Source organism: Benincasa hispida, chromosome 5 (assembly GCF_027475165.1).
Source record: "Benincasa hispida cultivar pf3 chromosome 5, pf3_genome.v1.1, whole genome shotgun sequence".
In the NCBI taxonomy this organism is placed as follows: Eukaryota; Viridiplantae; Streptophyta; class Magnoliopsida; order Cucurbitales; family Cucurbitaceae; genus Benincasa; species Benincasa hispida.
In genome coordinates this window covers 56,960,960-57,033,048 of record NC_143482.1, presented here as the reverse complement: position 1 = coordinate 57,033,048, position 72,089 = coordinate 56,960,960, and the positions used below count along the sequence as shown (strand labels likewise).

Sequence of the window (72,089 nt, the reverse complement as noted above, 5' to 3'; positions counted from 1 at the left end):
CGTCCTGAAGTTACAATTCCTTCAAATACTCACTTGCCAATAACTTCATTGGTATAATCAATTTTGCTCTTTCTAACCTTGGAGGAAGTTCATCGTTGTAGACATCCATAAATCTCTAATGAACCCCACCGCCTGGTCGTCATCTTCCCTCGCATACATATGCAGCTGGACATGTTAAAGGACCATATTGGGTGATTTTAAATTTTTGCTTATGAAATGTTTAGATATTTGTGTATTTGTTCTAGAATATTTAGGTAGAGCATTGTCTATTTGTATTCAATTTATTAGTCTTTGGGATAGTTTGGTCATTTACCAATTTATATTTTCTATATTTAAATTCGTTTTGCTATTTTTACAATTTCGAAACCTTTTTGCCATTTTTTCAAATGGAACTTTAAATGTGACTATTTCTCTTGTCGGCCCTTAAAAATATTTAAAGTTGAACTCATATCTAACCTAGGTCGGTCTCCAAAATAATTTATTTTTGTTACGATTTTAATTTTAATTTCTATTTTTTCCAATTTCCCTTGATTCAATTACTCGAATGTCTTTAAACTGGGCTGGATCTTGTGCTTTCCATTGGACACTTCCAAACCCAAATTGTTTTTCAACATGGGCTGGATCTTTCTCTTCTTAATAGGCCTCTTGAAAGCACTTAAAGGCATCTCACACGATTACCTATGGGGAAATTTTCACAGCTTATCAATAATGGCCCACCATCCAAATTTTCTCTTTCTTAGTATAGTAGAAGTAGGAGATTCAAATAACGAACCTCATGGTCACCAATACACTCATATGATAGTCGAGTTAGGCTCATTTTGACCTCTCACCATCTAACTTATTTCAACATTGTTCTATATAGGAAATAATGTGTACATATTACTATTTAATGTTTTACAAATTTATCCTCCATTCTAAACAATTTTGCTTGGTTTGCTTTATACGAAAAATGGTCATGCTAACATCAAATAACTATAAAGAACGGTTATTAATGAACATTATGAACTAATACGTTCAAATTTATATTTAAAATACTAGAATTGATCATTGACTACTGGTGATTAGGGTGAGATCGGTGGTATCCAATGGGTAGTGCTGGACAATGGTTATTGTCTGTGGCATAAGAGATGACACTGGTGGTCTGGGGCGACAATACTGGTGATTTTTGGGCACCATTAGTGGTGGTCTTCAACGATATATGACAAGCGATGGTGGACCGACGACAACCATGCATTTGCATGGTGGAAGTGAAGGTGAAGAGATTTAAGATAGTCAATGTGAGAATATTTTGGTCGATATCATCTATATACTAACTAAAATAGGCTATGGTTGAGAAGCTTTTGATTTCTCCTTTTGCCCCTTTTAATGGATGGCTTTAAGCATATGTTAGGTAATTTTATATTAAAAACAATTTTAAAAAATCTCGTTTTCTCCCATTTTTATCATTTTTTTTCCTATTTCTTAGAATCACATGTAAAGGAAGGAAGGGAGAAAAAAAATAAAATAAAAATAAAACTTAAATTTTATACCTAGTTAATATCTACTTGAAAACAAATTACATTTTATCACTAATAATCTCTATTTCACATTAAATAAAGGGAAAAATATTTTTTTTTAAATCACATTTAGTAAATAATGATATTTTGGTTTAAATTAAATTTTTAACCACACTCAATTCATCTTTAATTTTAAAATTTTGATTTTTTTAAAAATAATTTTTAGTAGTTTTTTAATACCCACTGTTCACACGAGGTTTTCGGAGAAACGTGTTTCATGGAGTTGAACTTGAGTTGGTGTTGATGTTGGAGTTGATTTGATGCGATATAGTTCAATCTCTAATACTTGATCCTCTGATTCTCTCTCAGTTGGGTGAATATGCTTGACTTGGAGAAGGAAAGCATCGAACGTTCTTGAAGTAGAAGTCTTGGAAGCTTGGAGTAGAAGTCTTGGAAGAGTATTTGTGTCTTCAAAGGTCTTCTGCCTTATAGGAGTGTAGCTTGGAAGCTTGAAGTAGAAGTCTTAGAAGAGTATTTGTGTCTTCAAAGATCTTCTACCTTATAGGAGTGCAGCTTCAGAAGTCTTGGAAGCTTGAAGTAGAAGTCTTGGACGAGTATTTGTGTCTTCAAACGTCTTCTGCCTTATAGGAGTGCAGCTTCAGAAGTCTTTGAAGCTTGAAGTAGAAGTCTTGGAAGAGTATTTGTGTCTTCAAAGGTCTTCTGCCTTATAGGAGTGCAGCTTCAGGAGTCTTGGGAGCTTGAAGTAGAAGTCTTGGAAGAGTATTTGTGTCTTCAAAGGTCTTCTGCCTTATAGGAGTGCAGCTTCAGGAGTCTTGGAAGCTTGAAATAGAAGTCTTGGAAGAGTATTTGTGTCTTCAAAGGTCTTCTGCCTTGTAGGAGTGCAGCTTCAGGAGTCTTGGAAGCTTGAAGTAGAAGTCTTGACAGAGTATTTGTGTCTTCAAAGATCTTCTGCCTTATAAGAGTGTAGCTTCAGGAGTCTTCAGGAGTCCTCTGCTTGTTAGCGAATTCTCTCTTGGTCTTCTGAGTGTAGAAAATGCTGCCTCTACAAATGAAGAGAACTTCTCTATTTATAGAGTTCTCAGGTGGGCTTCGTGGGCTTGGTTGGTCCATGGCCTGACCCTTGGGTCCAATTAGTTGGTTTAGGGCCTGATCTGGAATTTAGGTTCAATTCAACTTTTTTGTAGTTTGGACTTTAAGTCCAAATGGTAATATCAAATTGGACCAATTTAATCTTATCTGATTCATCCGCGTGATGTCATCGAAACTTGTCTTCAATTCAATTCGGGACATGTGTCAACTTCTAATTGAACTCAAAGTCAATGATTTAGAAATTCGTCGTTAATTTAACAAACGACGTGGTGACTTGTGATTGGTCCAAAATTTCTCATTCAACAAATGCCCCCTTTTAGAGATTTATGCACGTATATGGGTGCATGAATCTCGAAAAAAAATGTAATTTGAGATCAAAGTATGGTTTTTTGACTCTTTTAATTTGATGTATCATCATGATCAAAATATGAGAATTTAGCTCAAAATTTTGATTTGAAATCATGTCGTTTGACACACTTGCGCTAAGTAAACTTTAATTTGAACTAAAGTAGAATTTATGTTCCACTTTAATTGCAAATTTAATTTAATTCGAATTCGGAATAGAATTTGGGGTAAAATTGAATCTTGATCAATTTTGGATTGAGATAAAAATTTGGGATATGCTCAATTTTACTTGGAAATGAGTATAGAAACTAAGGTTGATTTAAATTTGAGATAAAATTTGGAATATAGCCAAATTTTGACTCGGCATTTTCTTCATAACTTAATATCAAGGTTAACCATTCGAATATTGATAAAATTTGGGATATGGCTAAATTTTAATTTGGGACAGATTTCACATTTATCTCATCTGATTTGGCTGGCTTGAATTTATAATTAAAAAATTGGATTAGAAGCTTTAGACTGAGATTTGGAATAACTGTTGATTTTAATTCCAATTTGAATGGAATATGAATTTGAACTTAAATGGAAGAGATTTTAGAGAGCCAACGTATTGGAAGGCAACCTTACTAGTAAGATCAGGCCATTACCAGCGATACTGACCAGCAAGATCGTGGGAGAGAGCGAGATCAGCGAGAGCATTATAAGGAGATTGTGGGAGAGAGCGACACCAGCAAGAGCGAGATTTTGGAGAGAGCGACACTGGAGAGAGCGAGATCGTGGGAGAGAGCGAGATTGTGAGCGAGAAAGTGGGAGAGAACGAGAGTGTAGAGCGAGATTGTGAGCGAGAAAGTGAGAGAGAGAGAGTGGAGAGCGAGATTTTGTAGAGAGTGACACCAGCGAGAGGATTTCGAGCGAGATTCTCCATTTTTATTATTATTTTTTTTATTAATAATTTTTTTTCTTTTTTTTATCTCAGACAGCCGTCTGCTTTGTAGCTAGCGATACCAGCCTTAGTGAGATTTCCTTCTCCATACTGTTGGCTTATGCCAGATTCTCTCAAGTCTTAAGCTCAAAACTCCTCGCCGTTGAATTTGGGGATTCAAAACTCCACCGTGACCCCTAATTCCGGCAACCTCCAATCGAGCATGATCTTTTTTGTTGACTCTAAACTAATTTCAGCAAGAATTGAAGTTCCACAACAAAATAAACAGTATTCAATTCGAGTAACCCATGATTTTATCAGATTTCAACTGATTAGTAGAAAAAAAATCCCATCGAACTTAGCTATATAAATACTGGCAGGACGCATGCTCTTCTTTATCTTGTAGTGTGATCTCCTTCGTTCTTACGTCATGAATTGTGATTCTCTTTCAATCTTACGTTCTTTACATTCTTTGTCAATCGGACTCAGATTGCAAATCAGCCTTGAATTGCAGTAGGAAGCTGTAAGTGAGGAGAAGGGAGAAAGAAGGAAAGATGGGGAATTAGGGCTTCCCTTCCTTTTTTTGTTTTCATATATATTTTTTCCTTCTTTTTTTTTTTTTTTTTTTTTCTATTATTTATTTATTTTTACTAACTTACCCCCCTACTATTTTTTCTGTAGGAGTTGCGGTGCAACCAAAGGAGTACAACAAAACAAGTTTTTTTTTAATCTCATCGACCCGTCTTTGGTGCGCTCGTGTATCCTGATCGTCATGGGAGGGGCCCTGCAAAGGCTTACAACTCTCCCATTCGATCACCCTAGAGAGGATCCTCGAAAGGTTTTCCTCGTAGCACCGTTCCTGTATTCTGATCGTCATGGGAGGGTCCCCGCAAAAGCTTACAACTCTTTCATTCGATCACCCTAGGGAGGATCCTCGAAAGGTTCACCTTGTAACACCATTCCTACATCCTAATCAAAATGGGAGGGGCCCCGCAAAGACTTACAACTCTCCCATTCGATCACCCTAGGGAGGATCCTTGAAAGGTTTGCTTCGTAGCATCATTCTTGCATCCTGATCGTCATGGGAGGGGCCCCGCAAAGACTTACAACTCACTCATTCGATCACCCTAGGACGGATCCTGGAAAGGTCTATCTTATACATCGTTCGTGCATCCCAGTCATCATGCGAAGGCCCCTGCAAAGGCTCAAAATCTCCCGTTCAATCTCAGAAAGGGGGCTACTATGGATTCTCCGGGCCATTTTTGTTAGCAAGTCGTCATGAAGGATAGGGTTTTATCTCTCCTTTGTATTTTTATTTACTTAAATTTTTTTTTAAACGGTTAAATCCTATTCCCCCTTGTGATATATATATATATAACTTTTTTTTCTTTCGCGAAACAATGGTTCACTTCACCGAGTATATTTCATCCAATGAGAAGCATCTCGTGATTCTTAAAGACCGGAGTCAGCCCATGAAAGAGGAACTTAGCCTTTCTGTAGCGAAATCATTAGTCGGTCCTTTCGCTGATCGTTGGCCCAGTTTAGACAACAACGTGATCCTTCCCAAACTATCAATGGAAGTGCTTTTGACCCGAAGAGAACGCGCATGGGTCCTATGGTCTTCTATTCATGAGGAGACCCCGAATCCCGATCGAGTGCTACTCTTGGACGTCGCATAGTTGAGGGTCAGGTCTGTTGGACCGTCGTGACGAAAGTCCCTGGAGAATTTAGCTTTGTTGACTATTACTGAGAGTGTCTTGCGGTTGCAGTAAGTCGAAACGAGCGATTCCTCTGTGACGTCAGTTCGCTTGGCGCGGTGACGGCCTCCTTGTACACGTATGATCGCAATGGCGACATAGTTCGAGCTTTCTGTGAAGCCTGGTGCCCTTCAACTAACACCCTCCATACCGCGGCGGGTGAAGTGTCGATTTCTTTGTGGGACCTCTGGTTGCTCGGAGGTCTACCGGTTAGAGGAAATTTTTACGAGGAGGTGGTTCCTTCCCTCAAAGAGCTAACCGGTCACCGTGACAAGGAGAGGTACTTGCCAAAGACATGTGAACACCTCTTTCAAGCGTATTTTTCGATAGTGTGTTCGCAGAGAGAAAGTCGCGCGACTCCCTCGAAACGTGACTCCTTAGTATCTATCAGCTCCTGGATCTCTTTTTGGTTCCTAGGGGCTCACAAATATGACAAGCCCATCACACGAAAGCAGAAGAAAGCCTCTCGGTCTCGTTCCACACAAAACCCTGACGGCTCGCAGATTGTATTCCGAGATTGGCCAAGCAGGGAGAGCATGTTATTTGCAGAGTTAGATGTTGAAAACGAGCTGAAAGACAAAACTTATCTGGCTGCCTTTCTGTCCTACTGGTTATGCCTTTTTTTATTTCCCCAGAAAGGTGGTTACCTTCGCCCCAGGGTTTTCAGGATAGCTAGTTTGATGGCTCACGGGACCATTTATAGTCTCGTCGTTCCAGTCTTGGCCAACGGCTTACGCAGTTGATCGGATCAGATAGCCGGCTCAAACTCCGATCACATCTATCACGGCCTGGGGCTAATAACAGAGGCTTCGAACCCGATCGGGCGCATGGACTTTCATTTTCCCATGCATTATGTCCATGGTTGGCTTACCCATTACTTCAACATACATTACCCCATTTCTGTCACCGTTCGAGGCCCCAAAATGGTCTGCTTTTCTGGCGAAGGTGGCTTAATTTATTTCAACGAGTACGAGGCACGGGAATTGATTCATTGTGGTGCCAGTATTCAGTGGCATGCAAGCATTCTGAACAGGAGCAGGCACGAACGCCTAACTGACGATAGAGACCTGTCTTTTTTGAAGTCCAGTTATTTTACCAGCATGCGATCCAGTTACATATCTTCTCAGTGTGGGAATGTCCGAACTATAGAGTCGTATAGTCCTTTTCGTTTTGGCCGGCAGTTTGACTTCCATCAGGACATTTCGAATGATATGGAGGGAATACCTCCCGCTCCTATACCGAAGAACGTTTTACATTATTGGAGATTATGCACGAGACGCAAGCCCTCGTCTCAGGTATTCTTGTCGGCCCGTATGTTGGATCCACACACTCATGTTACCCCACGGTTCAAGAATTGGTGGTTAACAAAGCACGGGGACTATTTCGAAGTGAATCGTCATTTGTTAATGACTAGTGTTATTCCTTCTCCAGCGCCGCCGAGGTTACCCAAAGGTAGAGGGATCAACCATGGGGGGAAGAAACTTCGCCTGACTGAGGAGGGGGCGGCGATCATACAAGAAGACGTTCCCAAACCGGTTGAGGAGGACAATCATAGTAGTATCGGAGACCATTGTTGGAAGCGACCCTCTAAAAAACGCAGGCCCTCAGATGCCGATTTTCTTGAGAGGGTTCAGAATGATCTGGTGGCTTCTGACGCTCTCCATCTACTGGTATAGTATTTTTTTTATTTTTCATATATATATATATATATATATATATGTTTTTCTTTTAACTGTACGGCTTACATTTAGTTTTCGCCTCTGCAGTCACCCCTGAACCTTTCTCTTCAAGGATTTGAAGCCTCACGAAGCGAAGAATCTTTGGTGGGCCCTTTTACCGTTGACTTAGCCGTTAAGGGCGTTGGTACCTCTGAAGTGTTGCCAGCTGATCCTGTACTTAGGTCTTGTCCAGTGCGTGCTATCCCCAGTGACATCCCTTGTGTCAATGAGGCGGTGGTCGTTGAGGATATCGAGGCTTCAGATTTCATAGCCAAGGAAACTAATTCCCCCTTGGTGCCTATGGTAGTCAGGGTTCTTCAACCCGGAGAGGCGTCGAAGGTTTTGACAAGTCCAAGTGGCAGTGAGATCCCGTGGCAAGTAGATAGGGCATCACCCCCAGTCGTCCCCGAGATTTCCAAGTTCTGTGCTGCCACTGTAGTTTCCGACGTTTGACGCCACGTAGCCTCGGTCATGTGGGAGACTATGCACAAGAAGATCATGCGTACTCCTTTCGGAAAGGTTTTTAGTCTGGAAAGAGAGACACATGAGATATTCCAAGCCATTTCCGACATTTGCGGAGCCAAACTCCCTCCTCTCAGAAAACTGGTTGATGAGTACTTTCAAAGCGTGGAGAAATACAATCAGTTCCAATTATCCTATTTCTCTCAATTAACTCAAACAAGTAAGAAGGAACGTCTAAGGGAGGCTAATTCTAATATGGAGAAGATACTGTACGATGAAAGTGGTGCCTTTGCTAAACAAAAGGCACTACTGGAATGCGACTCCCAAGCCTTACAAGAAGAAGAGACGCTACTAGCCAGATTGGAGGCCATCAGGGCTAAGTGGGTTGAAATATCGCGACTGATTTCTGAGAGTGAAGGCCTTTTGACTCGGCATAAACTTGGGGCCTCGGAGATGCGGGGGGCGATAAACAAAATCAAGACCACCCCAATCCTTTCTGACAAGGATGTCAAAGCTCTGGACGTCTTACACCATGTGTTAGAAGCGATGCAGCATGAGCTGGGGAACTACCACTGGATACCTTGACTTGATGTTGCTCGTTCTAATTTGTTCGTTCTATTGGATTAGGCGCACTCTTAGTCATAGCTACTGGATTCGACTATTGTAACGCTAAAACAACTTGAATGGAAGTATTATTTTTTTTCTTCATTTTTCAGTGATGTTCTCTAGCGTCTTGTAGCCTCCTCTAAATTTATGTTTCTCTATGTATTTATTTTATTATTTTTTTATCACGTGACTGAACTTAAATCTCTTTAAGCTGCCTACGTACCCTGTATAATGACAGGGATCAAGTCATAACGTAGTTCATACAATTTTTTTTTTTTTTGGGTCGTTCACATTTTAAGCTCATGTGGGCTAGAAGCATCACGCAGTTTAGGCTCGTACGATGAAGAGCTTCTTCATTTAAACTTCAGAAGCTCTTATTTCATCATGGTTTTGATTATCCTCTTCATTTGTAGGATTCGTCAATATGATGAATTTTAGCTTCACTATCAAGGAACCTTCTGTACTTATGTCAACAGAAAATTTCCTCTTCATGTGTGAAGGGACACGACTGTGAATCTTTTCATCGTTGTTTTCTTCATGGAATGACGTTGGCTTCAAGATTTTCATCCTTCCTTTACGTTGATCGATTGTTGTCTTGAGACGATAAAAAACAGATGCTGGAGGTTGATCTTTCTTTGATGTGGATATACTTAGCCTTTTGAAGGTTGAAGTTAGAGCAGAAGTAGTCGTTGGACATTGGTCTTCTTCTCCTACCGTGGCCATACTCAATCTTTGAAAAACTGAAGATCGAGCACTTGAAGGCTTAATACGATCGAAGACAGAAGTTTTTTACTTCATTTCTTCTAAGTCTTTGACTTCTTCAGCAGTCATATGATTGTTGTCGACTTCCACTATGCCGACAGTGTGACATGCAATAACTTCTAATACTTTTTCTGGATGATTATTGAGAAAGCTTATTGGGAGAAATTTTGCCGAAGTTGCCGGCCGTCGGAATTGAGGGAAGTCTTTGTCTTCTTTCTTAGCAGGCTTAGGCTTCCGTGTCATCTTTTTGCCTTTCTTTTTATGAGTCTTGTTTCTTCTTCTATAGCTTCGATAGGAACGCGACTCTTTTTGGGTGGAGTTTGGTTGTCTTTTCTTTCAATGAGTCACTACTATCCACCCTTCGTTGTCATCTTCAAAAAGCTCATATTTCTTTTCGGAATTTGTTGTTTGAATCTCTTGTTGGAACCGAGCAACTATAGGCTCGAATTCTCCAAACTGGATCGGACTTTGTCTTTGAGCATGGGACACAGATAGTATTGGAACATTTGAAGTCCCCCCTACTGTAGCGTGATTTGTCTGAGCTATTTCACCCAAATCTAGCTCAATCTTCTTTTCACGAGCCAACTTCATAATTTGTTCCTTCAGCACGAAGCACCTTTCAACTGGGTGACTAATGACCTGATGATACTTGCAGTAGTTAGGATCATCTATTTTTCCTTCTTGTTCCGTTCGCTTGCATTTCGGTAGCTGAATAAGTTGCTTCTCTAGTAGTTGCTCCAACATATCTGCCACATCAGAGTCAGGGAATAGACAAATCTTCTCTTGTAATTCTTTAAGAGTTAGACGACGCTTTTCACCCTCATTGTGCCTTCTTTCAAATTTTGTTTGTTTTCCTTTGGAGGAAAATTTCAGCAGGGTCACATGAACGACCATAGATTCTTTTGTGGCACTACCCACGATCTTTTCAGTGCCCTTGGCATCATTTTTGTATTTTCTCCCTTCAGAGACTAGGAAATCTTTAGTTCCCCTATTGGCAATTCTCAGTTTCATATCATGAGCGCGTGTTGCAAAACTCCTCAAACGTACGAGGTTTTATCCCTTGTAGGATGTAGAGGATTTCCCAGTGCATACCCTGCGTGCACATTTCCACAGCAAACAACTCAGTGAGTCGATCTTTGCAATCCAGACTTAGAGCTCTCCATCGATTGATGTAGTTGACGATTGGTTCCTCTTTCCGTTGTTTGGAGTTTGTCAGCTCCATCATGTTGACGGTGTGTTTGGTGCTGTAGAAGCAATTCAAGAATTCTCTTTCAAGTTGTTCTCAACTGTCAATCACCTCAGACTCTAAGTCAGTGTACCAGTCAAAAGCGTTCCCTTTGAGGGTTCTGATGAACTGTTTGACCAGTAGATCTCCTCTTGTTTCCGCATTTTTGCATGTTTCTACAAAGTGGGCGATGTGTTGCTTTGGGTTATCCTTTCTGTCGAATTGTTGGAACTTTGGGGGATTATATCCAGTAGGCATTCTTAGGTTGTCAATCCTCTAAGTGTATGGCTTGGAATACATGAAGGAGGTTTAGGCCGGCCCTCGATATTGAGCTCTTATGGAGGTCATGATCATGTCTTGTAGTTGTTGGACCGCAAAGAGGCCACCGAGGCTGACTGTTGCGATTGGCTTTCTTGTAGCATGGTCTTCCCCTTGTCGATTGCTTTCATCGTGGATGCTAGGCTTGATTGAGCAGTATCTCGAGCCTGTATCTGATCTCTTAAAGCAGTGATTTTATGATCTCGCTCCTCTACAGCCTTCATTAGGAGGTTTATCTTTACTTCCATCTCTGCCATGGTCGACTCGGTCGTTACGTCAGTCATCATGACAGACACTACATCAAGATGTGATTCTTTCTCTGATAGATCAGTAATAGAAGCATAGTTTTCAAACAAGGTATTTTCTCTGATGACGATCCCGCTTTTAGGAAATTCAATCAACTGGCCCCAGATTTCCTCCGTGATGACAGAGCTTGTGTAAGTGTTGCTTGCGACGGTAGCTTTTGTATGCAACTTTCTTTGGTGCCATTTGGCTTGTTTGAATGCCGAGAAAGAGATGAGAGGTAGAGAGGTCCCACTGGGCGTGCCAATTTGTTCACACGAGGTTTCTGGAGAAACGTGTTTCGTGGAGTTGAACTTGAGTTGGTGTTGATGTTGGAGTTGATTTGATGCGATGTGGTTCGATCTCTAATACTTGATCCTCTGATTCTCTCTCAGTTGGGTGAATATGCTTGACTTGGAGAAGGAAAACACCGAACGTTCTTGAAGTAGAAGTCTTGAAAGCTTGGAATAGAAGTCTTGGAAGAGTATTTGTGTCTTCAAAGGTCTTCTGCTTTATAGGAGTGCAGCTTCAGGAGTCTTGGAAGCTTGAAGTAGAAGTCTTGAAATAGTATTTGTGTCTTCAAAGGTCTTCTACCTTGTAGGAGTGCAGCTTCACGAGTCTTGGAAGCTTGAAGTAGAAGTCTTGGAAGAGTATTTGTGTCTTTAAAGATCTTCTACCTTATAGGAGTGCAGCTTCATAAGTCTTGGAAGCTTGAAGTAGAAGTCTTGGAAGAGTATTTGTGTCTTCAAAGGTCTTCTGCCTTATAGGAATGCAGCTTCATGAGTCTTAGAAGCTTGAAGTAGAAGTCTTGGAAGAGTATTTGTGTCTTCAAAGGTCTTCTGCCTTGTAGGAGTGCAGCTTCATGAGTCTTGGAAGCTTGAAGTAAAAGTCTTGGAAGAGTATTTGTGTCTTCAAAGATCTTCTGCCTTATAAGAGTGTAGCTTCAGGAGTCTTGGAAGCTTCAGGAGTCTTCAGGAGTTCTCTGCTTGTTAGCGAATTCTCTCTAGGTCTTCTGAGTGTAGAAAATGTTGCCTCTACAAATGAAGAGAACTTCTCTATTTATAGAGTTCTCAGGTGGACTTCGTGGGCTTAGTTGGTCCATGGCCTGACCCTTGGGTCCAATTAGTTGGTTTTGGGCTGATCTGGAATTTGGGTCCAATTCAACTTTTTTTGTAGTTTGGACTTTAAGCCCAAATAGTAATATCAAATTGGACCAATTTAATCTTATCTAATTCATCACGTGACGTCATCGAAACTTGTCTTCAATTCAATTCGGGACATGTGTCAACTTCTAATTGGACTCAAAGTCAATGATTTAGAAATTCATCGTTAATTTAGCAAACGACGTGGTGACTTGTGATTGGTCCAAAATTTCTCATTCAACACCCACGTTAAAAACTTTTCTTAAAAAAATATCCACCATCGCACATTAACTAATTCAGCAGATTTGAGTCAAAATAAATTATTTATTCTTTATTTTAAAATAAATTCATGTTAAAATCGATTTTTTTTTCTTTAAAAAAATCCAACAAATTAACTAATTCAAAATAAATGTTATATCCATGTATATGCTAATTTAATATATTTCGATGCCTATACAAATTTGTTTCTCAATCTTCAATTTTTAAATCTTTGTTTTCTAATATTTCAATTTCAATTCTCGATCATTATCAAAGTTATACGATACAATTCCATAGTGATTTGATGCAATTTCTTATTTTTAAGTACTTTTGTAGGTTTTTCTCTCTTCTTCATGATTATTGTAAATACACATGGATCCTTACACATTGAAGACGAGGGAAAAGAAGACCGATACTTATTCTCACGTATTGAACATGGTAGAGAAGAATATCGTTGCTCTTGAGGCCAAACAATTTAGAGGTTATTGTTTTTTTTTTTTTTTTTCAATTTTCAATTTTGTAAAGTGCATCAATGGGTTTAGTTTAGTGACTATATATCTTTTTTGCCTCTTTCAATTTTGTTGTAGATACACACCGTTTGATATGTGATTCATATGTTTAAAACAAATGATAATAGTTTGGGAAATTTCATATACATTAAAAAATAATAATAATGATAATAATGATAATTTTGTTTGAAATAAAATTTGTGTAAATGAAAAAATTATTTTAGGGTTTCACAATTAGAAAAAATAGTATATTGGTTTAAATTAAAAATCGAAAATAATTGAGAGATTGTGATATTAGGGAAAAAAACGTGGAAGGGATTGTCTTGGTCTAAATTAAAGATTCAAATTATGAAAATAATAAAATTAGGAAAAAAAAATGTCCACTCATTTGATTTACCTAATTTGATCTATTTCAAATTTTTTTATTTAGATTCGGTTTTGATCATCACGTTATATACTTAATATTAAGTTTTTATTTTTATTTTTTCAATTATTCGTTGTTGTTTTTTTTTAATTTTGAAAAAAATGTTATCATTTATATTTGGTTCAAAATCAAATCTAGTTGAATAAAAAAAAAATCTTTACAAATTTGTTATATTAAATTCCTAATTCAGGTATCTCTTCCTCTTTTATATATATAGAGATTGCTTTTATTATTTTGTTAACTATTTAGTATTAAAAATCTAAAAATTTGTAATTACTTATGTAAAATAATATATATTCAATAATTTTTTAAATTTTTAATTTTATTTATTTGTTGCTCAAGGCTCTCTTTCAATTTTTGTATTTCAAAATTAGGTTCATGAATTATAAGTTTGGACACCAATAAGATGTTTTCTATCTTTCTTTCTTTTTTTTAATACAAATAGTCAAAACATAATATAGAAACAAAAAATTATGTTTTAAATTAGGTTTTTTAATCCTGTTTTGGTATTTGATATATAATCAATAATTTAAGATTTACTCAAACTAAGAAAAAAAAAAACCATCCATCTAAATTCAAGAAACTTTTCTCTAGACAAAATCAATTTATAGAAGTTTTGTGTAAATAAAAATTAGATTAAAAACTATCCGTTGAATGACAAATTGCCACATCATATCATAAATTAATGGCAAAATTATAAATAATTGAATTTGGGACTAATTAAAAGTCAGTGTGTGCCAAATTAAAGTTAAAGACATAAATTGGCCAATCTCAATTATGCACATATTTTCATCTTGACCATTTGATTGAATCAAGTTAACTTTGTCTAATTTTATATTAATATTTGGGCTAAAATTTAATGTGCTCTAGTCCAAATACCAACTAAGTTCAAACCCAATTAATTGGTAAGCCCAAGTCCACAAAGCCCACCAGAAATCTTTATAAATAGAGAAGATCTCTTCATTTGTGGGGATCAAATTTTATACTCCAGAGGACCTACAGAGAATTCTCCCAACAATTAGAAGACCTCGAGAGAATTCTCCCAACAATTAGAAGACCTCTAATTCTTACGCATTCAACTGAAAGACTCATCTCGAGAAAATCCCTTATTCGACAACGCTACCCCAACTCTCCAATCAAATGAATATAGGTAGTAGTTTATTCAGGATTCAGGTCATGTTACCTGTAATCATTCTAGTGAAATATGAGTTTCTATTATGAACGACATTATATAATAAGATTAAACATATCCTGGTCCGGTCTTATACAGACTTCTTTGTATAGAATATCCCCGCTCACATGTCTCCACATGAATGTTTAGGATCATATCATAGCACTTTACAACAATTGTAACATCTACAAAACGGATCATACTTATAATGCTACTAGAATAAGGTATCCAGCCTTATTCATCTACTACAGACAATTTGGTTTATCACTTAAACACGATCCACCGTACGTCTCTACATACATGTTTAAGCTACAAGATAATCTTAGATCTTAGTTTAGTGTTCGTGGTTAATGCAGTTAAAAAATTGAATTTAAACATCATATGTTTTATTAAACAAATAATTACAATTACAAATTATAGGACCCTACAAGATTTAGGGCACCAACCCCAACACAAATTTTCTTTCAAGACTTCGACTTCAAGAACAACACGCGCTCTACTTCCTCTAGTTAAGCATATGTATTCAACCAAATGAGAATCAGAGGATCACATATTAGAGATTAAACTACATCCACATCAATACTACATCAACACAAGTTCAACTCCATGAAACACATTTCTTCGGAAATCTCGTGCGAACACTAATCATTTAAACTATTTTTTAGAAAAAGATATTATAATCTTATATACATTTAATTTAATTTAAAATTACAATATTTAGCATGCGTGGCACATGTTTGATTAGTAGTATATTATAAAAGTTTGAGAGAGACTCATAATTAAACATAAAATTCTCAAATAATAACAATAAGAGGTTATTTCTAGTATTACGAACAAGGAAAAATTTTGAAAAGGAGAAGGGCATAATTAATGGAATTCGGGAACTTTCAAAAGACTACGATTGTAATTTTCTCTAACTATAACAGATTTTCCTTTTCTCAAAATCGAAAGTTATGTTATTGTTTCAACCAACGGTGGCTTCGAGAAAATACAAATATTTTAAAATTTTGGATTGTCCATTCGAGCATAGTTAAATAAGGTATCAATTATCATTCAAATATCAATAAATTAATTTCACTTTCGTAATTATTGAACTAAAGAGAATACAAAGGTCCTACAGATAAGTATTATCGTTCTCTTTTGAATGAATTACGTTATTAAGAAGGTACTTATCCATAATCTAATCCTTGGTCGTGAATGTTTAGGTAATTATAGAAGGTCGTCGTGTTTTATAAAAAATCTTTTTTTAAAAGAAAAATATGGAAAGGATAATATTCGAAATTTGACCTATTGTTGAGATACAATGTTTCAATTAATTGACCTATGTTGACGTTAGTCTCCGACTCTTAGTTATGTGTGTTAAGAGGGCCCAAAAGTAAATGAAGCCACTAATATAGTGGTTGACATTCCTTTAGAATATGATAAGGATTAGATAGCTAAATTTGATGGTACATACAAAATGGTCCCAAATATGAGGATGAAGGAAGAAAAAGTAAAAGAAAAAACAATTTATTTTATTTTATTAAAAAAAAAAGTTTATTTCTTAGAAAAATATTTTTAAAAAAAGAAATTAATAATTAAACATGTAAAAGATATAAATTTTTTAAATATGTTTAAGTCGGCAATCAAAACATAATTCAACTACTCACAAGCTGCATATGACGTATTTGGGAGTGATTATAAAATGATTAAAATTGTTTTTTTCATTTTCAAAATTACTTAAAAAAACATTTTAATCATTCGATAATCATTTTAATAGTATGGAAAACATGTTTAAAAATGTAAAATTAGACATTCAATTGATTTTGATTGATTAAATATGTGTTTCAGAGTTATTTTAAACATCACATAAATTATTTAAACCATTTATAAATCACTTCAAACATGCATTTAAAGTTCATTTGTTTGGATTTTCGATCACTTTTTTTTTTTACTTTTTTGTACGACTAGCATAAAACATGAAGAGACATTGGATGTTCAAATCTCCTATCCTACCGTACATGTGCAACTTTTTTTTTTTGAAAAAATGATTTTTGAGCAAATTGCAAAAACCACTCGTAAAATATGGTAGTAATTACAATTATACTCTTAAACTTTCAATTGCAAAAATTAAGCACTTAAACTTTTATTAGTGTTAATAATTATCTAGGAATTGTAACGACTATATAAATTTGAAAGTTCAATTTTTATCATTTGGAGATCTAATATCTATAATAATTGTAAGTTTGAGGTTCAATTTTAACACGTAGATAAAATTGAGGACTCAATATTTACAATTGAAAGTTTAATGGTGTAATTATAACTAACATTTTACTTCAATGATGTTTTTTGTAATTTGTCCTTCATTTTTTTAAATTAATAAAAAAATGTTAAGATATAATTTTGGTCCTTATACTTTGAAAGTTGTTTAATTTTAATCATAATATTTTCAATTGACTAATTTAGTACCTATATTTTTAATAAATTTTAAACTTAGTTCATGATATTGACCATCGTTGGTTTTTTTTTTTTTTTTTTTTTCCTATTAAAAATATAAAAAATGAAAACGAACTAACTTCCAAATACGGAGACTAAAATAATATTTTTTGTGAAACGCGTTTGTGAAACGCCGCAGTTTGTGAAACGCCGCCTGTTTTAATAACGAAAAATGACAAAATAAGGTGGACACGTGAAACCCACCTGATTCCATTTCCCTAAGGCTGCGATTGGGCCTTTCCCAACGCATGGTTCATTGGATCTTTTTGGGCTGTTCTTCCAGCTGGCCCAACTTGTCCTCATTTAATTTCGCTGTCTTCAATTTAGGGTTGGCAAAATTCCCTGCGGACTCTGCCGACCCTGACTCCGACCTCAATCCCGATCTCGATTAATCCCAAATCCCGATTTTATACAATTATATTTTTAATATTTTATAAATATATATTTATAATATATAAAATAACTTATTTATATGTATGTTTATAATATATATTATAGACTTATAGTATTATAAGCCCAATATTGAATATATAAATTCTAAATTTAAGTTCAAAAGTCAAGCCCATACTTAGAAAATTAAAAGAAAAAAATGAGAAATCTTCGCGGGGATCTAATAGGGGATTCCCTGCGGAGAATTAATAGAGGAATCCCCGCGGGGACCCGTTTCCTCGACGGGGATGGGAAGAATTTTCCCCACGGGGCCGGGGATGGGGGACCCTCTCCCGGCCCGCCCCAGCCCCGTTGCCAACCCTACTTCCACCTCTCTTTCTCATTTTAATGTTATTTTTCAATATACGACAAATTACCTTGTTCTTGTATTTTTAGTGTTTGTTCATTTTTTGTCTCTATACTTTTAAAGTGTTTATTTTAATCTCTATATTTTCAACTTTGATTCATTTTGATCTCCATGTTTTCAAAATGTTAGTTTTGGTCATTGTACTTTTAAAAAGTGGTCATTTTGGTCACTTTATTTTTATTTCAACTTCATTTTTTAGGGGTCAAAATGAATGTTTTTAAAAAGTTCAAAGACCAAAATGAAAAAAAAATGAAAATACGAGGATCAAAATGAACATTCTGAAAATACGAAAACCAAAATGAACCAAAGTTAAAAATTTAGGGACCAAAAAACAATATTTTAATAGTACAATGACCAAAATGAATGAAAGCCAAAAGTATAGGGATCAAAATAGTATTTAAACTAAACTTTTGTTAGCATCTTTAGTTTCCTCTTCGAAGCTCTCTCGAGTTTGGAAATACTTTTTCCAGCTTATGTTGTTTCTCTCATTCTAAATGAGTAGCGATGTGGTGTTCTGGTTTTGGTGGTTGCTTTGGTTCTTAGTAGATTTATGCTTTAATAAATAAAATATTTGTGCTAACTAGATCCTTAACACTTTAAAATGTAACTATAAGACATTAAACTTTCAATTTTACATCTCATGACTCAACAAACTTTTAAAATGTTAGAAATGAAGTTTGCGTCGGATAGATTCATAACATGTTAAGTAATTTTTAACAAATTAATAACATGTTAGACATTAAATTAAATTTCGTGTCTAGTTGGACGTTATACTTTCAATTTTGTATCTATTGTGAATTAAAAAAAATATTAAACAAGAATATGACTTGTTAGACATAAATTTAAACGTCTAAGAGTTTATTGAATATAAAATAAAAGGTTTAGAGGTTTATTATACACCTTTTACAATGTGGAGACCATTAAAAACATTTCATATTCATAAACTTATTTAGTACATATTTGAAAGTTTAAAGGCTCGACTTGTGACTCAACCATTTAAAATCTATGTTTAGAGATTAAGGGTGTATTTGTAGTTCCTTTTCAAGTGTTTAATTTAAAAAATAAGTTATTCTGTAATAAATTGGAGTGTTTGGCAATCACTTAGAACAATTTTTGAAATGTATTTTCAACTATTTTTATCAAAAATATTTAAATAAAAATTAGATTTTTGAAATACTTAAAAAAAAAAAATCAAATCAATCCAAACGAACCATCAACTTTTTTATTACTAAACTTACAATCCAACCATTGGGTAAATATATGTGCTAGTTATAATTATTTGACTTTTAAATTGGTACCTTCTGTTAACGTATTTTTCAATTTTATCAAAGAAAAAAAAAGTCCAATTATTCCATTTATGTTGGATGTTGAATGTAGTTGATGGTAGGTTCTCATAGTATGATAGAATGAACGAAAAGGACGATAAATTAGATAACTTCAAGTACAATATATTTTTTAATTCTATTTTCTAAATTTCAAAAGAAATTGGTGAAGATCTTGATAATTCTATGTGTTTTTATTTCAACTTCAGATGATTGTCAACTCTATCAACGTTCAATAGAAGAAGAAGAAGAAGAAGAAAAAAAAAAAAAAAAAAAAAAAAAAAACAGAAACAAGTATAGTTTAAGTATTATAAACTTTATATTATCGACTTCGATATTAAATATTCAATTCTCCCACATGCATATTATAAATTTAAAAAAAAAAAAAAAAACTCTTGAGTGGAAATGAAAGACTAAGGTATTGTTTAATAGCTATTTCGTTTTTGGTTTTTGGTTTTTAAAAATTTAATATATTTTATTCTTATTTCTTATAATGATTTGTATATTTATTGAATACAATGGTTGAATTCGTAGTCAACTTAAAAAACATAAATAAGCTTTTAAAAACTACCTTTTTATTTTTCAAATTTTGATTTGATTTTTAAAATCATTGATAAAAAATAGATTAAAAAAATTTGAAGATTCCAACAGGACCTAAATTAAAACTTTAACCTAATTTAGAGGGACTAACTTCTTTTTTCTTTCCCGATATAATGAACTTTTTTTTTTTTAGAATAGGTGATATTATTATACAACAATAAGGGGATTCCACAACCCGGGTTCAAGGCATCAAAACAACAAAGCACAAGCAAAGACAGGGCAACAAAACCAAAACAAATCCAACAGGATAAGACCATAACAAAACCAACACATAAATGCAAACTCGCAAACCACCAAGGAGAAAGACAGAGAAAAGAACCCAAAACCCCACAAACAATGAGCAACAACAAAACAGAGAACAATATAAAGCTCAAAAAGAAAAAACATTCGTACACACACTAGATAAGACCAAGAAGGTCAACCTGCCAGGAAGTAGCACGGGCACGAACCGTAGAGACCATAAGGTAAACAAGAGCAAACACCGACCTTGGTTGACTTCCATGCAGCCGCCGATTACGCTCCTGACAGATATAGTATATGGAACCACACCAGAAAACACGGAACAACTTACTACGCACCCCCTTACCCGACCCCACTCGACACAACCAACTCGAATCTACATCCCAACCAGCCACCTGATGCGTCGAACCTAACTGACGCAACAGACTAGACCACACATCTTTCCCAAACCCACACTCAAAAAATAAATGATCCTGTGACTCCACACCTCCCTCACACAGAAGACACCCTCCTCTGACAACACACCCCAACTCCTCAACCAATCCCGCGTACCCAACCTGTCCCTCACTGCTAACCACGACCAGAAGGAGTGGTGCGGAATACCACCCCCCGCCTACAAAATACAAGCCCAAGACACCCTAAGACGACGAGGACGTATACTCTCCCAAGCACTAGTGATAGAAAACCGACCACTAGCATCCGACACCCAAACCCAATAATCCTCTCCCCTCACCCTAGGCCCTACTGCCTGGATAAAACCCTATATCTTAAGCAACTTCAAGACACTGTAGGCCACCTCCAACCTCCCTCACCATCCATGAACTCTGACAACCGCGCTTCCAAACTACTCCTTGCATCATGAACCACTGTAGACCCGTATGAATCCAAAATCGCACCCCCCGGTAGCCAAGGATCCCACCAAACAAAATAAGACCGTCCATCGCTAATCATCAAATGAACCAGATGCTTGAATCTATCTCTACTTCGCAAGATAGCCCTCAAGCACCAAGACCTCCGAACTCCGATACAATGAACTTAAAAGTCACTAGTTCGTTGTAATTAATTGACAATACAAAAATGACACGAGTTTCAAATATTTAAGAGTATAGCAATTGATTGTTAAAAATCAATTATAATGTTAGTTATTTAAATATATATACCTCAAATTCACCATTTGTGAACAAAGGATAATGACAGTAATACCTACCAATATAATTTATATTTGTATATATAATTTACATATAGTATTGGTTGGTTACATTCTTAAAGGAAAAAAGTTTGATGTATAAATCTATGATTGTAAACATTTAAATTTAATTTTAATTAAACAAATATCTAGATGGTGATAATGACATACATATAAGGACTCTTATCTACTGCATGTATGATATCCAAACAAAAACGTGTAAATAAAATAATGTAATTTTTTTTTCTTAAATTTTGAGTGCATTTAACAAAGCTTATGATAGTAATTCATTAGCATCACAAGATCTTTTAAATTAAAACATGAAAATTAATAAATTTCGATGTTTATTATTTAAATTAATATAAAAATATTTAAAAATATTTACACTTTATAACAAATAGTTTTAACGTACAAATATTTTTGAAATTTTTTACTATAAAATGTAAATATTTTTGGAAATTTTCTATCTATCTATCTATATATATATATATTTTAACTCGTCCCTTGACTTTTTAAAAAGTTACATGATTGTTAATAAACTAGCAACTTAAAGTTTTAGGGCATCTTTCTTTTCAGGTAATGAATTGTTCTCGAGGCTTCAATGACACGAGACCACAAAAGATAGTACTATTTTAGATGACAAAATGTAGAATTAGCCTCACGCATACGACAACATATGACGATTACTTCACTTCATAAGCCCATGCTTATAATTATATGCACAATTAAATTATCATTTTTCAACTTTTTTTTTTCTTTTCCATTCCAACATGAACATGTAGCTTAGTATACTCTATTTGAAGTCAAATATTTAGGGGACATTTGGTTCAAGGATTTTCATATAATTATAATAATCACCTCTTGTTATCGTAAATATTATTTCAAAACTCTCAATTTATTACAGTTAACACTATTTAAAAACTCTTATTTGCTACAGTTTTTATTTACATTCGTAATTTTTTTTTTAATATTTGCTACAGTGCTTACTATTTCGTACTCAAACTAAAATAGTTTACACCCCGAACACATACTATTATAACCCAAATTAAAATGATATACACCCTAAACAGGAACTATTATAACCTAACTATAACAACAACTAACTTCTTACCCTAAACGTCCCCTTAAATTTCCATAATCTCACATTTTCTATACAAATATACATATTTTTACCAGTATTATATAATCAATGATCTTCTTCTACCATCTTTATCGATCTATACAAATTTAAATAATATAAATATAAAACGAGTAACGTGAGCAAATCCAAAAAATATATATAATTATCATGGAAAGAAATCATACAAAAAGCTGATCCTAAAAAAATTGTTTTTAAAAAAATGTCTAAAAAAACAATGTGAAAATGTGGAATTAAAAAGGAAAAAGATATGAACAAAATTTTAGGACACGGCAATTTATCTATGTCTACGTCACACATTAACTTCATAGTTCAAACCATTTGAGACATTTTTAAATGCGGTTGCCACCTGTCGAGCCCTATACTGTGAGCTCTGTACACTAGACCGAGGGACCACGGTATCCCGTGACGGCACAATTAGAGAGTAACACGTGGAGATTAGACACTTAGCAAGATGGGGTAACGCTGTTTATTGTGGGGTTTAAGAATAATTACGCGGGAATTTACGTGGCCGTATCATAGTGAAACACGTGTTGCAAAACGTACACGTAATCCGTGTGGAGCCGCCGCATTTTGGACCGTGTCGATTTTCTGCCACCGTGGGCCTGGAATTTTAACTATATGAAAGCTGACACGTGTCTATTCACATCAGTTCAAGGGTCCGTTCTTCTTTTTTCCCACTGTTTTATAAGCTTACGTGTTCCTACAAGCGTATACCTCAATTTAAATTGACGGTTAAAATATATTTTAAGTTGTTGAATTCATGGATCCACGATGTAAGAAGTTTTTTTTTTTTTTTTTGATAATTAGAGGATGGAATTAAACCTACATCATCGAGATTAATAAATTTAAATTGACGGTTGAAAAATATTTTTAGTTGTTGAATTCATTGATCCACGATGTAAGAAGTTTTTCTTTTTCTTTTTGGATAATTTGTGAGATAATGGAATTAAACCTACGTCATCAAGATTGATAAATTTAAATTGACGGTTAAAAATATTTTTAGTTGTTGAATTCATGGATCCACGATGTAAGAAGTTTTTCGTTTTCTTTTTTTTGGATAATTTGTGAGATGATGGAATTAAACCTACGTCATCAAGATTGATAAATTTAAATTGACGGTTAAAAATATTTTTAGTTGTTGAATTCATGGATCCACGATGTAAGAAGTTTTTCGTTTTCTTTTTTTTGGATAATTTGTGAGATGATGGAATTAAACCTACGTCATCGAGATTGATAAATTTAATACTATGTTAATTTAGTTTCACTCATTTTAACCATGGTGTAAGGAGCTAATAAAGTATGTATATATATATATATATATATATTTTTAAATAATGAGATTCACAAACTCCTTTAGTCGAACAAGGAGTATAGTTCACAACTTAGCTGATGACAATTTAGTCCATGTACTTTATAACCTTTGTCCAAACATCCACTTAGTTGATAATGATTTAGTTCATGTATTTTAATCTTATAACGATCTAGTCCTTATGCTGAAAAATATTAGTATGATTGAATGAAGTTTCCTCGATGTGTGGATTGGTAAGCTATCAAGAATCATATTTACTTAAAGTTATAAAGACTAAATTGTTATGTGACAGATAAATTGACACTTAATTTTGATAAATTTTTTTCACGATTGGGATTAAATCATTACAAAGTGTAAAGTACATGGATTGAATCACTACTTATTAAAGTTTAAAGACTAAATTGTTACAAATTTGAAAATATATGAATTAAATTAGCACAATCTAAAGTTTGTGGACTAAATTTGTACTTTCACAACAATTAAGGGATCAGTTTTTTTCAACCAAATAACATTTATCGTCGTTTAGAGTATAGTAAAACGGTAATTAGTATGTATTATTATTATTATTTTTAAGTTGGAGATTAAAATCATTCCTATCCTTCTTCGCTGTACTATGAAAAAAATGAATAACGTGTATCTTTCGAGTTTCGATTATTGGGGTAATGGGGTGAAATTTGACAATCATTGAAATTTTGACGACTAGTTAACGTTTGGAAGAAAAAAAATGTATTTCACCCGTTGGTACTTTCTTAGGGTCTGTTTGATTTGACTTGAGAAAAAAAATGTTTTTAAAAAAATTCATTTTTATTTAAACGCTTCTGATAACAAATTATTAAAATATACTTGAAAAAATTTATTTTGATTAGTTGTCAAATACTATAATTTTTTATAAATATTTATTTTTTAAATTAAATACTTGTAAATGTATTTGAAATACATCATTTAACATATTCTATAATAATTATAAAGAGAAAGGTGAGGTCAGTAGGAGACTTGTGTTGACTCGTAAAGTGGCCTGCTTGTTTCAGCTCATAAAACTAAGCCTTGCAATATTTGATTGTTTATCTCAAATGGATAGCAACTTTTAGAAACTATTTGCAATTACATGAAAGGGAGATCTTCCACTCACTTCTTTATTCTCTGTCTAAATGGAGATTTCGAGTGAGATTCCATACACGGAAAAAATGTTAAATATAAAATTTTTAGAAGTAGTTCAGAGCGTGAAAACGAGCGTATTACACATATATGTTCACGAACCATAATTTCAATGTGTCGCATGTGAAAATGTATCAAGGACTTTTTTGTAACAAGTGTTGTTTAAGTCTTGAGATAATGATGATATAGTTAATTTATTCACAAATACACCATATTGTATATTGCTTGATTCATCAACTATATTCGAGTATAGTAGTTATATTGTGCATTTCAACGACTCACTCGTTGAAAGGGCATAATTTGTGACGTGAGATAATAATCATACGCATATATTTGTTACTATAATGAACGTAGTTAAGGAAATTTAAACATTCGACTTAAAAAAATGTAGTACATGTGTCTTTACTACTGAATTAAACTCATTTTAGCACATAATTTTCTTTTTTTAATTTTCAGATATTGATTTAAATTATAGAAATATTTTAAAAATAAAATAACAAAACAAATAAGATCACTGATGGTCTAGTGTTTATGATATTTGAAAAACAAAATAGTTGTATAATAATTTATTGGACAAATATAAATTTATATTCCTGAACTTTAGAGTTGTATTTATTTGAACCCTAAACCAATAATTTTATCGATTTAAACCTTATATTTTGATGTTGTATCAATTTAAATCCTAAACTTTGAGGTAAGTATCAATTTAAACCCAAAACATTGATTGTATTAATTTAAATCTTGAACTTTCATAAGTATAACCAAATAAAACACAATGGAGGGTTTAGATTGATACAATTATGAAAGTTTGGAGTTCAAATTGATACACTTATAAATGTTCAAGGTTTAAATTGATATAATTATTAGTTCGGGATTTAAAAATCTCAAAAGTTTGAAGTTTAAATTGATATAATTATAAGTTTAAGGATTAAAATGATACAACCCCTAAAGTTCATGGTCAAATTGATATTTGTCCTAATTTATTTGGTAACATATAACAGGTATATAGATAGTACACTTTTTGTTTTTTTTTTTTTTTTTGTTGGCAAGGTTTTGATAGTACAATATTTAATGAGGAATTCTTATAAATTTAAAAAATTTAAAAATATTTACACTTTAAAAAATAAAAAAATACAAATACAAATACAAATACAAATATTTAATAGAACAATCAAGTGCAATTTATAGCAATGTACAAGTGTAACCATAGTTTTTCAATTGACTTTCTTGTCAAAATGGTATGATTGGATGTCTATGGTTGATCCACGTGTGGCACATGTCATATCAGTCATTCACATCCACATACAAAGTTCCTTGGAAAAAAGACTAATTTCTATATGCTTTATAATAATACCTAATAATATCAAAATGATCGGGTATCTTTTGTTTTCGAATCTTGATTTCTATCATTAGTATTTTATTGGCCAAGAGAACTAATCTAACCTTCACGTGCCATTAAAAAATAGGTCACATGTAAAACAATTAGAATAACACACCGATATAGTGCTTACCATAGATATTCCGATACTTAAATTAGTTTTTGACAAAAGGGTAGAACAAATTTACAAAGAAGAAGATGAATTTACCTAATAGGAAGATACCACATTTTATATATAATGGAGCGAATGCCCTTTGAATAATGGCTATTAAACGAGACTTTATTAGTTAATTAAATTTATCCAATCTAGTTTAATGATTTATATTGAATCTTTTTAATTATCAATGTATTTAATATATATACATATATAATCAATTAATATATGTTGCTCAATGACAATTTTGAGATGGTTATAGCGAGTTTAATTCGATGACAATTGACTTATATTTTTTCTCTTGATGTCGGAGGTTCAATATCTTATTTATACTGTTATTTTAATAAAAAAAATTTGAGATTTAAAAAGTAAAGACATGATATTAAAACAATATGAACCACAAGGTTTTTTTTTTTTTTTTTTAATTATTTTTTTAAAGAAATATCAAAATAATCGAAAAGGCTAACTACCAGTCACCCTATTGACATTTTCAAACTTACACTATCAAATTTTAATGTAAATATCGTTAGTATTAAAATAAAATTTCATCTCATGGTTTGTTTTTTGTTGTGTATTTTCAGGTATAATTAGATCATTCAAAATATTTGAATTAAATTATAAACTTAAGACAATAATTGGCTATAATTTTATTGGATAGTTGGATATTGTATGCTGCTGGATTTGAAAATTTTGACAAAATAAATGATTGAAGGAAATGAGTATTCAAACAGAATAAGTTAGTACATTATATAAAAGTGATTTCATATGTTACTTCAAAATTTGAATTTATTTTGTTTGACTATTCATTTACTTTAGTTATTTATCATGTTATATTAAAATATTTAAATAATAATTCTTGGATCAAGAAGGGCATTTGGTCTAGTGGTATGATTCTCGCTTAGGGTGCGAGAGGTCCTGAGTTCAATTCTCGGAATGCCCCATTGTTTTTTTTAATTTTTATTTTCCTCTTTCTGTCTTCTTTTTTTTATACATGCCACAATTGTTTTTTTTTTTTTTGAAACACACCTCATTATTAATTAGTTAGTAATATTATCAAATTTAAGTACATCCCATCATACGAGCATTACTAAATATATATATATATATATATATACTACCATTTAACTAATTGTTAAATTATATACATATATATATTATACAACAAATATAAAGTAGGAGGATTTAAATCTTCAACATAAAAAAAGAGTGAATACATATCAATTTACAACGATTATTGACATTAATAAATGTAATTTGGGATAACAATAAAATTTTATAAAGTTTAAAATTAAATAAACAAGTATTAAATAATGTCAAAATGAGTTTAGTTCATAAGTGTCATGCACTCCTTTTATAGTTGGAATTTATTATTTTGTTTTACAATTAAAATCCATTAATTCGAACACTAGAATCACCGCATAGCTGGTTATAAGAAAGAGCATCAAGCTCAAAAGCCAGCCTCAACCACAAAAATATAACATCATTCTATTGGCCATCACAAGCATTAGAAGAAGTTCATCTAATCTGAAATTAAATCTCCCATCACATGTGATTGTTGTACTAAAAAAACATATCAAAATAAAAATAAAAATAATAACAAGCACTAACTAAGAGGATAAAACAGAGTTATTATCTGTATTATTTTGAAAAGAAATAAGAAACCTATACATTTTTTTTTAAAGAGAATATCTAGTTGATGCTCTAAATTTATGTCAATATGCAAACATTTTCACGTATCAATAAAACTAAATATGTTTTATTGGACATGAAACGCTTATTCGTTAAATTTAAATATACATTTTTTATTTTTTATTTTTAATTTATTAATTTTCAATCTATCCCATCAACATTTTCATAAAATTGTGAGAACTCAAATATTGTTCAAATAATTGATTAAAATTTTCATTTATACTTAAAAGTAAAAAAATGGTGGGAGGCACGTGACTTCAGTGCGACGAGGTTCCTCCGATCGCCTATATAAATGGCCGAAAGGACACTGAATTGGCCGAATCAAGATGAGCTGATCAGCAATCTTTACCATCTAAACAATTCCACTACTTTTCTTGAGTTTTCCCCCTTTTTCGATACTACTCTCTCTGTTTCTCCTCTGTTCTCGAGGATCGAAGGTAATTGAAGTAAGTTTCAGGCCACCCCTTTTCTTGTTCTTTGTCTTTCTGAAGAAATGTTCACTTTCCATTAACGGGTTTTATTTGGTTTCTGAATTTAGTAAAGGAAATGGTCCCTTGAGCATTTCAGTTTCATCATTTTCTGTTATTTTCAGTGGTAGATTTTGAACTTTGACCTTCAGTTTGTTATTGTTCTTTATTATGCTTGATGATGGAGGAGGGTTTCCATTTTCACTGAAATTGGTGTGTTTTGAATTCCTCAAGAGTGTTACGTGGAATGTTACGAAGATTTGTTGTTCTTGGGTTTTTAGATTGTTGAAATTTCTCTATGAACCTGGTGGAAGAATTTGAAATTGGATCTTTAGCCATAGGGTTTGCTTTTACAGAAATCCATTATTGAATGGCAGCTTTCAACTAGTGGATCATGATTCATGTGAAAAATTGTAATTTCATAGACTTTAATGGAAGAAAAAGAATTTCTTCTGTTTTCCTTCAGCTTCTGCTGATCTATATTTTCTTCTTCCAGTTCATATTTTGGTTGTTGAAATTTCATTAATTAGTTGTATAGTTCATTTTTCTTTCCTGATGATTTATTCATGAAGTTCAGTTTAGTTCGGTTATTCATTTCATGGTAGCGAAAGGTTCTTAGTTGTTTGTTAACTTTTGTTTCAGCTCTGATGTGAAGAAAGGCTTACTTGCAAGTTGCAACCTCTTAATCATTGTGTATTTCTGATCAATCTGCTAGTTGTTTTTCCGGCTATACCGACCGAGTTCGTGAAGTTCGTTTTAACTACAATGGGTCTCTCCAGTCTTCCAGCTCCATCTGAAGGAGTTCTGAATGTGATTCTTGTAAACACTGCACTGTCCATTTCCATGTTCAAATGCATTGTTCGTTTGATCCTTCACATGATAGGAATCCGTCTCTCATGGCCATCATCCTTAGTCTCATCAACAGATTCCTTTGAAAGTTCCTCAGAGTTGGGAGATTCCAATTTTGGCTCCTCTTGGAGTTACCTCGAGATGTTTCGGAACCGATATCTGAGTATTAGATTTGATAAAATACAGGGTTCAGAACGTCGTGAACATGACTGCTCGGTCTGCCTAACTCAATTTGAACCTGAATCTGAGATAAATATCTTATCTTGTGGTCATCTTTTTCACACAGAATGCTTGGAGAAGTGGCTGGACTACTGGAACATCACATGCCCTCTTTGCAGAACTCCTCTAATGTCTGAAGAAGAGAAATCGTGCTTTTGGTGAGCATTTAGTATGCTAGAATATAGTTAGGAGAAACTCATGTACAGCATACTCTTAAAGATAATCGTGAATGCGTTTCCTACCTTCGTCGTGTATGACGTTTGAAGTTTGATGTGTCAGACTGGTCTTTTGAGACCAAAGTTTTGTCCCTGTAAATACATGTGTATTTCTATGCTTCTGGCTTGTGCCTTTAGCTTTGAGTTAATCCACTGTTCACTTCTTTGTATATGGAATTGACGAGTATGCAAAAAAGTTTTTCAGAATCTGTTTGTTTGATGGGATTGACCGTCTGTACATCAATTTCCTAGAATTACTGTTAAGTGATGTGTTGGGGATTTCTCAAATCTTGATGGTAACTTATATCTTAGTTTTTTTGATGTCGAGTACTGATCGTCTTTGGAGCAGGATATTGCTAGATTATTGTGATCTTATATGGAAAAGTTCTCATTAGTCTTAAGAAAAGAGAAGTTCCGAGAAGTACTTCCCTTAGCCTTTCTGTATTTGTTCTTCCGCTCCTTCCTCACTACTCTTTGCTTGACTTGAGTTGGGAAGAGTCATTTTCATATTCCTAGGGAAGGAATAGTTCCCCTACTCACTTGCTAACTATAGCCGGAATGAAGGCACGGTTTATATATCAAGCCATTTGAAGGTTCGGAGTTATCGGCTCCTTAGCCCTACTAAAATTGAAGCATAAGCCTCCACTATATGCTTTGATGCTGTAATTGCCTTCTCTTCCTCTTTGCATTGTGGAAAAAAAAAGTTTAGCTTCGTAAAACCGAACAGTAGAGTTGTTCCATCGAAATCGAGCAGCTCCATCCATGAGCTTTGACCATCTTCCATCCTTCTCTCCATTTTTGGCCACCATTGGAAAGTCACCATGATTCTGAAGATCATGTGCTTTTATAACAAAAGGATAGAAACCAGATTGGACTCCAAATTGAAGACAGAGTATATATAGACAGTGTTTAAAGAAATTACATAGGCTGATAATAGCCTTTTGAGAACTTCTCCCACACTCTTGACCTACATATATGTCTCTCCTCCTTTGTAACTGCTTGCTACCAACAAATCTTCCTTTATTCTTCCATGTAAAGTTATGTGATTCAAGAGTTAACAGAAAAAATGTTAACGTGATCCAATAAATCTCTGTTAAAGGAGGATTGGAAGGGAAAAAGAACCTTTCAATTTGACTTAGCATTCTTGTTTTGTTGGGGTTCCTTTGTTAAATCTAATATGTTTGTTGATTGTCAGGTACAGGTTTCAGATTTTGGCACTCCTGCAAGTTGCATCATCTGTGTAGAAATCCAACTTCATACAACCCAGAAATTTCTGTTCTTGATAAATTGTCAAGTGAATATAGAAAAGATGTGGGGATTTTACATATGACCCAACTTTTTTTTTGAAAAAATGAAATTTGATTGACTTCTTTAAAACAAGACCTTCTAATCTTTTGCTGCCGTCATCCACATTTTTTTTAGATTTTTCCCCTCATTTTTGTTATAGTTCTAGCTCACTTTCTCCCTATTGATCTCATTTTTATTCATTCTTCTGCCCTTGCCTTCTACACTTGGTTCATTTAGCGTCTAAAAAACCTTTGTTCGTTGCCATTGATTGTTCTGCGGTACATTATTGGGAGAAGCAGAAATAACTTTACTCATTCTTGTCGTTGTTGTGAAGATATATAAAAAATGAGAATTGACAGAGAGAAACATAATACTAAGAAGATTTAAAAAGTTATAAAACTTTATTTTGAAAACCAAGTCAAAGAACATTTGGCCCAATTTTTTAGCTCAATCTATCAAATAACCCAAAGAAGATCTCAAAAATGATAAATACTGGCTTTCGCCGTGGCATTCAAGCTCTCCATATGGACTTTGCGCCTGTAATGAGATAATGACTTATCGCTTGGGTAAGAGAGATTGAGATGGGTATGTATGTATTTCAATAAATGGCCATTGTTGAAGATAAGATTTTGTTTTCACAAGTATTAGAAGGAGGCATTGAAGAAGGAAAACATCCATTAAAAACCCATGTTTTTTAATATTAATTTGGCAGAAGACAGATGGAAGATTTGACTGTACTTTTGTCTTTGACAATAAAGAACAAACCCATATTTTCCTACAGAAAATAGAGAGAAATTTTGATCAAAGTTCGTTATTTTACTATTATCCTTTTATCTCTTTGATTTTATCTTAATAAGAGAGACTCACTTGACTTTTACGTGATATTAATAGTAAATTATTTTAAGACAAAAAGTATGATCAATAAAAAAGAAAGTCTGCAAGTGTTTAAAAAAGGGAAATGTACGATTAATTTGTAATTCGCATCATTTTCTAAAATTTTTCGTTGAAAACATATACATAGATATCTTTCAACGTATGATTAATATACGAGGATTAATGGACAACTTTTTATTGATTCAATAAAAAAAAAAGTTATTAAATCCATTTCCAATAATGAAGCAAATCAAGAAAGAATTGCTACACACATTCCAATGCTTAAGTCGAGAGTGGAAGGGTGTAAAAGCTATAGAGTAGGATTCAAGTTCTCTCGTATAGTAGAGAATGTTGACTTAGGTCTTCTTTTGTTTCCCATTTGGAATCTAGTTATTTGATCACCCGATTGGATGTTATGTGAGATTCTTAAGCTTTGGGAGCATGCCTATGTAAAAGTTGGGCTCATCCTTGAAGGTCAATACTAATACCAAGGAAGTGGGGTCGGTCGGAGAGACTCAACCTCCCTTGATTCATCATGACCCTATCTTGGTCCCGACCTAATTTCTCAATTTATCCTTTTGACCAAAATCATCGATAACAATCCCAAATTGCAAAACTAATTGGTTTTTAGGTTCATCTCCTATGGAGGATACAACTTTACACTCGTGTGCAACCCCTATTGCACGTGCCAAAGAAGGCGCCAAGTGAATGACAAAAGCGAAAAATCCTATCGGCTCAGGCTCACTCTCCTCTTTCACGACGGTGTATTTCACTTCGTTATCCAAAATCGCAGAGCTCAAGGCTTTGCTTATTCAAATTCGCTCTCTATGACGGAACTGGCCCTGTTGCCAGTTCCACTTCATCAATTTCGGCTAAGCCATCATGGGTTCTCAGTTTCTCTGCCCTTGTTCCTCTGAGCTTCATCATCAACCTCGGTTCATGGGTGTTCCTGAGGCTTCTTCGTCGCCTCACCATCTCGTATTGCACCGCCGCTTGCGCCTCTCTGGCTCTTGGTCACTATGGACCGACAAGTTTTTATCTCTATCTCAGTAAGTTTTCGATAAAAACATCTTGCATTCTTCGTTGCCTGTTTTTTAGATGGGTTTTCTTGTTTTTTCAAACCCGGCACCGGGTAGCATTTTTGTTTTTGGTCTGTATAAGTTCAATTTTCTGATAGGTTTTCTTTGTACGAAGTCCTGTGATGTTAGTGGGCTATATGTGTTCAATAGCTGCTTTAATCCTTATTTTATGTCATTCCAGAAGAGAAGTCTTAATTGCTTAATTGCATGAATTTGACAAGTTTGTAGTTTAAGACATACTGTAATGAGTTCCAGACATTATATTATGGTGTATATGTATGTAGATCATCCACTTGCATGATTGTAAGACTTGTAAAGTTTCTCCTGCCTGTCTTTGAGTGAGTTTGAAATGGCTTTTAAGAGTACATTTCAAGAGTACTATTTTTTAAGTCAAGTACTTTCAAAATAAGTTCTTATTAAGTAATTTAAATTGTACTTAAGAATAACTTTTGGTTAAACGATGAACTTTAAAGTGTGTGAGAAGTACCTTTTAGCTATTCCAAAATTTAGCTCACGCTTCCTTTCTAAAACCTACTATGTGAAAGCAGGTATATATACCTGCATATGCCTCTTGGAAAGATGAGATTCCGTCTCTGCACAGGGCAGAATAATTATGTTGGAGGATCGCCTGTAATGTCGACCAAAAAAGGTAATTAGTTGTTGTTGTTGGTTATTTTATTCTAACTTTTATTTTCTTATATATATATATATATAATTTGATGATCAATTTTTGCTTGTACATTTCTGAAAGTTTTAACGCAAAATTTGCCACTCGTATGACGAAGTAGAGATGACACATACCATTGATTGAGTTGTCTGTTTCTGTATTGGTACTTAATTTCTTAATGACTGAAAAAAAGGTTTCCTATCAGATTTAGTTTTAGTTCTAGTAGTTCTTATCTTATTTACAATTTGCTGAAATGTTCTGAAGCATGGATGTGTGTTACAGTTGAGGACTATTTCTTTAAATGTCGCCCTGGTGCTTATGGGTTATAGTCTTTTTGAAGATTGAAAATTTTCCTCATATGCAGAGCTCCAACTGTAGAAAAACGATCATACAGTTGAATATGCATGTAAAGTTTCAAAGTAACTTGCATATTCTTTTTCCGTCAATTGGGATATTATTAGGTTGCTATTGGCAGTCATTTAGCTAAGATCACAAATTTGAAATTAACCACTTCAGGACCTAGGACCATGCCCCATGCAATGAGGTGGACATACTCTTCCTATTTCTTCTCATAAATATACTATTCTTTCTCTCCTTTTACGTCACTACTTTTCGTTTGATTAGAATTGCTGATGGAACCTTAATTGTTTCTGAAGGAGTATGCAAAGTAGTTTGGACTATTGAAGCTGATTTGGAAACTGATCAACTTCTTTATCTAACTGGGGACCCTATCGCATTAGGGTCCTGGGAACCGAATATGGCGATACAAATGTCTCCTACGCGTCATGCTAACTTATGGAAGGCTGAAGCCAAGGTAATGACACAAGCCACAGTGTGTTGTATGTTATGTGGATTTTTTTTTTTTTCCTGCTTCTCTGTAAATATCTTCTCATTATTCCCTTTGTCTATCAATTTAACCCATGCTTCTTACACTTTATGTCTAGTAGTGAAGCACATAATTACTGATGTCAATCCCATTTGAGGTCTTACGAGGTATTTTGAGATTATTGATCAATTTGCTAAAAAACATAACACAAATACACAATTTACAATCTTTTTGTAATTGTGCACAGGGCTTTCTGCAACTCAATAATGTTGAATGTTAGATTCCCTTCTCACATTGGAGTAAATAGTAAATGGAGTGCTTAGTTCATTCTGCGTCGTTGTTTAGTTTCATTTCATTGTCCCCACTTTACATTCTGGGCAGATAGCTCGTGGCATAAATTTCAAGTACAATTATTTTATCAAGGAAGAAACATTGCCTTCATCTAACATCATTTGGAGGACTGGGCCTGAGTTTTCTCTATCCCTACCTCAAACTGTCAAACATAATAAACAAATCATGGTGAGGGATTCGTGGATGAGGTTTACTGTCACACGCCCTTCAGTTTTCACATGGGATTCATGGATAGAGGAACAACCATTGAAATCTCTTCCAGCCGAGGGTAATATCTCATTTTGATTTCCATCTTCAAGCAACTTCCTCTCTTAAAATGCTTCTGAACACTTAATGCTTCCAGTGATTTGACAGATGAATGTGAAATTGAAGAAGACTGTCCTAAGAGTGATCCTATTGAGCCCTATGTAAATTTAAATGGTACCATGATATATGATAAATTGTACTCTGATCATGAGAAACCGATGGATTCTACAAGTCAGAGCTCAGATTCTCATAGACATCAACCTGTTGAGGAACCATGGCTACCCCTCTTTTTTGATCCGTCTAAGAATGTGTTTGAACCTGATTTGCTGAAAAGTGATGTCACTGTAAAAGAAGAGACAACTGTACTTGAAACTCGAGATCACCTATTGGAAGATGCAGCAAGTCTGTTGCCAGCATCTGGGGCTGATACAATGTTGAAGGACCCTATTTCTACCATCATACTGATTAATTCGTCAATATGCACGATGCAGCGGATTGCTGTATTGGAAGAAGGAAAATTGGTAGAGCTGCTACTGGAACCGGTTAAAAGCAATGTGCAGTGTGATAGTGTGTATTTAGGGCTTATCTCAAAACTTGTTCCTCATATGGGCGGTGCATTTGTAAATATTGGAAACTCCAGACCTTCTCTAATGGACATTAAGCAAAACAGAGAACCTTTCATATTTCCTCCTTTTCGTCAAAGGATAAATAAACAAGTGGTCAATGGCTCCATACAAGGTCAACTGACATCACAAGATGAAAGTACTTCGATGCTGTCTGTGCATGATGACCACGAGGATGTTGAAGTTGAGGATAACTTTGATGTTTCAGAGGTTCTTAGAGAAAATGTGAATGGTAGCATGGTAGATGATGATGGTGATCTAGATGCTGACTTTGAAGACTGCATAGATGATAAGGGACATCATTTAGAAGGCCATGCTAGCATCAGTTGTTCAGCTACTGCAAATTATTCTAGTGGTTCTCAATTATCTTTTCTCCAAGATGGAAAGGATTCGAAGCAGACCACGACTGATGAAAATAAGTGGCTCCAAGTTCGGAAAGGCACCAAAATAATAGTGCAGGTTGTCAAAGAGGGGCTAGGGACTAAAGGTCCAACACTGACTGCTTACCCACAACTCAGAAGCAGATTTTGGGTAGGTTCCTCAAGATTTGTGCTTCATGCATGAACTACTATTTATTTTAATAATTTTTCCCCTCAACTCATTATATCAAATATTTGTCTAGGTGTCCTCTGAACCAAGTTACTTGGCTTGCAGATATTGATAACTCGTTGTGATAGAATTGGCATCTCAAAGAAAATTTCTGGTGTTGAGCGGACGCGCTTAAGGGTTATAGCTAAAACCTTACAGCCTCAAGGCTTTGGTTTGACTGTAAGAACAGTTGCTGCTGGTCATTCTTTAGAAGAATTACAAAAAGATTTGGAGGGTCTAATTTCAACTTGGAAAACTATAATAGAACATGCAAAATCAGCTGCTCTAGCTGCAGATGAAGGTGTTGAGGGGGCAGTTCCAGTTATTCTCCATAGGGCCATGGGTCAAACACTTTCAGTTGTGCAAGATTATTTTAATGAGAAGGTGGTTCTATGATTTATTATGATTTATTCTTGTCTATGTTGTTCCATTACTTTAATTGCAAGATTATAGCTGAACAATCAACGTTCCTGCTCTGTTTTTTTCACTCGATTTTCAGGTTAAAAAAATGGTAGTCGACTCTCCAAGGACATACCATGAGGTACATTTTATTTCATCACTAGGTGATGTATTAAAAAAATAGATCTCTCTGTGTGAACATGCACTAGGGTAGTATTGTAGGACTTGTTAAGACTTGAGAGTCTGTATACTTTGGAACAATAAATATTTCTTCCTTTTCTCAATATCTCCACTTCACATTTTTTTTTTTTGCAAAAATTCATTTTAGCTTTCTTGTAATATTTAATGAGATAAGAACTCGTGTAGTGGTTTTTTCTTTCTTCCATTTGTTGAAGTAGGTGAAACTAGATTCTTAGTTAGGTTTTCTAACTAAAAGGATTTTAGAACTCTGAGCTTCCCTTAGTCCAACCAATCTTTAGTTATCCCAAGAGCACAAACACTCGGTTATTGCACTTCATGATCAATTCTTGTTAATAATGAAGTATATGGATGGATTGCACCTGAATGTTTTTTTTATTAAACATGTGATTTTTCATTCTGTTGTAGTGTTCTTAAGTGTGTGAATGTTTTTCCAGGTCACTAATTACCTTCAGGAAATTGCTCCTGATCTATGTGATCGAGTTGAGTTATTCCATGAAAGAATACCCCTTTTCGATAAATTCAATATTGAAGAAGAGATCAATGGTATTCTCAGCAAAAGGTGAGTTTTGTGAGGCTTGCTTATGTAGCCAGTTAATGTATGCAATCAATCACTACTCATGCAGCCTGTGCCAAGATCTCTAGCCCTCATAAAATGTCAATAACTTAATAGTTTTTTTTTTTAAAAAAAGAAAAATAAAGAAAGAAAGAAAGAAAGAAAAACTTGAGTGATCTTTGGAACCTTGGTATGCTTGTGTTGTGGTGGATGAAGTGTCCGTAGAGATGGGCTCACACAACCTTGATTAACCAAATTTTTGAAAGGATAAAAAAATAGAAAAGAAAAGACAAGAAAGAACGAATGAAGCTGTTGAAAAATAAAGGGCTGTTATGTATTAGCCCTAAGGGCATTTTAATCTTTTTACTTTGCCCTAGTTTTTTCCTTTTTTGTATTAGGGTTTTCTACGGTCTATTTATACCTTAGTCATCTCTTATAATTGTTTGTGTTGAACAATAATAAAAAGAACTCTTCTATCGTGGTTTTTTCTCCCTGTTCCAGGGTTTTCCACGTAAATTTTGTGTCACTTTCTTCTATTTTTCAATATGGTATCAGAACATGATGACGAAACCCTAGCCATCGTTGACAAAATTCAATCGTTGATTCCTCAACCTTCACCAACAATAGCAGCTAGCAAAACCACCACTAACGAAACAGGTGGAGCCGCCGTCGTGCAAGCAGCTGTTGATTGCTACCTCTAGACGGCGCTTCTGCTTCTCCTCAGCCCGACGATAACACTGCTGACTCCCTCAACGTTGGTTCCGCCAGTTGCTGCCGGTCGATTGTTGATGCTCCCCTACTCGAGTGCCAGCCTTCCTAACGCCGGCTTCCTTAGCGCTGACTACCCGAGCACCAGCCACCTCAGTTGAACGAGTGTCGACGACCAACACACTCCTGAAACGGGGGAATCTTCATCCTTTCACGGTGGACAGCAACCAACCACGTGTAGCCTCCTTCGGTTAGCCATGGTGTTACGGGTTCAGTGAGTCTATCTCCAATAATGTACAACAACAATTAGCTAACCTTCAACAACAGACTGCAACTCTTGGGGCAGCCTTGAGACTTCCACAAATCTTCAGTCGAACCTCATAAATTCAGATTTGTCTTCCAGTCTACTGATGTATTCAAAGAATTCGGTAACTGCTTTTTCTACTTTACCTACAACAATTTTTTTGTCTGGATTTATGAAAAATTCTACAGGTTTCATTACAGAGGAAAAGCTGAATGGCCAAAATTATTTCTCTTGGTCTTAGTCTATCAAAATGGCCCTCAAGGGGTGTCACAAGTTCGGGTATCTAATTGGTGAGATACCGAGACCTAGACTTGGCGATCCTCAAGATTGCATTTGAAAAGGAGAAGACTCCTTGCTTCGCTCGTTGTTAATTAATAGTATGGAGCCACAAATAGGAAAACCTTTACTGTATGCTGCAATTGCTCGAGATACTTAGGATGCAGTACAAAAGTTGTATTCTAAGAGGCAGAACGCATCACAATCGTACACTTTACGTAAACAGATCCATGAGTGCAAACCGGGAACAATGGATGTTACCCCCTATTTCAATAAATTGTCTCTAATCTAGCAGGAGATGGATCTATGTCGCTAAATTGTTTGGGACTGGTGGAATTCAGTATTTAAAAATTAAGGAAATTGATCGCATTTATGACTTTCTTGCTGGTATGAATTCCAAATTTGATACAGTGCGCGGTCGAATACTGGGACAGAAATCGATACCTTCTCTCATGGAAGTCTACTCTGAGATTCGTTCAGTGGAAGATAGATCGAGTGCTATGAACAATCCTATTATTTCTACCATCGATTCTGTTGCGTTTAATGTAAAATCATCTGGGCTTGATGGTGACAAGTAGAATAGTAAACCTCCTGAACATTGCAAGAAACCTTGGCATACTAAGGATCAGTGCTGAAAGTTACATGGTCGACCTCCGAATGGTAGATGTCGTCATCAAAACGATTAGTCAAACCTTGGTCAAGCGCTTGTGAGTGATTCTACAAATGGTGCTTCACAGTCTCAATCTCAGGTGAATAACTAGAATGACTCTGGTACTGTCAACATCGGTGTTATTGCCCAGTCAGGTACTTCTCAGTCCTTCAGCCTCCTTAGTATTAATGGTAAGATACCATGGATTATTGACTCAGGAGCTACAGATCATTTAACTGCCTCGTCTGATCAGTTTCTTTGATATTTTTCAAGCGTTGGTAGTGGAGAATCCGGATTGCAGATGGGTCATTTGCTCCCGTTGTTGGAAAGGGTCATCTTTCTCCTTTTGAGGGTTTAACTTTACAAGATGTGTTGCATGTCCCGAAAATATCTTACAATTTGTTGTCTATCAATAAGATTACTAGAGATTTGGACTGTCAAGTTGTATTCTCACATGATACTGTTTTCTTTCAGGACCTGAGCTCGGAGACGACGATTGGCACTGTTCGGCACGATAGGAGGCTCTATTTCCTTAATGATGATGCTTCCTCTAGGAATTGTTGTAGGACTAGTTTATTATGTTCTTGTTTTTCAACTTCTGAAAGAGATTATATGTTATGACACTTTGGTCTTGGTCGTCCAAATTTTCAATATATGAAGTATTATTTCCTCATTTATTCCATAATGTTGATATCTCTTTTTTGTCTTGTGATGTGTGTATTCGTGCTAAATAACATCGGGTCTCTTTTTGATTCCAACCCTACAAACCTTCCCAGCCATTTAATCTTATCCATAGTGATGTTTGTGGTCCCTCAATCATCACTACTTTTTCTGGGAAACGTTGATTTGTGACATTTATTGATGATCATACTCGTCTTACTTGGGTGTTCCTTCTTCATGATAAATTGGAGGTACCATCGATATTCCAACAATTTTATACTACTGTGGAGACTCAGTTTAACCCCAAAGTTGCCATCCTTCGTAGTGACAATGGCCGTAAGTTTTTTAATAACATCTTTCATAAATTTTTGGCTTCTAAAGGAATTGTCCATCAAAGTTCCTATGCTTATACCCCTCAAAGAATGGGGTGGCTGAATGGAAGAATCGTCACCTTGTTGAGATTGCACGGTCCCTCATGGTATCTACTTCTCTTCCTTCTTACTCATGGGGGGATGTTGCTCTGACTGCAGCTCATCTCATCAATCAGATGCCTTCCAGTGTTCTCCAATTCCAAACTCCTCTTGAATGCTTCAAAGAATCATACCCAACCACTCGCCTTATTCTTGATGCTCCTCTTTGGGTGTTTGGATGCACTGCCTTTGTCGAGTCATGGTCTTAGCCACACTAAATTTACCCTTCGTACTCAGAAATGTGTCTTTTTCGGGTTTCCTATTCACCAACAAGGTTATTAGTGTTTCCATCCATCTTTACGGAAGTACTTTGTCTCTATGGATGTAACATTCCTTGAGGATAAACCTTTCTTTCCTATTAGTCCACCTTTAGGGAATACTAGTGAAGAGACTAATTGGTTCACATCTTCGACTCCTACAGACCTTCTTCTCGTACCTATCTTGGGTACGAATGATACTATGTACCTACTAAACAAGTTCCATGGATAACGTACTACAGGAAGAAACTCAGAAAGGAAATAGTGCCACCTGTTGCTTCTCCGACTACGGTCCATGAATCGGAATCAGCACCAACTCAAGGTACTCCTATTTCTAATAATACTGATGTCTGTGTTGAGGGTGATATGTGTGATGTGGGTAAGAATGACAAAACTTATGATAATATTGATGTTTGTATCGAGGGTGATATGTGTGATGTGGTTAAGAGTGACAAAACCGATAAGATAATTCCAGAGAATGACAAGGTTGCAGGTAGTGATGAGTCATTAGGAGAAATACCAGAGGATGAGACTTTGCCACAGGTAACTGAGTTTGATCATCGTCCTCTTACTAATAAGGGGCCTGACAAAACAGAGAGTTATCTTGATATACCCATTGCTTTGAGAAAGGGCACCAGATCTTGCACTAAATATTCCATGCATAGCCTTCTATCTTACTGTAATTTATCTTATGAGTTCATGACTTTCACTACTAGCCTGGATAAAGTAACGATACCAAACAATATACATATGGCAATAGAAGTTCCTGAATGGAAGGCTACAGTCATGGAAGAGATGAGAGCTCTTGAAAAGAATAATACTTGGGATTATGTAGCTCTTCTTAAAGGGCATAAAACAGTTGGGTGCAAGTGAGTGTTCACTATGAAGTATAAGTCAGATGGAACTCTTGATAGGTACAAAGCCAGATTGGTAGCTAAAGGGTTTACTCAGACCTATGGAATAGGCTACTCAGAAACTTTTTCTCTTGTAGCGAAGCTAAACACAGTTCGGGTCCTTCTTTCAGTGGCAGTTAACAAAGTCTGGCCTTTCCACCAACTTGATGTGAAAAATAGTTTTTTGAATGGTCAATTAGAGGAAGAAGTTTATATAAGTCCTCCTCTTGGCTTTGAAGCTCAATTTGACCATTAGGTGTGTAAACTCAGAAAGTCTCTGTATGGTTTAAAACAGTCTCTGAGAGCTTGGTTTGACAGGTTCACTACCTTTGTTAAGTCCCAAGGTTATACTCAAGGACACTCTGATCACACCTTGTTCACAAAAATGTCAATATCAGGGAAGATTATTATTCTTATTGTGTACGTAGACGATATTGTTCTGTCAGGTGATGATGCTACTGAGATTATCAAGCTTAAAAAGAAAATGGTCGAGGAATTTGAGATTAAAGGACCTTGGAAGACTAAGGTATTTTTTTGGAATGAAGGTGGCGAGATCAAGAGTATTTCTCAACGGATGAAAGAAACAAGTATGACTGGATATAGTCCTGTCGATAATCCTGCAGAATTCAACGCTAAGCTGGGAGATTCTATTGACAAAGTTCATGTCGATAAAGAGAGATACTAGTGTCTAGTGGGAAAAATGATTTATTTATCTCATACTATATTAGATATATCCTACGCCGTCAGTATAGTGAGTCAGTTTATGTAGGCACCTTACAAGGAACATATGGAAGCTGTGAGATATTTAAAAACTACTCCAGGTAAGGGTCTGATGTTCAGGAAAACTGACAGAAGATGTATTGAGATTTACACCGACTCTGATTGGGCAGGATCTGTTATAGACAGGAAATCGACTTCTGGGTACTGTACGTTTGTGTGGGGTAATCTTGTTACTTGGAGAAGTAAGAAGCAAAGTGTAGTTGCTAGAAGTAATGCTGAAGCAAAATACAGAGCTATGAGTCTGGGAATATGTGAAGAAATCTGGTTGAAGAAAGTTCTGTCTGATCTCCATCAAGACAGTGATCTTCCTATGAATCTCTATTGTGATAACAAAGCAGCTATAAGCATAGCCAACAATTCTTTACAGCACGACAAGACAAAACATGTGGAAATTGATAGACATTTCATCAAAGAAAAACTGGACAATGGCAGTTTTTGTATTCCTTACATCCCTTCTAGTCAACAAATTGTCGATATTCTCACCAAAGGATTACTCAGACAAAGTTTTGATTCTTGTGTTAGCAAGTTGGGTCTAATTGACATCTACGCCTCAATTGAGGGGGAGTGTTGAAAAAAGGGTTGTTATGTATTAGCCCAAAGGGCATTTTAGTCTCTTTTTTTTTTTAACTTTGCCCTAGCTTTTTCCCTAGTCCTCTCTTGTAATGGTGTGTGTTGAACAATAATAAAAAGAACTCTTCTATTGTAGTTTTTTCTCCCTGTTCTAGGGTTTTCCACGTAAATCTTGTGTCACCTTCTTCTATCTTTTAATAGAAACAATTCCATGTTAAATAATTAGTTTATCTCAGTCTCCAGTCTTCGGTCCATGTTGTATGGACGTCATCCCTGTAGGGTACCGATTGTTGATAATGTGAGTCGAAGTCTAATCATTTATGGACTATTAATAGCATCATTATCCCGAGACCTGAATATAAAATGAGTTCAATCCATGCAATATCTTTGCTAGTGATCTTTTTATATTAGCCAAGTCTATTTGTTCACAGGGTTCCACTTGCTAATGGAGGTTCTCTAATAATTGAACAAACTGAGGCTCTAGTTTCCATCGATGTGAATGGAGGACATGGGGTGTTTGGTCAAGCATCTTCGCAGGAGAAAGCTATTCTAGAGGTCAACCTTGCTGCTGCAAGACAGGTATGTTGGATGATCATATTTTTACACCATGTCTGTATTGCGCATGGCTTTATTTTTTTGTCCGAGTTGATTTGATTTATTTCTCTTGCAATCAAAATGCATCCCATGATTCAGATTATACAAAAATTCTCTTGTTGGAATCTCTCTTTTTCTCCTATGTTCTAGACTTTGCATTTTGCTAAGCTATGTAGGTGTGTATTACAATCATATTGCACGAGGGGAGGACACTGTCTCTCTGCGTTCTTGTGTGTATATTTGAGCATAAGTAATTTTTTTAAGTCGTTGCTTGCTCGGCAAGTCTTGTTTTGTTTCTTTTCCTTGTATTTTGAACATTAGCCTCTATTCCTTTATTCAATGAAAAGTCTTATTTCCTTTTTTAAAAAATTATTATCAATGAAAAGTCTTATTTCCTTTTTTAAAAAATTATTATCAATGAAAAGTCTTATTTCCTTTTTTAAAAAATTATTATTAACTATTAAGTCGTTGCATTGAAGTATGATTATGTTATCTACTCCCGTAAAGAGCAGTTATTCTAAAAATCTGATTGGCAACAAATACTTTCAGATAGCAAGGGAATTACGATTGAGAGATATAGGTGGAATAATTGTAGTAGATTTCATTGACATGGCAGACGAATGTAAGTTTGATTTCCCTGTATCTCTCGCTCTCTCCTCCTACCTCCATGCCGCTTACGCCTGTGTAATTTTGCATATTTACAAAGTATGTTGAGTCAGCTTTTGAATAAATCAATTATCATCTTTCACTTAGTTTTTTCTTTCCCTGTTCTTTCTGGTCCTATGTGTATTTAACTTCTTGTACTGAAGTGATAGGATATCCACCAACTCGCGGAACATGGAATTAATTGTATATAAAGCAAATCTAGATTCTCCTGGTTGATTATATAGTGGCTTGAAATCTGCAATGAATTATGAAATGAACTAAAACACTTGTCTTAGATCTAGCCCGATACAATCGACTGGACCTATCTGTGTTGCTCTTTCACTGGAACAATGTGCTTAAAAGAGAGAGTGAATCTTGTTGAACTTGCATGTAACTCTCTTGTTTTGTTCTCCTTTATCTCAAGTAAATTGCATAATATTACGAAAAGTATCTACATTTTTGTTGCTGCCATTGGAGGCATCGAGAATGGTCAGTTTTATGTCTGCCATCTTTTTAATTAATGACTTGGGATTCTTTTGTTTCAGCAAATAAGAGATTAGTCTATGAAGAAGTAAAGAAAGCGGTTGAGAGAGACAGGTCAATGGTGAAAGTTTCTGAGTTATCCAGGCACGGACTCATGGAAATGACAAGAAAGAGGGTACCTATCCTAAACTCTCCTTTATTCCATATTTTCTTTCCCTGATAATAGTGTAGGTAATCAATGAAAAACTTGGAGTTCTCCAACCAGTTGAAAATAATATGGATCTATATCTTGCTTATCAGTGGTATATCAAAGTTTCGGAAGTATCTGCTTCATTTTTGTCGATGGACTCAACACATCGAGATCTAAAAGTTATAGTGTTTGATTGACAGGTTCGGCCAAGTGTAACGTTTATGATCAGTGAACCATGTGCTTGCTGTCATGCTACTGGAAGAGTTGAAGCTCTGGAAACCTCCTTTTCAAAAATCGAGCAGGAAATCTGTCGGCAGCTTGTAAGATTTTACATTTGGTGATCATCATACAATGTTAAGAGTCCCCCAAATCTCTGGATATGCAACTTGGTTTGGGCCATTATTGCATTACTATTTCTTACTATGGCTTTACACATATGAGTGACATTATCCCTCTTTTCACTGTGATCAGGCAACAATGAAGCTGAAACCAGATCCTGAAAATCCAAAATCCTGGCCAAAGTTCATTTTAAGGGTCGACCATCACATGTGTGATTACTTGACTTCAGGAAAAAGGACAAAACTTGCAACCTTGAGCAGTTCTCTGAAAGTTTGGATCATTTTGAAGGTATGTATTGGGAAAAATACATTTGTAACCAAACAAGATTATCTTCTAAAAATCTATTTCTTCAAAACAAACTCCTAAAGGCCATTGTATTCGCAAATTTGAAATTGAAACCCTTCAGGTAGCTAGAGGATTCACCAGAGGATCATTTGAGGTGAAATCATTCGCAGATGATAAGTTGAGCAGAAGTGAAAATCAAGCACCAATGTCTTTGTTACAGCCATTGGAGGGTAGAAGTAACAACTCTAGCAAAAAAGTGACCCTTTTTCCGGTTAAAAAGTGGAAAGGGACTGGGAGATAAAATGACGACTGGATTTTACAACCCAAAATTTCCGAGCCAAGTTCACAGGTCTTTTTATTTGTCATTGTTGCTAAACAATGTGAATTATATAAATAACTCATAAAAAATGTGGCAATTGCATATTCAGATGGTTGATAAACGTTTGAAAATATCAAGTTTGATTTGTTGTAGTGCTAATCAAGCAGTTTTGTTCTTTTAGAGTCGAGATTCCTGCCATCGTAATGTAAGTCTCAATAAACTTTCAACTCTTTCCTGCCACTGATGTAGCTTCTGGATTCAATTTTGAACACTATCTTATACTCTTATGATTGTGATGATTGCTCTGGATTCTGAAGCAAACATTTCCTGCCAACAAATTTCTCTGTATCTGCTAAATTTCATCTACTTCATATTTCAAAATTTAATCTCACCCATCCTCCCACCATATTTCTTCTTTTGTATTCTTTTTTCAACTTTCAACCTTCACTCGTTCCTACAGTCGGCCTTGATGGCTGACCATTCCACAACTATGGCAGAAGAGGGAAAGATTCATTGAGAGACAGTAAAGGCTTTCCATTCAGACCCTACAGGGGAACCCTTTCTGAAATGAGGAATTTCCCCTTGGGACAACAATATAATGACAAATGAAAAATGGGGGCCAGCAGGTGCTTTTCTGACTAAAGAAAATCACCTTAACAGAATTGAGAAAAATGTATAGTATTTGTTGATGGGACTTGACATGTGCTTCACACAAACTCCACAGTTACTCTTAGAAGAATATAAAGTTGTAGAGAAACCATAACAAAAAATTGAAAATTGATTCTGAAGATTCTGTTTTTCCCGAGTTGTCAAATTTTTAATCAGTTGTTAAATGGAAGGAAATGAAGGAACATCACATTTGTATAAAAATAGAAGATAAAAAAACAAAAATAAAGTCCGTGTTTAATTGAGGAAGATGAGAACTAAAGTATTAAAATATAAATCAGTCAACCAAAACAATTCACATTTTCTGGGATTACATGAATACAACTTTTTTCTTGCTATCAAATAACTTTACAGGTAAGGTAGCTGAAAAATTAAAGAAGGAAAAATTCTTCACCAGCCTATATCTTACCTTTCAAAAGCCCCTATAAGATCTCCAAATTAAAAAAGAAAGAATGCAAAAAGATTCTCAACACTTTTGACTGCAAATTCTCTCAGTTTGAAGAATTCAACAATAGAAACGCTCGAAAAGCTTATCAAATGAAGAATTGAGAGAGATATTCCATATAGCACCAGCTGCAAGAAATAGAACTGCACATGCCTAGTAGAACTTGAACTAACTTAAAATGGTAAATATCTGTTATAGGTGGGCTGCACCTTTCATGTACTCACTTCAAGCAAACAGTAGAATCAGTCTTTTCCTGCTCCTCTAAAACATTCTCCAGTCATTAGCAACTCTTCCCCTGATAATACTCTTTTCTCGATCCACAATTGCTGGGAGCTCTCCCAAAAATCCCAATATTAATATTTTTTTAAAAAACTTCTGATTTGTTGTTACCTAATAGTTACTTGGCCAATTGATCTGCGAGTGTTGAGGTTGTTGATAAATGCTACCTCCCGGTCCTACCGTATCGACTGCTCCTCCAGCCACGGCTTGTGACTGTTGCAGAAGTGGGTGAACTGTTCCTGGAGTTACTGCTTGTGCTGGGTGATAGATACTGGCAAATGTACCATGCCCTGTCTGTGTTGGGGTAAAGGTCACATGTTGACCCTGTGGTGGAAGGTTGTAGAATGAATTTGTTGGCAAGCTCGACATGTCTCTTCCGGGCGCACCAATCCATACCGCTGAACCTTCACTCTAAATAGGAAGAGGAAAAAGATCCAATTATTGTTCATGCACGTCTGTCATCAAACTTCAAGATATTACACAGAATGCTAGTAAGGGCTATTTCATATTTCTTTTTAACAAATTATTGCTTAAACTATATTCTTCAAACAGTTTCTTTGATACTTTTTTCAATTACAAAGAATGTGTAAAGATGTCATTTTTTTCTTTGTTCATTATGACTCTGTTAGTACTTGAGAAAATAGTTCATCATCATTATGTAAAGATGTTACTTTTTTCAAATATATGTAATTTATAAAGATGTTATTTTTTCTTTGTTTATTATGACTCTGTTAGTACTTGAGAATATAGTTCATCATCGTATATCAGCAACTTTTTAATAGATTTTTTAACGCAAGACATGCAAACAGTGGTACATTACTTCTTTCTTTTCCCTTTTTCATTTTCATCCTTCTACCAAACACGATTATAATTTCTGATATGAAACTTCATCTTCCACTTTTGTAAAAGAAACCAATCAAGTAAAGATTCCAGTTTTTCAATTTGACGTGATGGTTGGTGTAAACAACAAGGCGGCTTATCCTCCAGTTCTTCATCAGATAATAACCCATGACGTTTGTAACTACTGCAGCCTTTTTTTTTCCTCATTACCAAATGGATGATTCACTCACACCTCCGTATTTACCCTACTGAACCTAAGACGAGCTGTGACAACGATAGACCCCAAATCAGTTCTTTATCGGAATTTTTTATTGGTGTTCAGAGTTTTTCTCCATATTTCATTTATCAATTAAATTGTCTCTTAATCAAAAAAAAAAAGATTCCATTGCCCACTTGAAGTCTATTTTCGTTACAGCTCGTCCTTTGTTCAATAAGAGTAATTTGGGGTAGGGTGTGATAATGATGATGACAGGGAACATTGAAAAAAGTGATAAATTACAGCTGTTTAAGTTGAGGGGTCCTGAAAGTGTACGGGTTTCATGGTTAGCTTCATTTCTCATTTGGCATATATCATATATGATAATTTTTTTGGGTGACAATCGCACGCCCACAATCACCCTTTAGCATAATGATCTATATATATTCTTATGTATTATCTTATTAATTTGAAGAGAATGAAAATCAAAGGGCAGCACCAACCTGTGGTCCAGTGATGTATACACTATTTTCCTTGAACTGTGATGCACCAAGGTCCTCGTTAGCGGTGGTATTTCCAGCTGGTGCAGCAGTGCTAGGGCTATAACCAGATGCTGAAGAGCCATAGGGGCCATAACCACTCGGCACACCAATGTGAGAGGGGTTACCAGAATTGGCTCCCATCTTGTATTGTGGAATTGAATATTTAACTGCAGCAGTTGCTGCTGGCGGAGCTGGATAGATATTGCCTCCTTGAGGTTGCTGAGGAAATGCATTATTGCCAACAAATTGATGGATGGGAGGAGGTGGAACATAGAAGGGGGAGAAATAATGACCATATGGTAGGTAGTTGGGAGGATAATGAGAAATATGGACGCCTGTTGGAGGTCGAAAGACGGGGACAGGCTGCTGAGTCACAGCTATGGAGCTCTGCATCAGCCCAGCTGCTTGAGTTAACAGTGCTGTTGGACCTGCTGTAGTCAAAACCACACCCTACAAGCAGATAAACAACAGCATAAACACCAGCAAAAAAACAAAATAAAGGAATTTGCATTTCTGCAATTGCTGTTCTTGTTTAGGATGAAAGCAAGACACCTATAAGTTTATTCCTCATCATTTTAAGCATCAAATAACAAGCCAAACTCAAAATAAGAATAACAGGAGATTATGGCTACAAGCAATCTAGTATAAGAGATAACCGAAGGACAAACTAAGCACCAAGCACCATCTATAGGATAGACATAGAGGTCTTTATACCCAACCCAATAGAGTTGCCTAAACCGGAGATGATTGATTGAAACAGCAAATAGATTATGAAACTAGGCCTATAGAAGAGATCTTTAAAAATCCAAGAGCTCTCCCGATTGTAATTTAAATAGTAGAGAACAAGACAAGCATACAGAAAAGAACAAAGTCCCGGAAAGTTAGTAATTTAACTGCAACAGGATCTTGAAGAAGTACATAGTGGTCCAAGGGTAACAATTAACCCCCCACAACATTTGTCTTAATGTAAGAACAACAATAATAAAAATCCTGAGTAGATACCTCTTGAGGAGATTGAGAGCTTGAAGGAGACAACAATGCAACATTGCCATTGTACTTAGCAGCAACTCCAGGAGAAAGAAAGGGGGAAAGTCGACCATCATTCTCACCTGATCGGTAAAACTGGGCATAGTAACTTGAAGGATCAAAAGGTTGTTGAACCTACAAGAAAAGTAGCAATTATGAAATTTCCAGTAAACTTTTTAGGACAATGAAGCTCATTGACACGAGCACCATGACACTAAAAAGAATGAAATAGCCTCTCTAAATCAATAAGATTCATGTTTAGCATTTTGAGACACTGAAGATGTTACAAGTTAACCATACAAAACTTAAGAGATCAACATATAATAAAGCATTATGTTGAGTGCTTACGACAAAACTGGGAAGACGAGAAGCATCGCGGCCGTGAGAATCAGAGTTTTCAACTGCTGCAATCTGACTCCCAACTACAGGGGAGATTAAACCAAAACTGTAACTTGAAGAAGTTTGAGGAATGGAGTTTGTGTGACCTCCGGAGGGTAATACCGTCTCCTGCTTTAAGTCATTGTACTCGTGAATTGTGCTTGATGGAAGTTCACCTCCAGTGGGCGATAAATTCTCAGGCACACGAATGGGAGATTGTGGACGATCAGGAGAATCCACTTCTTCAGTACTTCTCAGGACATTTGGATAACTGAAACAAAACCATGTAAATTTTGTAAAGAAAAGGTTGTTACACCAATTTTTCATTCTTCATTCTAATAATGAAATACTTTCCACAGCTTGCTAAGAAGAGATAGAGAGAGAAATGGATCATTGTAACATACGGACTACCAAAATGATTAACCTTTCTTATAATAAGAAATAACAAAATGTAATAGAAGAATAAAAGAAGAAAAGCGTACCAGGACAAGGAGTTCAAAAAAATACAAAAATAAAAATTAGAATTTACACCACGAAATACAATCTTGCTAAATAAAAAACAGGGAAGTATTCTCAAAACATTTAAGAGACACTGGAAACGAAATCAGAAGCAGACTTCTAGCCAAAAGACATCTTATTACCCCTACTTCATTCTCAAATGCATCAAACAGCAGTCACAGAAGCAGATTAAAATAGCTTCCCCCCCTCACCACACACACACACACACAAAATTGGTTCAATATGAGAAGTAAAAATACTCGACCAATGATACAGTTAAAAACAAACTAAGAGCTGTAACTGCCAACCTTGAAGCATCATCCTCTACATTTTCATCTGCATCCACTGAAGCTTCAGAAACAGGTGTATGTTTCTGGTCACTCTCCTGACTGCTTGGAACAATGTCAGAAACTCCAAAACCAATGCCAAAACTTCCAAAGCTTAGCTTCGATCGTTCAGATTCAGAAACCTGGATGTGGTTTGGAAGAATAACAAGCTGACTTTTTGATACATGCAACTCTTCCAATTTCTTCTGAAGTTTTAAAGTAGCTTCTTCTGTATCAAGGACCCTCGAACCAGGCTCTAAATGTTCAGTGCCATCAATGGTAACACCTGGAACCTCGGATGCAGCAGCAGCTGCACTGACAGTTCTCGATTGCTGGATAACAACTGCACTTGTCGTCTTTGGTTTCCATTCCTTATTAGAACTAGCTGTCATGGATGTAAACCATGTACAAGAAGTCACAATTATGTACATGTTAAATTTTTTTTTAAACAAAGATTAAAAATTAAAATCAAGTGGACCAAACATCGGTATACAAAGCCTAGAATTCGACCAAGTGGTCTAGTAGACTACTTAATGCCATATATTTGAGATCTTAAAGATAAGATGAATTTCCCGAGTACTACACTGTAATACTCGCCAATAATGAAAGCTTCAATGGTTATTCCATCCAAGATTTGAGTTTGAACTGAGAGAATTTTATTGTTCCTTTTTAGTTGATCTCTTTTATTTTGTACTTAAAAAGTTTTGTATCCTTTTCAGAAAAAGAAAAAGAAAATACTCCACAATGATTTTGAGTTTTCATAGTTAGGAACATTAAGAGATCAAGGAATATTCAGATATGAATGAGAGTATACATTATTGGTCCCCCCCCAAGGGGGTGAATTTCCATGGGACATTTGAGGTAATATCTTCTAAAAGTTTGGTGTTAGTCTGGCTCCAAACAAAAAATAACAGGGCATAATTGAGGTGTTCTTAGTTCTTTCTTTTCTTGATGACAATCACTTTCAGTTTCAGGGGATAGATGGGCCTTGAAGGGATGTTTGGGCTTGGAGTGTAGCTCATTCCAATGCTTCTTTTCAGTTTTCTTTATGATTTTTTTTTTTTTTGCTACTCTTTATAGATTATTGTTTATTCTAAACTGTAATCATATATTTTTAATTGTTGTTTGTGACTCCTGTTTTCACGTTGTTAAAGTCCCAACAAAACTGAATTATTTTATCCATTATACACATCATAATACAAAGGAAAAACAACAAACAACACAACAATGTATGAGGAATAATTACACAAGCCTTTGGAAAGGACCCAATTAAGAAAGGTTATCCCTTTTCTTCAACTTTTTTGAAGAAGATGTTGGGAGTGGATGGATTTTAGAGTCAAGAGAATGGAGACATGAGTTATCATCTGGTTATATTTGTAAGTTAACAATTTTTTTATGAGGAATAGAGTCATCAGAACTCCAAGCATTGTCGCATGAAGTAGTCAAATCATGCACATGAGGAACTGATACAAAACTAATGTCATACCTTTATGAGAACCAATTACTTGTTGTGGACGTTTATTATGATTAGATGGTAAACTAACGGTAGAGCTGCCCTGCATCGACACAGAAGGTGGCGAAATCTCATTGAGCAGACTCTCCTCAATTTTTGGAGATTTAATTGGTTGGTTTTCCTGAGCCAGAGAGTCGCTAATCTCCAAAGTCTCTATTTCAGCCAATGCAAACAAAATGGATTAGTTAAACCATAAGTCAAAAGATACCAACAGAAGTAGAAGAAAAAACCAATAGTCCTGTGCTGACCAAGAATTAATTTATTTTCCACAAGATTAGCTGTGCTAGGTTCATTAGGATGCAATAAGCTTTCCCCATCACATTTAATTGCATCCACAGAACCTGGTAACTGTGCCTCATTGGATGGATCTGAAGATGAGGAGCTCAATGCCGATGACGAAGATGCCAGTGTGATTGGTACTATGCTGTTGTCAGAGTTCGGTATGGGCTGCTCACTTGAGGGCCGTGTACCAAGCGCACGGTTTGGGTTCTTGTTTGCATTTATAGGAGGCAATGCACTCCCCTTACCACTCATGTCTGCCGAAGATGAAGTTACTTCAGCAACATTTCCAGAAGCTACATTTGTGGCACCATTTCCAACAGACGGAGAGCTGCAAAAAACACCTTTATCATCTACTTGTTCAAAATATTCATCCTCAAGGTTACACGTAAAATTGCAATTTAGGACAATCAACTTAAAACCATTGAGAACCAAACTGAAACCATAATCACCTTGTTACTGGTATTTTTTCTTTATTTTTTGTCTCTTGAGAAGTTGGCATGGATAAAGAGCCACTCTTCTCAATTGCTTGATTTACTCCATTCTCTCTTCCAGGTCCAGGGTTCCGACCACCCCCAGTATCTGATCACAAGGAGTTTACGAATAATACAACTAACATTACCAGATTGAACTCATCAATCAGTGAAGAAAAAACTGAAAAACCTAAGAAAAATTCATATGAACAAAGTACTGATGGCTTTTCAAGAAAGAAATTCAGAAATTAAATGGGTGTTCGTGGTATCTTAATTACATCATAGCATAAGTGAACAAAAGAAATATTGTGGTGTTAACCGTATAAACACACAAAATGCAGCAGAAGCAAATATCTTTTACAACAGCTTACCATGAGAAATATAACGAGGAGAAGAATTTATACGACCACCTCTACCACCCCTTCCCTGCATGCCTGTTTTCCACCGTGACTCTGAAGACTCTCGATTGTTTGCATTCTACAATAATAGTTGTTTGGGTTTGTTGGGGGGGGGGGGGGGGAAGGTAGAGAATTAGTTCATTGTTTTAGGTTAGAAAGCTTATCAAACAAAAATAAATAGAACACATAAGACAGAACCTCAAACAATGTGTTTTCATAGATGAATGATCATATTATCAAAACAAAACAAGACATTTATTTGATTTGATAAAACGAATGATGAAATGCTTATGCTTCCTTTTCAATGATCCTCCACCGAGAAGACAATGATATTAACAATAATGAAAGAGCCCAAGGGGTTCAAATAACTCTAAGGCTCACAGACACAATAGATGATATCGACTAAACAAAATGTGGGTACCATAAGGCATCAACATGCTGAAATAGGCGTTACCTCTTTTCTCCTCTCACGTTTGCTCTTCACTTCATGAAAAGTATCTGAAGAACAACATCGACACAGTTAGTATTGTCTCAATAAATACAAACAAAAGAAAAGTAGGAAGGAGAACAAGAACCACTTTCTTTTAAATAGGAAATAGGAAAAAACATAAAACTGGGAAAAATCCCAAAAAGAGCCAACCAAGAAGTTTCTTTTTTTAAAAAAATATATTATTGCTTTTAAAATCCAATTAGCCACTGAAAATCAGTTAAATGATTATGGGGGGAAGAACTAACATAGAATAAAGGAGTTTGAATTAATAGTTTAGGGTACGTGTGTCGTGATAAATAAAATTCAACAGAAACTTCTGGCCAGAGCACAAGCAGCTTTCTCTAAAACCTACTCTATAGTAATTTATGACAACCTAAGAAATCAGCAGTTCAGAAACAAAGATATCAAAGTGAAAACTAATCAGTAGATGCAAGACATGCCTACCAGCGTGAGTACTAACGCCTAATGGCATGGTTGAGAATCCTGACATAATGGATAATTGGATACTTGTTGAAATGAAATGAAGATAAATAAGAAAATCATCAAATAATAAGCATGCAAGATCTAGAGAAACATCAGTAATCAACAACAGACAGGAAGAAAAACTTTATCCATTCTTAGGGGCAGAATTGTGACATGCTCAAGTTGTTGGTATTCTCCCTTGCATTGAAAAAAAATACCTTATAAATGATGAAAACCACTATAACTGATTAATATTGCGGAGAAAAATACACGAGAAACCATTCGTTGATGAAAAAAACTAAAACTAAAACTTTACTATGTCCAATACGCCAATGTTGCTATATCGGGCCAAGCCTTGCACAATCCAACAAGACCCAACAAAAGCATGAACCTTGTTCCTAGTGTAACTATTTGAAAAACCTCAGGTTTCCAATAAATTGGAAAGCTAAGAAAAAGAAAAACCCAAAATGAAAGCAACCAGTAGAGACCCATTACAACTGCAAGAAATAGAATAAAACAAGATCCCCCATCCATTATCATAAACAACCAAAAGCTCCTAAAAATGATGTAAACTAATAAACGTAAAAATCCCACACAATGAGAAGCTCAAATGGTTCTAAAGTAAACTCCACTTTCATGAGAACAGAAGGGATCAGAACCACCAAGAGAAGATATGTTAATCCAATTGAAGTTCATCCATTAAATTAAGCAAAAAAAGAAACTGAAAAAAACACAACATTGAATTAATGTCAGCTCGAATTCCCACTAAAGCAAAAGACCGGAGCTGAAATCCAATAACCCCACGAACCAGGAGTGGATAAACTCCATAAAAACCATAAAACAGAGAAGGGTAAACCAGAAGTTGGATCACAACGATTCAAAAAGCAAAGCAACGAAAACCCAAAAGGGGAAAACACTAAAAGAAGCAAAAACGAAGAAAAAAGAAAAGTACCCTGAAGAAGAAGCTTCTGAGCAGTTTCATTGGGATCCATGGAACATTCTTTAAGCATTGCATAAATCTCATCATCACTGTGATTGCCCGTGATCTCCTTAATATTCTCGATCGTCTTCCTGACACAGTTGGGGATTGAAGCCGTAGACCCGCCACCACTCATCCTTCTTCACAACCAAGAAACCCCAAATACAGAAAGAAGAAAAAGAAAAAAACTTGAGAAAGGGGAAGAAAAACAGTAATCGGTGAAAAGGGGTCGTAAAAGTGAAGAAAAACAAAGGGAAAAAACAGGAAGCAAAGAAGGAAAAACCAGATTTGGGGCTATGGCTATGGGGAAAGCTAAGCTGAGAGAGAAAGGGGAGAGGGGTTTGTAAAAAAAAAAAAAAAAAAATTGATCTATTTGATTGAGAAGAAGACGAAGAAAGAACAAAGGGGGAAAGAAATGAAAGGGGGAAGAGAGAGAGAGAGAAGAGAGTACTACGAAGAGAGTAGTGTAATGGAGGAGTATAGGGCTTTTTGGGTTTTTCACTTCTTTTTTTTTTTTAATTTGTCTTTTTTATTTTTTAAAATAATATGGGAAAGAAAATTACATGAGATGTCTTTATGGATATGCTGTCCGGCTGGATTGGAAATTATACCTAGGTTTAATTTAATTACTTTTATTTAAATATTTTATTACCTTATTGAGAGTGGGAGTGGAAAAAAAAAACGAAAAACTAAATTGATCCATTCGTTTGGTTCGAATTTTTAGTATAAAATTAGATATTTTAATTTATATTTAGAGAGAATAAAAAATTATTTTTTACCATCGAACCAAATTGGCGCAAGTATCAGAAGTGCAAGAAAAAATTGAAATCCAACCTGATCCAATAATTTGGTTTGATTTTTGGTATATAATTGGACATATTGATTTTTATTTGGAGAAAACTAGAAAGTATTGGCTCGGATCAATTTTTTATTTTAAAAGTCATTCAAAACATAATGAACCAAGTATATATATACACCCTTAAAGTGAACTCTACCTTGGGTATCTTTTAGTATTTTAATTATTATGGTGCATATATATTTGTTGTTTAGAGAGAGAAAAAAAAGACAAATTATTATGACATTTGCATGTTTTTTATTTAAAAATGTGCTAATAAAAAAATAAAAATATCAAATTTCGATCTATAGAAAAAAAGAAAATAGACCCAATTTTAATTTAAAATTAGCAAAATAACTAATTCAAAACAAAAGTGAAAATAAAACTAAAAATTTAGAAGAAAAAAGAAAATACCAAAAATTTGAGAACCAAATTGATAATAAATTGAACCAAATAAAATCAATTCATTAGTTTTTCTTCATTGTTAGAGTGCACGTTTGTTTATAATTTAGAAAAAAAATCAATAGAAAAAACAAAAATGTTTAATTCCAATTTCTAAAGAAAAAACAGAAAACAAAAATACAAATACAAATGAAAAATTGGAAGATAAAAAGAGGATGCTCAAAACCGAGATCAAATTGACAATAAACCAAATCAAATAAAAATTGTTTCGTTGATTTTATCTTTTATTATACATCAGTTTGATTCCCTTGTTTATAAAATTGATAGTTCATTTTGGTTCTTGACTACTCCCAAACTCAATAAAATCAAATTGACTTCCACCCATAAATGGGAACGTCAATTATAGAGGTGAATTAGAGATATATTATATGTCCGAACATTTACGTAAATATAGCGAGCTTATCTTAGTGGGTCAAAGAGTTAAATCTCTCTCGACATTTGATGGATGTCTTGTCTGTCTTATATTTTCTATCTTATCGTTCAAATTGGACTATTATATATATATATATATATTATTTAAGATATCGTTGTTATTTTAATTATCTTTTGGGAATTTTCAAATTTTAATTTGAATTAATATATTTTTCAACGAACACCATTCAAATCTTAAAAAGACGGGGAAAAAGAAGAAGAATAAACAATATGGGGATGGGAATAAGGGATGTAATAAAATGTGTCATTGTTATTTTTATAGTTTTATTTTTTTAGTCCAACCATGGAGTGCGAGAAAATAAAATTTTTAACCTATTAATTAATAGTTGAAGGGTTTTTGTTTTGTTTTATTTTATTTGTTGACAACAATAATTTAGATTCGATAAGCGTTAGGGAGATTCAAACATCATTGACTTTTAGTTGACATTTATAATGTTTTAATTAATTGAACTATATTTAAGTCGATAGTAAATGTTGTTGTATCAGGTTAAACTTGAATTATCCTAATCTTTTAGGCCCACATGTATTCATGCATTTATTTTTCTTTTAAAAAATTAAACATGTACCTCTAACCCATTATATTTGACTCAACATTTATCTTAGTTATTTTAACCGATTTTATATTTATGAATATGAAAACTAGGTCTATGTACATAAATGCAATATTTTCTAATTTTTTTTGCGATGATTACCCAGTTAATAAGTATATTATTTATGAACAGTTTAACATAGTTTTTCTTTTCTACATGACAAATTCAGGGTACTTAGAAGAAAAAGAAAAAAAAAATGAAATGTAAATAATAAAAAAAAGTTAATTCAAATCACGATGATCATCTACCTAAAATTTAATAACTAAGATACACACAAGTCAATCCGACTATCATGATATGTATGATACGTGACAAATATCATTTTACTTTTTTTTTTTTTTTTTTTTTTTTTTTTTAATGAGTACAACATACTCATGCAAATATAACAAAGAACTATAAGATATGTCCTAGTTTTTCACCATAATATTTGTCTTAAAATTATGATCAATTATGTTAAATAATTAATACTATCATTAAATTTGGTAGGTAGTCATCTTATTCAAGCCATTGCAATATTTTGCCCTATTCATATACAAGGTGATCTTGTTGGACGTTTAATATTTTGTATAGTAATCTATACATATGAGATTGTTGTCACACATGCATATGCATATTGTATATATGCATGATAACAACGTGTAGACATATTAACATACACACAATACATGATGATGAAGACAACGTATGTACAGCTCATCTCGTTCTTTTCTATAAAAAGATTATGCGATTTTCAAAAGTCATATTTTTGAAAAATGAGGATGCATGATAATTATCATTGATCAGTGAATTTCAACCATTTCTTAAAAAAGATGATTTCATCTTAATCTTGAAACAATTGAGTTCAAAACATTACCTTAATCATTTGCTAATCATATTATGAGACCATTTTCAATTTTTCTATAAAGCTAATTTAAAAATAAATAGCATAATTAATGTTATTTCTCACTGTTTTCTTTTTTAAGAAAAAGAGAATTGGTAATGGATTTTATAATTGTGGAATCTTATATCTGACTTTACAAAGTTATATTTGTCAATTTTCTTCCTCAGTTATTTGGTTTATTTATAAATAAAATTAACAAAAATAAAAATGGACATTTTTCATCTAAGTGGGAAATATGATTAATCAAAATTTCCATCATAAGGTGATTTGTCTTGAAGCAAGTACAACCTATTATAACAAGCCAATCAAACATATAATACAACATATCTATTAGGGTAGCCTTTCAAGGCAATAAAAGGTTTGAGAGAATTAAATTTAAATTTCATATAAAAAAAATATCAAGACAAATATTTTAAAATATAGAAACATGTTTGATAAATATTTAAGTTTTTATTTTTCATTTTCTAAATCAAGCTCAATAAACACTGATTTTTCAACTATTACTTAATTTATTTTGTTGACTATTTTTTCGAAATGGATTCAAATATAAATCAAAATTTGAAAACTATATATATATATATATATATATATATATATATTAAAAAAACAACTTATTTTCAAGAACTTGTTTTTGTTGTATGAAATTCAATTAAAGTTTAATTAAAAAAATGTGAAATTCATGGAAAGAAAAAGGAGGAGGAAAACAAGCACGATTTTTTAAAATCAACAATAAAAGATCTAATAGTTACAAAATGAGGTCAAAATGTCTGAAATTTATTTTGGTTCCCTAACATTTAGAAGCATTCCATTTTAATCTACAAGCTTTCAAAATATCAAATTTGATCCTTAAAAAAAATTAAAAGAAAAAAAAATTGCTGGTTGAATTGATTACTTTCAAATAATAATTATACTTGTTGATGTCAAAAATTGGTCTAATTATCTAACCTCCACATGACAACAACTATGAATTTGTAATTTAGGGAAAGAGATCATCTTGCAAAACCAAAAAGGAAACTGCATACCAGTGTGGTGCCAGCCACACAGGTTTCGATGCTTAAGTCAACTTTGAGGAATTCTATGTAGCAAGTCAAATGTATTGCATGAGAATGGGCTTACCTTGCCTTAGACTTCTCCCTCTTATTTATAGAGCTTGCCTTATACTTCTCCCTCTTATTTATAAAGCTTGCCTTATACTTTTCCCTCTTATTTATAGAGCTTCTTTCCCTTTCCTTTTAGGTTTCCGAGTCTGCTTCCTATTCCTTATGATTTTCCTTTGGGTCACTTTTCTTACAGTGTTCCGTTTTTAGGCTATTCCTTGAGCTCAGCCTCGACCTAGGTCGAGGCTGAGCCTTATTATCTGGGTTGCAACCCATACGTGATCTTTATCTACTTCCCCCGGTTCGTGGTAGTTGGGTTGGTCTCCTTGCCTCTTAATTTGCCTTTGTACGACTTTACCCTTGTTTGTAAAACTGTCCACAACATTGGCCCCCACTCTTAAACTATCAACACATATGCTAATATGAACTTAAGAGTATGACTTTTGCTTGTGACATTTTTCCTTGCATGCTCCACTTTTCTTACTATATGGCCTACGTATACCTTTTTACAATATCAGTATAACCATATCGAACTTGGTTCTTTTAAAATCAATCTCGATTCTCGACCATGCCTGAAATATCTAAATGAACTTTCTTTTCCTTGAGAGCAAGGTTAGGTTCTTGGCACGCATCCACTACAATTAAGCAGTGCTGAGCACATGTATTAGTATCGTGCTCGTATTATCCTGAAAGGCATAAATATTCGAACTTGGCTATTCCTGTCTAGATTGGACCTTGCCAGTTTGACGAGCTTTACTTGAGAGTGTTGATCAGATTTTCTTGGTATCTAATCAGTTCCCTGGTTTTTGTCCTCCTGTCCTTAGGCAAAGTTAGCCTGCCTACCTTTTTACGGTGAGGCTTTGATAATCTTATCGTCTTGTTCCATGCTTGACTTCCTTTCTCTCTCACGTTTCTTCTTTCTCCTTTCACATTTTCCAAGCTTCCCCTTTCTTCCACGCATTGTTTCTCAAAATAATGACCACGACCTCTGTCCTCCTGTGATGTCTTTTAATTAATTTTTTTCTTTTATTGTTAGTTTTTGTCATTTTGCAGCTGCTGATTAATACCCTCTTGTCTATTTGGCCTTTTTCAAACCATCACGAGTGCCAAGTTTGTAACTTTATTGGTCCCTCATCCTCGGTTAGATTGAGAACATCCTCTTCCCATGGTTTTTTCTTTTTTTTGTCATTCCTTTCGACCTTAATCATTTTTCTTTCCTTCTTACTTTACATTGATTTCGTACCTGCCACGTATCAAAGCCTAGTTGGTCGACCACTCCCTCAATTTGACCGAGAATCTTACTTCCCATAATCTCTTTCTAAGCTCCTGCCACATGCCTGAAGGGAACTAGTGAAGGCCTTTGTGCGGAAATGTCGGGATCGGTCCCAATTTTATTTTTCACTTAATCACAAAATTGTACAGAATAAAAAAAATTACGCATTATAAGATTTAAATTACAACATGCTAAAAAACATAATAATTAGGGAAGAAATATGACTTACTCTTAAAGGTCTTCACGAATTCCCTCGATCTCCGAAATTGAGATCCCAAATCAAGACACCACCACTTGAGAACCTTCTATATTCTTTTGGGATTGAGAATTTGCAGGAGTGGTGGGCTCTGCACTTTTTTGGGAGAGGAAGGAGAGGATGAAAGGAGGAAGAACGAAGAACTTTTTTTCTATGTGTTAGGAATTTCCAGGGAGAATCTCACGACAGTCAAAGAGACAAGGAAGAAGATGAGAAAGCCAACCCCCTTCTCACATTGTGGTCGAGGAAGTTAAGGGGAAGGAGTTCCCTCCCTTTAATTAAATTAAAATTAATTTGATTAATAGTTATCTATATATATATATATATAAATATATAATAACTAACTTATTATATATATGTGTGTATGTGTATGTGTGTGTGTTATGTCAAATATAACACATAACCTATATTTTTATATTGTATCAAATACAATATAACTTATGGTTCTATTTTCTATCAACAATATCTGGTATTTAATATAAATCACATTTATACTAAATTCAATTATATGAATCTTATCCATATAATTAATATTTGAATCATATTTAAATGTTTAAATTCCTCTCTACCATTTATGATATTTAACGTAAAATATTATAATGTATCAAATACATTATATTTATATCATATATAATTAATTCCCTCAATTAATTTGAACAATTCAAATTAATCCAAAATCAATTCTCAATAATCTCTATTGAGTTACAAAGGGGACCTAATGGACCAGTAAATTGAAGTTCTAATGGTACTTGGATAATTAATTAAGTTACCTAACATTCATTAATTGACGGTCGCTCCGTTAAAGACCTACACCTGCATTCTTTGCACTACAAATATATTTCTGTATTCATTGGATATAACCAGTCAACGGTGCGACGATCATTCGCAAATTGCTTGTAAGTACAAATGGGCTAAAATCACCATTTTGCCCCTATATCTAACTTCTTAAGTACCACTGATCCCTCTAATGAACAATAAGTCATAGTCCAACTATGACCAAGTCTCTCTTGAGCCAAGAGAAGGTGTGGACACAATGTTTAAGCCCCGAAATCAGCTCTTAAGGGAGCAATTTATTTATTTATCCTGATATTAGGGTAGGAGTGAATTTCATCGTGTAGCTGTGTTCTCAGCTCCCCAATCAGACGAATCCCAAAATGGTAGGCATATTGAGTTGGCAATCTGGCCACTCCCACCCATACAAATCAAAGGACCGCCTTCATAGGTAGAGATGTCCACGGGGTTGGGGTGGGGCCGGGGATGTTATTCTCTCTCACTGTCCTCGTTCCCCATTTCATTCCCCATCCTCGTGAAATTCTCCACGGGATCAAGGCAGGGATTCCCCCTGGGGAATTTTTTCCTGTTACCTTTTTTTTTTAAGTAAAAAGCCAATTAATTTAAATCATTAATGCGAGCAAATTTTAATTAAATAATTAACTTTATCACTAAATTGTTTATTATGGTTAATTTTAGATGAAAATTTGAATTTAAAGATAAATTACTCAAATTTTGCCCTAAAAAAGCTAATTAATTTTTTTAGTAGAAAAAAATAAACATAAATCAAATTATGCACATATTTAATCTAAATTTAAATATATTCATTATCTTTCCCAATAAATAATCAAATTTAAAATTTAAATATAATATTTACATAATAATAATAATAACATAACATTAAATAACTATACTAAATAAATATGTAAAAGCTAATCGGGACGGGGACGGGGAACGGGGCGTGGCCGAGGCCGGGGGCGGGGATGGGGAATGCATTCCCCGTCCCCGTCTCTGTTTAGCTCACGGAAAAATTATTTTCCCCCCTCCCTCCCCCATTCCTCGCCTAATCGGGGAATCCCCGCCCTGTTCGGGGCAGGGCCTTAATTGGACATCTCTATTCATAAGCAAGAGTTCACAACTCACTAAGGATTCAGGTCATGTCATCTATGGTCATCCTGGTAAAATGTAAGTCTCCATTATTAGCAACGTTATATAATGAGACTAGTCATTTTGTAGTTCGATCTTATACAAACTCTTTGTATAGGATACCTCCGTTCACATGTCTCCACATGAATGATCAGGATCATATCATTTATAACACTTTATAACACTTATAACATCTACAAAGCGGGTCGTATTCATAGTGTCACCAGGATAAGGTACTGATAAAGTAAATATCATAAGCTGGAAGCAATCAGAATTAATAAGTACTATAATTCAACTTAATTTGAGTTCTAAAAGCATGCATGAAAATACTTTTCAAGGAAGAGGGTTTCAAGAACACAATACCTTTATTGAATCTCTGCAATTCCAACTTCTCTCCACAAATTGGATCTTAAAATACCAGTTCACCACTAGTATGATCTTCTCTACTATTCTCCAACTTGGATTGTGTAGTAGAAACACTAAATTGAAGTCAATTAGGTGAAAGGGAGAATAGGGTTTGAGAGAGAGTGCAAAATTTCAGAAACTTTGTTGCATGAAATCTTTAAAAATTTGAAATTGAAATTCCTTTTAAGCATTTGATTCATGCAGGCACTAAGAGAACAAGCTGAATGACATTTCAATCAGCATTATCCTAGTGGGATATGTGTTGCTTAATGGATTAATCCGACAAAAATTAGATTAATCCGCTAACTCCTATTTTTTATTTTCAATTTCATTTTTCCAAATTTAATTTTTAATCCAAATTCAAATATGAATTTGAATTTCAAAAATTGGAAAAAAAAGTTTTATTTAAATAATTAATTAAACAAAATTAGTTAATTAATTAATTAATTAATAATTTTATATCAAATATTAAATTAATTAAGCACCTAATTTATACATGAATCATATTCATGTTAATATTTAAATCAATATTTAAATATTTTAATCTCTTCAAATACGTTTAATTTCGATAAATTTAAACGTTTAATTATATCAAATATAATTAACCAAACCATACATTGAATTTGAACACTTCAAATTCAAAACTCTAATTTTGATTTTGAACATTTCAAATCCGCTCAATTCACTAATCCAAGAGTAATTTTACAAGCTAGTAGAGGGACCTTATGGATCTACAGATCATGAGCTCCAACGATTTGAGATTTAATTGGCTAAACTCTTCAGACCGAATTAATCAATATTCGTTAACCACCAAGACATACTACTATAGCTCGATAGTTGTACTCTCCTCACTGTAACCATAATCAGTAAGTCGATCTTTCACAGTCATTCATATTTATGAAATCTGAAAAATGGATGTCAAGAAATTTTTTTTGAAGGGCTATCTTGAAGAGAGTATCTATATGTCTCAACCAGAGAGGTTTATTGAACAGGGTCAAGAGCAAAAGGTTTCAAGCTTAGGAGATCCACTTATAGGTTAAAACAAGCATTTCGATCCTGAAATATGAGATTTGACACTACAATCAAATCTTATGGCTTTGAACAGAACGTTGGTGAACCTTGCGTTTACAAGAAGATTGTCAACAAGAGTGTAGCTTTTCTGGATTTATATATTGATGCTATTCTTAGTTGACGTTAAGAGATGACTGGCATCACAATTTCAAATGAAGGATCTGGGAGATGCATATTATGTTATTGGGATCCAAATAGTTCGGAATCGAAAAAATAGAACATTAACATTATCTCAGGCATCTTATATAGACAAGATGTTGTCAAGATATAAAATGTTAAATTCCAAGAAAGGAATGTTACCTTTCAGGCGTGAAATTCATTTGTCTAAGGAACAATGTTCTAAGACACCTTAAGAGGTTGAGGCATGAAATCCTGGATATGATCATTGGACTGCCGTTAAAAACATCCTCAAGTATTTTCAAAGAATGAGGGACTATATGCTCAGGTATGGTGCTAAGGATCTGATCCTTACTGAATACACTGATTATGACTTCTAGACCGATGTGGATTCAAGAAAATCAACTTCAGGGTTAGTATTCACTCTGAATGAAGAAGCTATAGTATAGAGAAGTATAACGCAAAATTTTATTGTTGACTCCACCATGTAAGTGTTGGAATTGGTGTCCTAAATCTCCCTGTAATCTCGTAGTTTGTAAACTTTGTATAAACATATTGTTGTTAATAAAATAAGTGTTATTTTATATTCATATACTCAATCCAATAAACTAAGATCCTAGGTTCTTTTATGTAATTTAAACAAGTATATAGAGACATACAAGTGGATCTTATTTAAATAATAACCTAAACGATCTGTAGTAGATGGATAAGGCTGAATACCTTATCTTTGTGATACTACGAATATGACCCGCTTTGTAGGTATTACAAGTGTTGTAAAGTGCTACAAATAATCTAATCCTGATCATTCATATAGAGACATGTGAGTGGGGGTATCCTATATAAAGAGTTTTTATAAGACTAGATCACGAAATGATTAGTCTCTTTATATAACGTCGTTAATAATGGAGACTTACATTTCACTAGGATGACCATAGGTGACATGAACTGAATCCTGAGTGAGTTGTGAACTCCTACTCATGAAGGCACTCCTTTGATTTGTATGGGTGAGAGTGGTGAGATTACCAACACAATAAGCCTACCATTTTTGGGATTGGTCTAACTAGGGAGCTGGGAACACAGCTACATAAGACAAAATTCACTCATTCTCCAATGTCGGGACAAGTAGATAAATTGCTACCTTAAAGGCTGATCCTAGGGCTTGAACATAGTGGTCACACCCTCTTCTGGCCCGAGAGGGACTTGGTTATAGTTGGACTATAACTTATTATTCACTAAAGAAATCAATGATATTTAAGGAGTTAAATGTAACTATAGAGGCAAAATGGTAATTTTAGCCCAACTGTACTTATGAGCAATTTGTGAAGGGTCATCGCACTGTTGATTAGTTATATCCAATGGACACAGAAATATATCTGTAGTGCGAAGAGTGCAGCTATCGGTCTTTAGTGGAATGACCGACAATTAATGGATGTTGGGTAATTTAATTAAAGGGTTTAATTAATTATCCAAGTATCGTTGGAGCTTCAATCTACGGTTCCATAAGGTCCCCTCTGTAGCTCAACAGAGATTTAATTGAGAAATATTTTTGGATTAATTTGAAATGTTTAAATTATTTGAGGGAATTAATTATATATGATACAATTAATTAAATTAAATATATATGTGATATAATTAATATAATGTATTTGATACATTATAATATAAAGTAATATGAGAGAAATTTGAATATGATTCAAATACTAATTATATGAATGAGATTCATGTAATTAAATTTAATATAAATATGATTTATATTAAATACCATAATTATGTTGAGAGGAATTAAATATTTGAATATGATTCAAAAACTAACTATGTGAATGAGATTCATAATTGAATTTAATATACATATAATTCACATTAAATGTCATGCATTAATGAGAGAAAATAAAAGTATAGGTTATATTGTATTTGATACAATATAAAACTATAGGTTATAAGTTATATTTGATATAACATATAGTATACATATATATAATAAAGTAGTTATTATATATTATTATTAATTTAAATAAATTATTTTTAATTTAATTAAATGGAGGGAGTTGCAACTACCTTCCCTCCCCCTATTTTTTTTTCTCTCATCTTTTTACATGCAGAGAGTTGGGGTTGTTTTCTTCCATCGAAAATGGATATGATATTTGGTTATCTGAAAAACTCTCTGCCAAAAGAATATAAAGAAAAATGGTTCTTCTCTTCCCTCTCTCAATCCTCTCTTTCCCTCTACCAAATCTAAGGTAGAGCTCATACCTCCTGCAAATTCTCAAACCCTAAAAAGAATACACGAGGCTCCTTTTTGGTGGTATCCCAATTGGGATTTGTGTTTGAGAGATCCGTTCATGACTTTGTTCGAGGGATTACAGAAGAAAAGGTTTCTTCAAAGGTAAAGTTTTTTCTTCTCCCTTCTATCTAATTAGAAAAGCATGTTATAGGTAAAATTTTAATGCATAATCCTTCTCTTTTAATTCTGTAATTTTTGTAAGTTCTATGAAAAACAACAAATTGGGACTGTCCATGCATTCTACTGCGTAAACTTTCAATGGTTTTCCCTTTAGGAAGTGGAGTAGTAGTTGCACGTGAAGTAGCCAAGGATGCAGTATGACTTAGAAAGTTCTTAACAGATTTGGAAGTGGTTCCGAATATACACCTGCCAATCATCCTTTATTATGATAATAGTGGAGCAGTTGTAAATTCAAGAGAACCTAGAAGTTATAAGCGTGGAAAACACATGGAGCGCAAGTACCATCCATTAGGGAGATTGTAGACCGAAGAGATGTGATAGTCATGCAGGTAGCCTCAGAAGACAACTTAGCTGATCTATTTACAAAAGCTGTCCTGGCTAAAGTGTTTGACAGTCACCTAGTGGGACTAGGACTACGAGACAGATAAATCTAGGGTAAGTGGGAGAAATACTAGGTATCTAATTGATACCCTAGTTTATTTTATTTATTCTCTCATACTCAACATTGTATACATGTAAAATCAACTGGAGTTTTAGTTCAAGTGGGAGTTTGTTGGGTTGTATGTCCTAAAACTCGCAATTTGTAATATAAAACATATTCTATTTTACAATAAAGTTGTTATTGACGTTTATTCAATAAAACTGTTATTAAATATACATAAATTGCACTTGTAAAATCTAAATCCAATAAACTAAGATCCATGGCTATTACATGAATATTTGAACTTTATGTGGAGACATAAAATGGATCAAGTTCATATAAATAGCCAAAACGGTCATAGTATATAAATAAGGTTGGGTACCTTATTCTGGTAACACTATCAGATGCAACTCACTTTGTATTTGTTACAAATAATGTGATTCTGAATCATTCATGTGGAGACATGCAAGTAGGGGCGTCCTATGCAAAGAGTTCGTAGACCGGAGGACCAAGAAACAAGTCACTCTTACTTTATAACATTGTTTACTATTTAAAACTAACTATTTCAAAAGCGATGACCTAGGTAAGTTGACCTTAATCTTGGGCTAAATATGAACTCCTGTTTATTCGGGATTATCCTTAGATTTGCAAGTGTGAGGGTTGACTCAACAGTACCGGCTCAATAAGCCTTTTATTTTAGGGGTAAGACTGGGTAGATAGCTAGGGACATAGGGTGCAAGATGGAATTCACTCCTACCTGCTTTTTGGGATAGTAAAGAGGTTATTCTTTGAAGTATTGATTTCAGGTCTTAAACAAGGGTCCCACCCTTTCACTTGCTATGAAAGGGACTCAGTTAGTGATTGGATCATGAACCAATTGTTCATTAGAAGATCAGCGAAACTTAAGGAACAAGATGTAATCTCAGGGGTAAAACAACATTTGACCCAGTTGTTATTACGAACAACCTGTAAAGGGTCGACTTACTGATCATGATTATATCAAGTGGACGCAATATATCTTCGAAAAACAAGAAACTATATGCTCGTGTATAGAGCTAAGAATATGATTCTCATTGGATACACTGATTCTGACTTCCAGACCGATATTGATTTTAGGAAATTAACTTCGGGGTCAGTAATCACTCTAAATGGATGAGCATAGTATAGAGAAGTATCAAGAAAAGCTGTATTGCTGACTCCACAATGGAAGTTGAGTATGTAGTTGCAAGCGAGGCAGCTAAAAAAGCAGTATGGCTCAGAAAGTTCCTTACTGATTTAGAAGTGGTTCCAAATATGCAACTGTTGGTCACCCTATATTGTGATAACAGTGGTGCGTTTTCAAACTGAAAAGAACCTCGAATCCATAAACGTGGAAAACACATTGAATGCATGTACCATCTTATCCAATAAATTGTACACAAATGAGACGTGATTGTCACACAGATAGCCTCACAAGATAACTTGGCTGATCCATTTATGAAGGCCCTCTCGGCTAAAGTGTTCGAGGGTCACCTAGTGGGACTAGGACTATGAGATACTTAGAACTAGGGCAAGTGGGAGAAATAATGGGTATCTAATACCCTAGTTTATTGTATTTATTCTTTTGTATGTTTTCTCTCATTGAACTCAACATTGTATATATTTGTATATATCCACTGGAGTTTTAGTCCAAGTGGAAGTTTGTTGAGTTGTATGTCCTAAAACTTGCAGTTTGTAAAGTTAAACATTTTCTATTATCAATAAAGATGTTATTCAACAAAGTTGTTATTGAATTTGTAAATTGCACTTATAAAGACTAAATCCAATAAACTAATATTCATAGCTATTATATGAATACTTATACATAAAGATCGATCAAGTTCGAGTAAATAGCCCAAACGGCCTATAGTATACGAATAAGGTTGGGTGTCTTATTTTGGTAACGCTATCGGATACGGCCCACTCTGTAGTTGTTACAATTTGTCTGAAGGTGTTACAAATGAAGTGATCCTGATTTGTTCATGTATGGACATGAGAAGTGGGGGCGTCCTATGCGATGAGTTTTATTTTATAATGCTATTTACTGTTTAAGACTGACTATTTCGCTTAGATGACCTACGTAACTCGATTTTAATCCTGAGCTAACTATGGAATCCTATTTATTAGGGGTTATCCTTAGATTTGCATAGGTGAGGGTTGACTTAACAACGCCGACTCAATAAACCTCCAATTTTAGGGGTAAGACCGGATAGATAGCTGGGGACATAAAGTGCAAGATGGAATTCACGCTTATCCGATTTAGGGATAGGAGGAAGGTTATTCTCTTAAGTGTTGGATCCATGTCTTGAACAAGGGCCCCACCCTCTCATTGGTCTGAGAGGGATCCGGTTTAGTGATTGGATCACAAACCAATTGTTCATTAGAGGATCAAGACATAATTTCAGGGGTAAAACAATATTTGACTTAGCCATTATTACGAACAACCTGTTAAGGGTCGACTTACTGATTATGGTTAAATCAAGTGGACACAGATATATCTACAGTGAGAAGAGCGCAACTATCGAGCTATAGTGGTGTGACTCGGTAGTTAACAAATATTTATTAATTCGATTTAAAGAGTTTTGGCCAATTAATCTCAAATCGTTGGAGCTCATGATCTGTAGGCCCATAAGATCCTTCTACTAGCTCGTAAAACATGAACATCTTGAATTAGTTAATTGAGTGAATTTAGAATGATTTCAATTTGAAGTGTTCAAATTGAATTTAGGTTTCAGTTTGAAATGTTCATATTTTAAATTAGGATTTGAATTTGAATTGTTCAATTTTGACTTAGGATTTGTTATATTCGATATAATTAACATTTAATTTATCAAATTTAATCAAAATTGGAGAAGTTTATAATATTTAAATATTGATTTAAATATTAAATACATGAATAAGATTCATGTTCAAAGTCAGGTGTTTGATTAATTTGATATTTGATATTAAATTATAATTTAATTAAATTAAAATCAATTTAATTTTTCAATTTTAATTCAGTTCTAGAAATTGAAGTTTAAAATTGATTTAATTTTGAATTAAATCAAATTTAATATTGAAAAATAAAGATTGATATTGGGCTTTTCCATTTTTTAGGAAAACTTGAGTTGGATTCACTTAATTCTAACACCTAGCCCATTAGCAAGCAAGAAGGAGGTGTCTATCAGCATTAACGCTGATTAGTTGCATGTATCTGATACGAAATACCTCAATTTGTTCTGAGATGTAGAGAATTTTTGCTGGAAAAACTGGTTTCCTACTGAAAAATGTTTTTTTCCCTAAAAAACTCTCTTTAATCCCTTCACATCTCACTTGAATCTTGAGTTCCACCACTCAAATTCAAGGCTAGGAATAGCAGGAAAGATCTCTTTGTGATTCATTGAGGTTTTGAAGTTGAGAATTCAAAGAAAGCAACTTGGATTTGGAGGATTCTACAAAGGTATGATGTTCTTAAAATTTTGGTTTTGCATGATTTTAGAACTCAAATTAAATGTAATTAGAGTGCTTATTGATTCTGATTGCTTCCGTTGCATGATTGTACATCCTATCAATTGATATCAGAGAATGATTTAAGCACTCATTTAACGTTAATTTGAGTTTGGTGGGTGAATTTCTATGATTGCATGTTTGAGGATGATATGATGCTTTAGTCAACTTTGGCATTAGATTTCTCTTGGAGTCTATCAAGTGTGCTATAGAGTCTGTAGTTTATTTCTAGGCAATAGAGTTGAAATTAGGTTGTAATTTGATGATTAAAGCAAGCAAGCACAATAGCAAAACTTGGAAGAAGCCTTTTGCTAGACAGCGTTGCAACGTTGCTCATATGCAGCCTGAGGCGTCGCAATGCTGGGATGAGCATTACAACGCTGGGATGAGCATTGCAACGTTGCTCATCCCAGCCCAGCAACGCGCACGTTCGTGAGCCGGTTTGTGTGGGAGGTCCGGTTCAATCGATTTTCAACCATTCCGGTCCGGTTCAGCCATCCTTGGACCGGTTCAACATCTTTTGAAGGTTTGGAGGCCTGGTTCGGGCAGTTTAAGTTCGATTCGGGTTAGTTCGTATGGTTCAGAACAATTTTGAAGCTTCTTTTGACCTATTTTGTAATAATTTAGTTATTATTGCTTGTTTTGAATGCCAAAGTTGAACCATATTAGTGTTGTTTAAATATTTATGCATGTGATGTATGTTATATTTAAATGAAAACATGTTTGTACATATTGTATGTCATGTAGATTTAAAATCCCAC

General features: G+C 34.5%; 2 protein-coding genes, 1 non-coding gene and 1 pseudogene across 8 annotated transcripts; 3 read left to right on the top strand and 1 right to left on the bottom strand.

Moving 5' to 3' along the window:
- The first annotated feature begins 27,131 nt into the window (after window positions 1-27,131).
- TRNAP-AGG (transfer RNA proline (anticodon AGG)) lies at window positions 27,132-27,203 on the top strand. Its single transcript has one exon. It is a non-coding gene; the product is annotated as a tRNA-Pro (tRNA).
- Window positions 27,204-28,247: 1,044 nt separating this feature from the next.
- Window positions 28,248-29,909, top strand: LOC120077648 (putative E3 ubiquitin-protein ligase XERICO pseudogene; annotated as a pseudogene). 2 transcript variants are annotated; one of them, XR_016529667.1, is made up of 2 exons: window positions 28,248-28,389; window positions 29,062-29,909. The product of XR_016529667.1 is annotated as a putative E3 ubiquitin-protein ligase XERICO pseudogene, transcript variant X2 (transcript). The 2 variants fall into 2 exon arrangements; XR_016529666.1 differs by having other exon boundaries at window positions 28,259-28,398.
- A 2,689-nt stretch (window positions 29,910-32,598) lies between these two features.
- Window positions 32,599-46,155, top strand: RNEE/G (RNAse E/G-like protein). 4 transcript variants are annotated; one of them, XM_090313780.1, is made up of 15 exons: window positions 32,606-32,911; window positions 33,490-33,590; window positions 34,265-34,422; window positions 34,553-34,601; window positions 34,816-35,053; window positions 35,140-36,185; window positions 36,309-36,626; window positions 36,742-36,783; window positions 37,277-37,401; window positions 43,394-43,541; window positions 44,106-44,178; window positions 44,747-44,859; window positions 45,075-45,194; window positions 45,346-45,501; window positions 45,620-46,155. In XM_090313780.1, exons 5-15 carry the CDS (start codon window positions 34,951-34,953, stop codon window positions 45,797-45,799), a joined length of 2,424 nt encoding a protein of 807 aa, XP_090169906.1. In that variant the 5' UTR covers window positions 32,606-32,911; window positions 33,490-33,590; window positions 34,265-34,422; window positions 34,553-34,601; window positions 34,816-34,950; the 3' UTR covers window positions 45,800-46,155. The 4 variants fall into 4 exon arrangements, with proteins under 4 accessions (XP_038887524.1, XP_090169906.1, XP_038887525.1 ...); XM_039031596.2 differs by lacking the exon at window positions 34,553-34,601 and having other exon boundaries at window positions 32,599-32,911; XM_039031597.2 differs by lacking the exons at window positions 32,606-32,911; window positions 33,490-33,590 and adding an exon at window positions 34,682-34,709 and having other exon boundaries at window positions 34,281-34,422.
- A 564-nt stretch (window positions 46,156-46,719) lies between these two features.
- LOC120077647 (flocculation protein (DUF1296)) lies at window positions 46,720-56,155 on the bottom strand. The gene is made up of 11 exons (XM_039031600.2): window positions 55,581-56,155; window positions 54,131-54,174; window positions 53,650-53,755; window positions 53,258-53,387; window positions 52,775-53,136; window positions 52,500-52,679; window positions 50,996-51,398; window positions 50,160-50,460; window positions 49,788-49,946; window positions 48,747-49,235; window positions 46,720-47,618 (listed from the first exon to the last, which is right to left on the bottom strand). Exons 1-11 carry the CDS (start codon window positions 55,741-55,743, stop codon window positions 47,319-47,321), a joined length of 2,637 nt encoding a protein of 878 aa, XP_038887528.1. The 5' UTR covers window positions 55,744-56,155; the 3' UTR covers window positions 46,720-47,318.
- Between the last annotated feature and the right edge of the window lie 15,934 nt (window positions 56,156-72,089).

Bases quoted from the DNA above. Each gene is read 5' to 3' on its own strand.
- RNEE/G (XM_039031596.2), top strand. From the start codon at position 32,745: ATGGGTTCTCAGTTTCTCTGCCCTTGTTCCTCTGAGCTTCATCATCAA. The intron at 36,784-37,276 runs GTACATTTTATT...ATGTTTTTCCAG, and splicing joins CTCCAAGGACATACCATGAG to GTCACTAATTACCTTCAGGA. The intron at 44,179-44,746 runs GTAAGTTTGATT...CTTTTGTTTCAG, and splicing joins CATTGACATGGCAGACGAAT to CAAATAAGAGATTAGTCTAT.
- LOC120077647 (XM_039031600.2), bottom strand. From the start codon at position 55,743: ATGAGTGGTGGCGGGTCTACGGCTTCAATCCCCAACTGTGTCAGGAAG. The intron at 53,756-54,130 runs GTAACGCCTATT...CTATTATTGTAG, and splicing joins AACGTGAGAGGAGAAAAGAG to AATGCAAACAATCGAGAGTC. The intron at 52,680-52,774 runs GTCAGCACAGGA...TGGCTGAAATAG, and splicing joins GGAAAATAAATTAATTCTTG to AGACTTTGGAGATTAGCGAC.